Raw genomic sequence first — 70,071 nt, forward strand, 5'->3', positions numbered from 1 at the left:
AAAATGTAACTTATTTCATGGATTATATTTTGATATGTGCCTTTATGTTAGTGCTTATCAAACCCACAACTCTCACGATCAGCTGTAACTAGTATTTCTCAATGCAGAGTAGATAGAGGCAGAGATAGAGGTGTAAATAAGCATTCATGAAAGGTGGATGTCTACACTGGGGGAAGTTCGATTCAGCAGGTAGACAATTATCTACAAGTTTATTTACTGAACAAAATTTTGATTCCTGACATAAGTTTCAAAACTTACAAAAAGAAATGAGGTAAGATGTAACACGGAAGTTATGAATTAAACAGACTTGATGACTTTTAAGATAGACTGAACATGCATTTTTTTTTTAAACTGGGAATTGAACTCAGGTCCTTGTGCTTGCAAGGCAGGCAGTGGAACCACTGAGCTAAAACCCTGGAAACATGCACATTTTTAAATGTTGAATCTAATTATAGATGGATGTTTTCATGTGTGTATACTTTAGACGCATTGCAATCTTAGTGTCACCATGTGGATTCCTTTCACAGTCTGTTTAGGTGAGGACCTCTGGATAATAAAATATGAATACAGAAGTGGAGAAACAAAAACATAAAATTTTAAAATAGTTACTAAAATATTTTTAAAGAAAATATCTTCACATTGTATGATTAAAATAATGAATATAAACACATTCTGTAAACTATAACTTCCTATGAAAATGCAAGATTTTGCTATTACTATTTTGAATGGGTCATGTTTCTAAGACTTTTAAGCTTCTATTCTACTCCTCAAACAGAGGAAGTCTTTATATTGTGGTACATGATGACTTTCTCAGGGGAAAGAAATGCAATTATAGATCTTTGAGTTTGGTGTGTACTTACTCCTAAAGTTGATCTGCCTGACAAAACACCTGCATTAGAATGTCAGATGTTACTTTCCTGCTTCCCTTTTCATACTTGATTTTTTCTTACTTAAAAGAAAAATATATATCTTACCCATTCTGGATATTAGGATACATTTTTCTGGGGCATAAAATCTCCATTACTCTAAACAATGGGATGATTTAAAATAGTAATACCTTACTGAATAGACAGTTATTTTTGGATAACAAATTTATTTGCAAATAAAATTCCAACTATTTTCTTTTCAAAATATTGGAAGATGACAAAGTCAAATTGTTAGCGGATATATTAGTAAAAATAACTCTGGATGACTGAGGATGTAGAACTTTTTGGCACATACATTAATAAATATAAATAAGTACACAGATATACTGTACTAATGTTTTTACTACCATACCATATTATTTTTTTTCAGTGCCTTTATCTATTGAAACAAACAATAATAGAATTTATGGTCATTTCTGTCTCATTGTAGCAATGTTATTTATCCACAAGTACATTAGTAATTGAAAACATAAAGCTTCATCTTGTTAAAGTGAATTTCAAATAAATTTTATTAAAAAATTCCTTATCAAATCTGAAAACTATCAGTAATTTGACCACTTAATTTTGGAGTGTCCAGTATCCTTGGACATTTTCTCTATCTGAAGTCAATCTTTTAAAATTTCATCTAGTTTAGGGGCATTAAATTCCATTAGTATGTTGCTAACTCCCAAATTTGTGTCTATAAGAAGAGAGATCAGATAAAATTAGTGTTTGTTTTCTGTTTTTTTAAATTTTAATATTTTTATTTTTATAGTATGTCCATTTCAAAATTATTGGTATAATGTAAAAATATGAATTTTAGATCCTATATTATCTCTGTAGTTTTATATCATCTTAAAATTTGTGATATGCTATTTATGATTTCTCTTTTTATATCTGTATTTCCAGAAGCTTGCATATTTTACATTAATCTCTCAAACATGTCAGTCATTTTAAAGGTTTTTTTATAGTCTCTTTGATTATGTTAATTTTTTTCACCTTTATATTTTTGTGTTATATGTAGAATGATAATAGAGATGGATTAGCTTTATATTAGATCAGGTATAGCTTCATTGTCAGGTTTTTAAAAAACGATCAATTTTTCAGGATTTTTCATAATTCAAAATTTTAATGGGGCTTGTGAGCTATTCTGTCTAGCTTTGCCTCACCACTGACTTTGCTGCTACTTAATTCTAAATATACCATAATTTTTAAAATGGCTTATTTGTTAACTTATAATGTACTTTGAAATATTTGGTTTCTGAATGTGTGGAGAGTTGAGGAGATATTTTAATTCTTTGAGGGATAATACAGAGACATGTTCAGATCTTAATGGATCATTCAACTACTTTTGACAAAGTTTTTTATAGAATATAATACTTTTATATATTGACTTTGTATCATACAATATTAAAATCACTTATTAATTCTAGTAGTCTTCTTATAGATACTGTAGGAATTTTTGTATACTTAAATAATGTCATCTTCCAATAAAGACTTTACTTTTTTCCTGTTTCTACGATTTTTTTCTTTTATTTTATTATAAAACTAGGATTTCCAGCATAAATTTCAATAGACCTGATTAGGGTGGACATTTTTGTTTTGTTTTTAAACCTTGAGGGAAAGAATTCACTATTAAGGATAATATTAACTATAAGGTTTCTAGTAGGTGTTTTTTTTTCACTAGGTTGCAGAAATTTCCTTCCAGTATTTGCTGAAATTTTTTCAAATCATAAAATTTGAAATGTTTTTCTGTGTTTATTGAAATGATTATGATTTTTCTTTTCAAATTGAATAATCTGATGACTTAAATGGCTGTCAGGTGTTAAATAAACTGTACCAAGCCCAATTAGTTATGGTGTATTATTATCATGCTTTTTATGCAGTGCTGGATTCAATTTGATAAGATTTTTTAAGGAATTTGCATCTATATTCATGAAGCATATTGGGCTAAAGCTTTGCCAGGCTTTAGTTCAAAGCAACTTGGCTTCATAAGATGAGTTGTTAAGGATTCTTTCTTCTATTTTTGAGATATATATGTATAGTATTGGCATTATTTCTTATTTAAAAGTTTCCTTGAACATTAGATACCAGGATATCTTTTTGTGTTTGCTTAACAATTATTTTCTTTGCTGTGTCCAATTTGTTGATAAACTTAGTGAAAACATTCTCTACCTCCAACGCCATGTTTTGTTTTCTATTTCATCTCACTGTAGTTTCTCATCTGTTCTTGTCTATTTTTATTAGATTTAAAAATTTTTATCATACATATTTATACTTATTTTAAAGTTCCCGTCTGATAATTCTGAGCCATCTCTGAGTTTATTTCATTTCATCTTTCCATGACAGGCTGTATTTTACTGCACTTTGAATGAATCTCATTATTTCTGGATTGAATGCAGGATAATCTTAGTAAAAATATAGTCGATTATGAGGTAAATAATATTTACTCCCTGGAAACAGCATTCCTCTTCTGTGAAGTCATTTGTTATTATAGGATTGAGTTAAGTTCATCTATAATTGAGCTGGGTCTGGATTTGGTGATGGCTTTAATCACGTTCAGGGTACCACGAGTAGGCTTCGTATTTGTTAGTGGTGGACCGTTCCCATATTGTGCTTATTATGCATGATCTGTATCCTCAGTTCTACCGTCCTGGTTCCGGAACACACTGAGGTGGTCCTCTCTCAGCCACCTTCACTCCCCTCTACAGTAGACTAATGTTGCCCAGGGCTTGACACAAGGCATGGAAAACCTGCAGAGGAGAAGGAGTGGGGATTCCATTTGGTTTTCTGTATCTGCCTCAGGCTTAAGCAGTCTTCATATGCCTGATCCTCAGAAGGAATCTCTCAGAGATCCTGTTTCTCCCCGGGGACAGCCATCGTCTTACTCAGTACAGGCTCTGAAACACAAAGGACTGGCTTCCAGTTCTCCGGCCCTGTCCTCAGATCGGGGCCCATTCTGCATACCAAGGTTGGCGGGTTGCTCTCGATGCTCCTGCACCACTCTTGGTCTTTTTTCCTGAGCTCTCAAAGACAATGACAAAAGACCATGAGTGTTTGAGACTCTTCCTGCATCTGAGGCCCTCAGGAATCTGCCATCCCACAGTAGTAGCCTTTTGTAGTTAACATTTCAGCTGTGTTCTTCTGACCTCTGGCTGTGTAACTGTCTTTCTGGGATGCTCTATGAAATTTACCACTGTCATGTATGCTGTCTCTGGAAAGGAGCTTGGCACGCCAGATTTCTGTTCATCTGGTTACCTTTGTTTCACTAGGAAGCTGATCCTGACATTACACACAAAAGACTTTCTGTCTGGGATCCTCTGTTCATTGTGCCTTTGCTGAAAGAATTCAATCAAGATGCATAGGTGGCCAGGCAGGAGTGGATGTAGAGCTTATTGTGAAGCAGAGATAGAGCGATGTCCAACTTCAAAGCCGTCTTCTTCAAGGGCGAGTTTGAATATATTTTTATGCTTAGGATAGTCATTCCTGGGGTTCAGGGAACTATGATTAACATTGTTTTATTTATGCAATGTGTATACTTATTGGCATTTTTATTTGGGGTTACTTGGAATTGCTATCTCGAAAATGTCTTCCTTGTTCTTTTTGGGTGGTCAGTGTTCCCTCAGGGAGACCATACTTATACAAGGAATATACGAAAGATATTAGAATCTAAATCAGATCTGAGCCCCAGGAGGGAGGGTTTTAGAGAATTCTGGCATCATTGGCCATATGCTTCTAAGGCACTGAGGAATTCTGTGTACCTTTTCTGGATATAAACAGCCAACTGGCCAGGTATTGGAAGGAAAGTGCGCAATGTATAACATATAAATGTCATTGTGCTCTTTGGGATTTCTTTGGAACCGAGACCTAACACATGATTGTGAATATATGTACAATAAAATGTTTCTTCCTTTAACTATAACTGGCACAACATGAGATGTTGGACCCTCTTTGTCCCTCAGGCCGACTAATGTCTAATTACCTGCCTAATATTTGGACATTAGATTAAAGCTTTTCCTTTTCTAACTCATATTTATTATTTAAGTTTTAGTTCAACATTCATTTCCTAAGTGAAAGCTTCCTAGAATTTCTAGATCACAAGCCCTTGCTTTTTCCTTCCAATTTCTTGCTCCTTATGTCCTACTTACAACAGTTATTCTACTTTTAATTTTTAATTGTCTGATTTTCTTTTGACAGAGGTATGCCTCCCTTCATTCACTGTTATATATCCCAAGCTCTAGCATAGAGGCCGATATTGGTAGACACTCAAATAAGTAGCTGTTGAATCCATCTGAAACTCTCACTTGTTCTGGAAGTCATTTTGGGTTCTTCATTGAATGATAAAGGAAGGGAGATCACAGCTTTTAGATTTGAACAATATAATAAAAAACCAAGTGATTCCCCCAATTGTTTGAGTAAAATTAACATGTCCTTTCATTCCCAGTGTTTCTGGGCAAGCAATGTGTCTTTGAAGGTGATCATGGTCTGTAGCATTAAGTAGTCTTTGTTTTGTGTCCATCTTTTCAACTAGTGGCTGAATGATCTTGGACAAATTATTTAACGACTGAAAATTTCACTTTCCTTAATCATTAAGTGGAGTTAACTTCAGGAATTAACGGAATTAGTGCATAAAGAAACCTACTATCATAGGACAGGGTCTGAGGAGGATCCCCCTAAAAAGGAGATGGGGACCTCAATTTGACCCAGGCATTTTTTTTTTTTTTTTTTTGTACCAGGGATTGAACTCAGGTCCTTGCGCTTGCAAGGCAAGACTCATATGTTAGACATAGTTAAAAAGACAGAAAATCAGAAGGAACTTGACTTTGAGGCACTGAAGAGGGAACAGCTCTGATAGACAGGATTAGGCTAACTTGTCAACAGAGAAGTGGGGTCAGCCTTTCTAGACCAGTTTTGTTGGTGTGGACCAGGGTCCAGGTGACCATTATCTCAGGTCTGGGTTTGGAAGATGGCTGCACAGAAATCCTTATCTTGAAGAACAGTCTGGTCTCCATGAGATGATTATTTTTGCTCAAGGTGATCTCAGTTTTGCAGGTGACCATATTTTGGTGTCCTCAAGTGTTGAAGGAGGATGAGATAGATTATGTAGATTTAGGGAGGATCAAAGTGTACTTTTAGGCAGACACTCCCTAAAGATTAATATTCTGATATGCAGAGCTGAGTGGGGATCTTACTCAGTTTTAAGGTAAAGAAGGATGCAGACAAAATGGAAGTCAAGCTTTGTTCTGCTTTTAGTTTTCCACTGGTCCTCTGTAGCCCCAATTTTAGAGTCACTGTGGTTTTGTGTGTGTGTGTGTGTGTGTGTGTGTGTGTGTGGTTTATTCAGTTTTAGCAAAAGAAGCTTTTTAGTCCCTGATTACCTTAGAAGCAAAGAGAAACTGCTCCTAATGAATAATAGTTTAAGGTTCCAAGAGTGCATCTGCTGTCTTTCCCATGGTGGTCTTTGAAGGTCTCACTAGCAACTAGTTCTGAAGAAGCAGCAACTGTTTTCATTCCTTCTTGGTCTTTTCCCTGTTGTTTTTACAAGAAGAGATGAGATGGGCTTCCTAAGAAAGACCAGACAATCATTCCTGGCCCTTTCCCCTGTAACAGGTATTATATTAAATTATTTTGTTCTTTCTTTTCCCTTCTCTTGGTTTTGACCTAATTAATTTGCTCAGGGTTACTGAGCAAAATGGAACAAAGAGAACCAATAAAGAAACCCTAAGGTCAAATATGAATATGTCAATGCTAATTTGCTGACATTTAATCAGGCAAGAACTATTTCATCCACTTAATGGTGGTGCTGACATTTAAAGAGGCTGTGATCTATTCAGAGTCCTAAATATTCTTTAATTTTAAAATTCCAGAATGAAGTTATGTTATAGGCACTGTGGGCGTCCTGAGAGTTATGCTTTCTAACACTAAACTCAAGAAATTCCTCTGAGGGTTGAGTGCCCATGTGATCATTCCAACCATTTCTTTGGTTCCTTTTCCTTTTTTGAAAATCTTCCCACTGACTTTAGAGTAGAATTATGAAGAACTGTAGAGAGATTCTTTTTGGATCTAAATGTCCCTATCTAGGATTTCCTTATCTCAGGAATACATTTTATGTTCTTTACCATTAGCATCTTATCTAAGTTGTCTAGTCCTACAGTTCAGCTATGAAAACATGATTTATCTGCTATCATTTCCAAGCAGCAACTACCCTACCGGCATGGTAACACCACTGTCAAGAGAAAAGTTTAGACTATATGGTAGCACTAATCAGAAATAGCACTATTTGTACTAAATGAAATTCTCAATCCAATAAAACAACCAAAGGTCAAGCTTAGGTTACCAGGCAGACCTCAGAAGCATGTTCGAATCAAGGAAATAACAGATGCTGCAAACTGGAAGAAAGTTAAGAACAAAGAAAATCGGATCAGTGCAAGGATATCATTCAGTGTAGAAAGTCTGTGTTCTTCCTCCTGAAGGTCTCCCTCTGTTGGTTCCAAATTGTCCTAGCCGTTAAGGGTAGAAATGCTGCATGCTTGCCAGTATGCAGATTTCTCTTCACTAGCATCTGAAGATTCCCTTTCGTCTCTTATGATGGCCTCTCCATTTTCCTTCATCCTGTATATTTAAAATAGTATATTCTCTACTTTCTATTTTCATGGCAATCACATTCTTCCCTTTAGGGAATAATATAAGCTTGGGTTTTAACTGTGTGCTATTTTTTTCCACAGTGCTGACGAATGGAATTCCAATCCTTAGCCTTAAATATTTCTGGCCTTCCTAACAGCTGGTGAAAGAAATCTGAGGAAAACAAAAAAGGGAGAAATAGCCTGCCTTTTTTCACAGTTGTATAATTATAAGACTCTTTTGCATTGTAAAACTCTGATAAAATGAGGATTTGAAAAAGTTTACTTACAATAGTACCAATTTTGCTTTGCCTTTGGCTATCTATGCATCTATGCCTATTATGTTATTTGTTAAAATTGTTCTTAAAATTATTATTTACGCAATTTAAATATAGACATTACAATTGGTTGCTATGTGTTAAGAAATATAACAGATTACTTCTAAAATCAACATATATGACTGTTTGCTGACTTACTGGTTGTTTAACAGGCTATAATATTCAAGTCAGCATGTCATAGAAAAACCATAAATATTTATATGATTTATTTCTTGCACTGGGAAAGCATTATAAATGAAAAAAATCCCTCTATGTTTCGGTTGGGTTTTTTATTCAAACAAAACTGTGTCTTATTTAGAATTCATACTCTCCTTTTTGGCTTAGCCTCTCATTCTGATGTAGTACATTCTTTAGAATCTCTTCTTACCTGGTAAGCATGAGGTTACTTTTGGTGCTTTCTACGTGTCAAAAAATGTTATTGTTCTTCTCATACTCCATAGTGGATAGTTTGGCTGGGTGTCATCATTTTAGTATTAAAATAATTTGTCTCAGAATTTTGGAAATCTTCCTCCATTGTGCCCTAACTGCCACTGCTGCCATTCAGAAGTCCACTATGAGTCTGACCATCCTTATCCCTCACTTGCATTCCTGTGGAACATCATGACTAGTCTCTGTTGTTCCACATTTGCCTTGTTATAGCCTGTTCTCAATACATCAGCACAGGGAGTGTTTTAAAAACACAGTCAGATCCTGTCACTTTTCTATTCAAAGCCCTAACTCCTCACCCAACCACAGGACCCTTCCTGTCCATTCAGTGCGTGACCTTCAAGAGTCTGTCTGCAGGGGGCGCTCTCCCCTCTCCAGGCTCATTTCTGCTTTCCTACTGGCTTTAAGTCTGGTCCAGGCACATCAGCCTCCCCTTTGGTCCACAAACATCATGTGAGCTGCCACCAAGGCGGGCACCTACATTTCTTTCAAGTCTGTTTAAAACATGCTTTCTCAAAGAGGAATTTTGGGGTTCCCCGTTTTACTCCATTTCCCCTTTATACTTGCTCTACTTGTAAAAACTTTTCTTTGGCACTTACTTGTAACAAACTATTGTTTGCATTTACTTTTTGTCTACTATAGGAACTCTAGAAGGGCAGAGATCTCCATTTTGCCTCATACCTCCAGTACCTGAAGCAGTACACAGTTAGTGCATAATAAATGTTGAATGAACTGAGAAGTGGTTAGCATCTTTCTTCCATATAATATGACAGAGATCCTCTATTTTAGTAATATTCCCAATAGAAAGGTTACTTACACAATCAAACATTTCATTATCTTATGGCCTCCATCTGTTTTCCACATTGTAGATAGGATAATCTTTCCAAAATGTAAAGCTGGTGATGTCGGCCCCATCTCCACCCCTCCTGCTCTCTGCTTAAGACAACCCGCATAGCTGGGTTTGTTTTAAAATTAAGATAGAATTCTTTCACACTTGTGTGAAGCTCAGCACGGGTTACTTTTTCCGAAGCTTTTGTGTCTTTACACGAAACGTTCTCTCTTTTTGGAATGTCTTTCTCTACTTATGAAGCTTAATTAACGTCAGGAGCAAAGCCATATTCTACTTGGCGAGTGGTCTCTGGAAAGAAAGCCAGGCAAGAGGCTCGAGCAGGGATTTGTTGAGGAGCTAGCATTTCAAAATGCACTGTCCCATTCACACTGCTTCCTTTAATGTCTCTTCACCCGAGTCTTATCTGCCATTTAGTCAATGGATTATCTTTAAAAAACCAGCAATACTGCCAAATTAATTTTTATAAGGAGAAGCCTTCCATCTTTTTATCCAATTAAGCTTCTAGTTAACTCCTGCTGATTATTCATAGCTAAGGGATCATTTCTCTTTGGTTTCAAGTAGGATGTCCCAGCATTATGTTCCTTCTTAGCATTCATCATAGAGACACACACATGCATGGATATGTGTAACTGGCTAATTTTTATGACCATCATTAGTCTTCATGAGGGTAATTAATATTAGTGTTTGTTTGCAGTTTGATCCCTACTGCCTAGTACAATGTCTGGATCATGGGAGGTAATCAGAAAATTATTTTTTAATTAATGCATTGGTGAAAAATAGCCTGTTTAGCCATCAGCTTTTTAATACACTAGCTCTAATCTGAGCCCCAACATTGCAATGATCCCCTCTGTTAGTGCTCTAAAGATTCCGCTTTCCTCAGATATGAACTAAATTCCATAAAGTCCTAGATGACCTGCATACCTGTGCTTCTGTAGGTTTTCTGCTTGTTCTCACTTAGCTCTCCATATCTGGAATTTTGATTTCAAGCGTCACATTAAAATATTACCTATCTATTATTCTGGTGTAACTGATTAAGGCTGATTTCAAATGTGGTTTCAGAGTGGCCTAACTCATAGAACTATCAATTTTCACTCTTTTCTAAATATGTATGCCCTAAAATTTTGTAAAAGTTATGTGATTGCTGTGAGCACATCAAGAACTTTCATACTACTCACGAATTCCAAAAGCTTTCAGGCTTCAGGTAAAAAAGGAAGAGCGGGAGGTGAAGATGGGACGGTGAACGAGCGATGCCACGAAGGGACAGCAAAGTGAGAACTCAGCGGACGAACCGAATGAAGCAGCACCTTTTCCACAACAGATTTCGAATCTTTCTTCTACAGAGTGCGCAGAAGTAAAGAGAATGATTGTTGTCTGATACTTGGCTTATGACATTTGCCTTCCAGATTCATTCTAGTTTTAGAGGGATGCATTCTTACAATGGTCTTTTGTCTCTAGGTTTTTTGTTTTTTTTTCCCCAGCACAGGTGACAGATTTATTTGTGATCCAGCCACAACCTAGACCTGCTACTGGCAGATTTCACAGTTTTAAGAGATGAATCAATTAGGCATCCAGCCTACAGTTAGGAAGTGGAAAAAAAGGCACTGGGCTTCATTTGGCTCCAAATGCAAGTCTGTTGCGTCTCTTCTCCAGAATCTGGGTGAATGCACACAGTGCAGGCGCAGAGAGGCACTACTGTAAATTATGTCTCCCAATCCTCCAGTGTTCACGACCGTGTAAAGCACACAAGCTGGCCACAATGCTGTTGACGTTGGCCTGAAAAATGAGCCCCGGGAGTCAAGTAATTAATGGCTTTGGCTGTCATGACATATTTAATTCATCTGAAGTACACTTCATAATGAGAATGATAGGAGATTTCACAGTGATCCCGGAAACCTTGATGGACACACTTAGAGAAAAAGAGGGACAGCTTTTCAGCCTTGCTTTGTTATTGTCTGGCCTTCATCAAAGAATGAGAGCTCAAGGCTGCCCACTGAGTCTATGCAGAGGACCAGTGAGCAAAACTTCCGAGGTTGCCTTGGCCTAAGGTTGGCATTTCCTAGTGCTGTGATGTGTCCGTGCTGCGTGTGTCATTTAATTGTTGAAGTCACCAGCAACACAGACTTATATATGTCATCCATTTCAACACAGTGGAACAGGGACAATTAAAACACACTAGAACTAATATGCATTACCCTTCCTATCAACCGAAGGACAACTGCAGTTTAAAAAAAGAAAATACAAAACATATTCGGTCTAGTAAGTTATTCTGTATGAAAAAGGAAGATTGCTCAAGACATATAAATCACACAACTTCCCTCTGTAGTAAGCACTTTTTCCCTTCAGAATTATCATTTTATAATTGGAAAAGCCCTAGAATTTAAAGTATGCCTGGTACAAATGTCGCTTCCAGGCTCCAGTGCTAATCCAGAGGAAATATTATCTGAGTGGTCTCCAAGGCCCAATGTCTAGGTGTTGGCTACATGATAAACTTACAGGGAGCTTTCTTAGTGAGATATAGTCCTCCAGAGGACTGAATTTTTCAAGGCTTAGCACAACCCAACCCTTTAAAATAAGATTTAAGCTTCCCTTGTCAGGTTCTTTTAAGAGCTTTTTAATTTTCTTTTATTTGCTGCTTTGACCAGCTTCTAATTCCTGGTCCCTAGTGACAACATTTGACCATCTCAACCATTTCATGTCTAGTTTCTCAAGGATTGTAGAGCTTCGGGGAAATAATTTGAGAAAGAAAACGCAGCATGTTGTTAGCTAAAATAAGACTTTCTTACTACTTTACTGACAATAGTATAGATTTTTAAAAACCAGTTTTTTAATCGTATGGTCAGTTGTTTTGCACAGATTAAAGAATGACAGAATAGCAGGTACTGGAAAGAAAGAGTGGCCTGCCAAAGCAAATTTTCCTAAGCACGGCTAAAATATAATTTACTGAGCAGAGATGAATGGATCCAAAGATTTCTAAGAGGTCTAACAAGGGATTGTAGGTAATTATTAAGTAATCATGGGTTTAAATAAACCAGGATTGCGTGTCTAGTACATGAGTAACACCGCTTTAGACTGCAGATGATATACAGCTGAAAAAAAGAAAACAGCCCTCAAATTGCTTCTAATGGAGACAATAATAAGACATAGTGACTCATGCTTTAATTGGCAGAAGCTCCTTCCTTCTTGCACAGGATGGCTAATGATTCTGTAAAGCAAGAGCAGGAACCGGTTTGCCTTAAAATAAAATCTCAGGTATGCTAGTCTTTCTGCGGCCCTGAAATTAGTTGACAAGCCTGAGATTTCTCTTTGAAAAGCGTTGTAGGAGCTGTAACCCTAGACCAGAACTGCCCAAACCTTCTGTGATGAAAGAAGTATTTACATCTGTTCTGTCCTATATGGTAACTACTAGCTAAGTGAGGATAATGAATGCTTGAAACGCGGCTAATGTAAACTTATAACTGAATTTTAATTTTTTGACTTGATTGTCACACATTTAAATTACTTAAATAGGCAGTATATGTTTGAAAACAAGAACACTGGCTTGGCGTTCTGAAAGCTTTCCAGAAAGTGACTTATTAGTTAGGGAAGAGCCCAGGAGGGCCATGCAACCTTCACAGCTCATTCTAATGTTGCCTCTAGGCACAGTGCGTGGTCCCACCATTGTGAGAATGTCTAGTATTTGCTCTTGTCACGGACCACTTCTCTTTCTCATTCATTGTCTTTTCTTGCAGAACTGTCTTGAGTAAGGTGAGTTTGGGGTGTTATCCCTTTCCCCAGATTAAACTTCATGTGAGTCTCTCCTTCCTTCAAAATTTTATACCGAACTCAACTAGGAGCATAATTCCATCTAAACCCATGCTTATACTGCAAGCTGACTGAAATGTGCTTAAAAATGTGGAGATTATCAGGCACCAGCAGCAAAAAGGGAACTCAAAGCCCCTGAAAGTTGGAGAAGAAACCCTTGCATCCCACAGAATCAGCAGATGAACATACAGAGCCTGTTCATCGAGGGGTGTGCTTTGAATGCCCTGACAATTATGTGATGATGCAGAGGCTAAGAAAAAGCCTAGAGCTAGACGTCTTGGATATAGACATCCAGCCTTACAACTCATTAGCTGTGTGACCTTGAGCATATTATACAACCTCTCTGTGACTCAGGTCTTTAAATCTACAAAGTAGAGATTAAAAATAGTATCTCAAAGAGACGCTGTGAGTGGAATTGTTATATACAGTGTATGTATAACCAAGCTTAGAACGATTTTGCTACTATCTAAAAGCTTATTTATGATCAATAGTGAGAATGCCCATAGAAATGGACTAGCAAAAAATTAAAAATGACCACAGGTTTTAGAAATAATATGGGGGAACTGAAGTTCCCACACTACTGGTAGATGAATGAGCGCAACCATGTTGGAAAGCAGCTCGACAGAAAGTGGCAAAGTTAAATACAGTCTAGGGTTGCTCACTTCAGATCTGTAATCTAGAGCAACCATCGCGCATGGAGCCCAAAGGCTTTCGGGAGGATGCGAGCAACAGTGAAAGCTTGTAGGCCACCCAGGGTCTGTCTGTAGGGCGAGGGAGAGGTGGTAAAGCCACGTGACCGAATACTGCATTGTCGCTAAGCTGAATGAGCCATGCGTGGGCTCCCACACCCTTCCCTGTCGTGTCCACCAATACACGAGACATTATTGATTAAGCGAGTTGCAGAATACAACTTTGTACACTTGAAAAATTAACTTGTTGAATTTTGTTCATGGAAAATGCTAATATACCGAAAATACAAGATGAAGAGAAGAGGCACACGTACCTCAGACTGATGTGCATTTTCTGAGAAAGGCAGTAAGACAGTGGGGGTAGAGAGAATAGGAATTCTCTATACTGTATTTCATTCTTATTTTCATTTATTTATTTACAGTACTGGGGATTGAACCCAAATCCTGCAATGAGTTACATCCCCAATCCTATTTATTTATTATTATCATTATTTTTTAGACAGTTTCTTGCTAAATGACTAAATTGCCCAGGTTGGGCCTCAACCTGTGGTCATCCTGCCTCAGCTACCACGAGTTCTGGAATTACAGGTCTGGGCTGCCACACTGACGTATTTCATTCTTTAAAAGGAAAATAAAAAACTAAACAAAAACTAACAATACTGTGTAAACATCTGTTAAATTCATTTGTTCAAGAGTCTGAGTTACAGTATTTTGTTACTTCTGTGAAAAGTTTCTTAATTTTGTCTGCACTCTCTCCTTTTTCTTCATTTACTCCAGTCAGTCTTATATTATTCTTCTTTATGTCATCTAGAAGCTGTTGGATTGATTTCTCATGATCCTTTACTATGTTTAAGAATTTTTTCTTTTCCTGGTCACTAATTGCAATCCTGTGTTCTATATCTGAAATTCTGTCTTCTCATTGGCTCATTCTGCTGAGTAAGCTTTCAGTGGAATTCTTAATCTCCTGGAAATCTGTTTGCATCCGTTTTATGGATTGCATTTGTTTCCTATGTTGGCATTCCATCATGTTCCTCAGCTCCTCTTTTTTTTTAATCTATGTCTGCTCTAGATTTATTAATCATATATTGCACTATGGGCACAATCTCTGCTGTTATTTGAGAAATTATTTCTGACTTTATTATTTCAATATCCTCTTTTGTTGCCAGTTCAGGGAATTTAGGTGGTTGAGTATCACATTGTTCAATCTGGTTTCCCTTTGAGGTTGCCTTAGGTGATCTGCAAGTCTGGTTTGGAGGCTTGTTTCTGTGTTTTCCTATTTCAACAGATGCAGCCTGCTGTGTGTTTATTGACACAACTTCACCCAGCAATCTTCAGTTCCCTGCAAGCCACCAAGAGACCTTTTTTCTGCTGCTCACCAATACAACAATTCCTAGTTTCAAACCACCAATGCCATGGAGTGGCCTCTAATTGAAGCTTGTGCACCTGTGCAGCTCTTTCCTGGGTGGGCCTTAGATGGGCAGGTTTGCCTGAGCCTCTTGGATTGGGGTGGATCCCTGGCTGGGATCTGCCTGCAGCTGCACTGGTCTGGACCACAGCACTGCTCCCCAGGATCTCCACAAACTCACTGAGGCTATGGGGTGTGTCTCTGATTCATAATTTTATTTTCTTTTATGAAACCATCTGGTACTGTCTTTGAGTTGGGGAAAACATATAGAGATCAGTTTATCCAAGTAGTGTTCTATGCAATCTGATCTGTTCAATCTGACCTTTTAAAAAAAAATCTTATTGAGTTTATTGGTACTTTTAAAGTACACAGTACAGTTACATTCATCATTCAGATCTTGTACCCTTACATGGCAGGTCTTGGTGCTCATGTTCAAAATCATATTAAATATCAGTGTGGATATTATGTGGAATTAAGCATTGTTATATTTGAAAGGAGAGAGTTGGATATAATCTTGAACATTTTATAATTTCTTTGGGTAACATTAATGTAGAAAATGAGAAAAATTCACACTTCTGAGTACATTTATACCCCATCCCCACAGATGTTTTAGACAGGTGCTCTATTCTACTTGTTGAAGATGTGAATGTTTCTTTTTTTAATCTATGATGGTTGGAGAATCAAGTACTAATGAGAACCAAGTAGGCCAGGGATACTCTTCCTTTACCCACTAAGACTGGAAGGAACCCTTCAAATGTCACTCCAGGCTTTTCTCTGTGAAACAATTTAACTTGAAATGTATGGGTTTAAATGTTTCTTCAGCTACAAGAAGTCAGTTACCTTGAGCTCCATTTTCACTTAATAGTGATTATTACATTGAAACCTGACTGTTGACCCTAATGTCCATACTCCCAATGGATAGCCCTGATGCAGTCCATGAAGTTCTGTAGTGGATGAAAATAATCATCTAACCACTCTCTTCTCCATATGCTCCAAGCATATACAGGATGATAGACTTTGTTAATGTTTTCTAAGTTGTCATCAGTTCCTATACAGAAACTTAAAAATAGTACTGTCATATGCCCTATCATTTCCACTACTCAGTATGTATGCAAAAAAAATAAAATCAGTTTTCAAACAGACATATGCACTCTTTTATTGCAGCACTGTTCACAGTAGTCCCTCAGTGGTGGATGGATAAAGAAAACGTAGTGTATCTATATACAATGGGATACTATTCAACCATAAAAGGGAGGATGTCCTGTCATTTGTGACAAAATACATGGAATTGGAGATCGTAATGTTAATTACAATAAGTCAAGAACAGAAAGACAAGCACCACATGTTTCCACTTATATATGGAGTCTAAAACATTGAACTCATAGAAGTTGAGAGTAGAATGGTGGTTACTAGAGGCTTGGAGGATAGGAAAAAGGTGGAGGGGGAGAAGCTGATCAATGGGCACTAAGTCATACTTAGGATTAAAAAGTTCACTGTGCTATTACCCAGTAAGGTGACCGCAGGTAACAATAATATGCTGCATTATTTTGAAAAACTAGAACAAAGGACTTCAAATGCTTTACCATAAAGAAATAATAAATATTTGAGGAGCTGGATGTGTTTAACCTGATTTAAATGTAATAAAATAAATATATATTTCAGAACATTACACAATACCCCATAAATATGTACTTGTTAAAGTTTTTATTTATCAATTGAAAAGTAAATTTAATTTAAAAAGAAAAAAAAAGCTAGAGCCAATAGTGGTTAAAGCAGTAAAAATAAATTTTAGTCAGGTCTATTGCAAAAGAGGGAAAGAAACCTTAGCAGAGAAATGGGCTCAGTTTCAAGTACAGCATGGTTAAGTAAGAATTTATAAGCAGGGCTAGGGGAAGTAGATGGAAAATTCTTAGAAAAAGAATTAAGGGTAGGAAGAGGCAAACTGACTTCACAAGATTGTTGCTAGAAACAGCATAGTGTGTTCAGACACCAAAGGTAGAGAATGAAGATTTTTGTTCAGATATTGAAGGTGATCACACACAGAGGTGGAGATTTTCTTCAAGACTGATCTACCAGGACAGAGAGGAAAGCCTAAATTTGGCTTAGCAGAGCAGAGGGCTCAAAAGAGCATATTAAAAAGTTTAGACAAGAGGGCTCTATCATTAGTCCTTATCTCTTGTTCAAGGAAAGAAGAGATATTCTCTTTTCTTCTGAACAATCTACATCTACTTCTGTAGACTGAAACAGGGTTTTACTTCAAGTTCTCCATTTAGAATACTTTTCTAGTCTAAATAGCTCCTACATTTACATATTTAATTATGAAACATGAACTCAGGTTATAGCATCCTGTAATTTGGCAGTGGTGTTATCCAGGAGTAAAACCATAAGGTTATTTTCATCAGGCTCAACATTAGTTTTCTGATGGTAGTTTTCCATTAAACCATGTCACTGATAAGTCATGTGAGGGAAAATTAGAAAGTCTTCAATGGAGGCAGTCTTGACTTTTTGGTGATAGGACTGAACATATTTTATTAACCCTTAACAGTATCTAAAGACATATAAGGCATCCCTATGGATTTTCCCAGGATAATTTCAAGAGGGATTACCTTATATGGAGATAGGGAGAAATAAATATCTACAAGTCATAAAAGCAATGGGGCAGCACTTGTGGTGATGGTAGATCTAATTCTTTAGATAGGTTAGCCAGTGTGGTCTTGAGGTTGCTGTTGTCTCTCTCTCCTCTCTGATGACTGAAGACAGTAATGGCAGTGGAATTTTTGACTAATGTATGTTGCCCTTCTAGTTTCTTTTACAGTTTAACTAATCTAATGTGGTCTCTACCAGTACTAATGGTAGAAGAAATACCTGAAATGGGGAAGATTAATTCTAGGAGATACCACTGTGCCAAATACAAGATAAAAGGCCCAAATCAATGCTTTTTAAAAACATATCCCACTGTTGCTGATTTCCATAGTGAGTCATTCTGTGCTACCATATACACAAGTACTTGAGATAGAACAGCCACGTTGGTCTTTCCAAAATCCATGTGAAAAAACTGAACAGCTGGCTGTTTCCCATCCAATCTTTTCTGAGTCAAAAGGTGTGTTTTGGCCCATGTGTTTCTCTTTTATTATTTGCATAGGAGTCACCCTAAGTAAGTTGTTCCCTCAAAAGAGTGTGAATAATCTTACTAGAGGTAAGGGCCTGAATTGAGACCCAGGTGTTATAGTTCCAAAGCTTGGAAACTATTTGTATTTCTTGACAAGAGGCTGCTACTTTAGCATATTTACCAGCCAATTTATTTCCAAGGAACTTCTCAGAGGGTTTTTTCCCTATGTTCTGTACCTTAATTCTGACTATGTAAATCTGTTGTGGTAATATTAATGACTCTAGAATTTCTGCTATTTGTAGTCTAGTTTTGGCTAGTAACATCTGTTGTCACGAATTCTCTCTTGTTTACATAATATACTACCCTCAAAGGCATCATGGCTATTAATATCAATGTCTTTCCTGGATCTGATGCAAGCTAAAGAGCGAGCTATTAACTTGGACAACTGAGCTGATTTAACATTTGGCAGAACTTGATATTCAAGGTTTAAGTTGATCAGTGATGGCACATCCAACCTGAAAGGTGCTAGCCTTTTTGTGAAGTTATGAGTCACTGACACACAGAATGAGAGCTTTGGGGTTTTTTTTCTAGTTAATCTAGCATAGGACCATATAATGGTCCGGTGTGATGACATAATTATAGGTTATCCCATCAGTGGGTAAAGGTGACAAGGTTAAAGTTTTGATGGTGAAGTGTAAGTGATGAGAGGGAGAAAGTAGTACAATTTCATAAGAGGCAAACCAAGACTTGGAAAAATCCTGTGTGATTTCATCAAGCAATTGGGTCTGCACAGTGTGAGGAACATACATGTCAAGCAGATGACCTAATACTAAGTCAGAGTAGCTTGGAAAAGTTTGGGCATTGTGAACATGGCTCATAAGCAAGGAGAAAGGCTTTAGCTACTGGGTCTAAGCCCAAGCTACAATTTTCCAAAGGTCTTTGGTGACCACTATGCTTTTGGGATAACATTCTGAGGGTATGCACAATGAAGTAAAAAACAGAATAACTGGGGCATCATGCACAATAAAGTAAAAAAAGTAACTGGGACATTCTGGGGTGGGGGTGGGGTGAAAAAAGTAAAGAGCTCCTAAGTTTCTCAAAATCATGTTTTGGTAGAGTCTCAGACTCCTGGGTCTGAGGATAACTCCCCAGTCATGGCATGGAGGGATGAGACAATGATGAGAAATTAGTTACGCATACTCTTCTCTAAGCCACCACCCTAAAAGCCTCTCAGTTATAATTTTGTTTCAAGGAAAGAAACATATTGCACAGTAGAGGTTCAGTCTGTGGAGGTAGTTCTACATGTATTTGAAATATCATGATGCAGATAACAGACACAAAGTGATTATTTTTTAATTTTATCTTTAGTCACTTTGTGTTTTTTTAGTCACTGTGTGGTTTTTTTTGTAATATCTTAAGAAGATACTCATAACTTTGAAAATACAGAATGAGGCCATTCACATGTTGATTCAAAGTGGAGTCTCTTAGTTAATTTTTTCATTGCTGTAACAATATATCATTTACCCAAAGTTAAAGGCAGAAAGGTTTATTGTAACTCACAGCTTGTAGGGGTTTTAGTTCGTAGTTGACTGACTTCAAGGCAGGGTAGCATGGCAGAGGAGCAACAGTTTATGGCAGACAGAAGGCAGCAAGGCATCAAGCAGTGAAGCCACAATTGATGGCAGCAGCCCTCTTTCTGTCACTAATATTCTATCCAAGTGACACAGCCTTAGAGTATGTAGCACTCACATCTAGTGTGAGCCTTCTCATTATTCACAATCAGAGCTATGCCAAACCAATCAGGGCAGCAACCACATATCATTAATCCCAGAATCACACACTCTAGATCCAGCCACCTCTGAAAAGCCCCACCTGTGACTTTGGGGGGACATCTAGACACAAACTAACATGCAATATCCTAAGAATCTCAGTCCCTCAAATTGGCATTTGGGGTACATGACACAAAAGCTTCCATAACCTTGGGCATATTAGTTCAGATGTATTCTTGGGTTTCCTTGTTGCAGGTGAACAAGTACAGGGAGTCTTTATGATGAGAAATACTAAAAAAATGTGGAAAACAAATTGATGACTGTGAACTACTGGGTGTTGAAAGAGACAGTATAAAGGACAGTGTTAGGATTGGGCTCCAAGAGAAATCTAGATTTGACAATTACGTCAATAAATTTCAGATTCTTGAGCTAACTGATATTTATCCCCATTTGGTTTTATAATTAATAAAATAGGAGTATTGCACAAACTAGAAGTGAGGCATAGACATTTTTTGTCTGATAAACCTTGGATTATCAGATAGTGTCCCTCAAGTCTTTTTGGTTTTAAATAATTTGGGGGAACTTTGGGAAGAGCAAGGATTCACTTTAGTCTTGCAAGATTTATCGATGCATGTGTATCCAATATTTGTAGAAATTTAGGTGGATAGATGTAGGACTGTGGTTTCCTCCATTATGAACTTTGACCAGGCAAATCCAGCAGCTGGTTTGCTGTTATGCTGCAGTCATGAGACTGGGATCATAGCTTTCTGATCGTGGCAGAGGGCTGATGTGACTCCAAATCAAAAAATGAATGTGGAGTCAAATTTCTACAATGCCATTTTGGCATTTTGTCCTTGTGCCTGATCAAGCCAGAACATGAACTGCTGCTTCTCTAATTGTGCAACTTAAATCTCACCAACCTAAGGGTTATAATGGCTCCCCAGAACATGACATCCAGCCCCAATTGCCAGCTGTGCTCTACCCTAAACTAAGTGAGCAATGGAAGACCACATGCTTGTTATTGACCCTGGTCCGTGCATTGTGCTCAAGCACTGATCCAGCGTGGGGTATAGTATTTATTCATTTCCCTTTGTTTCCATAACTTTATTAAAACAACGATATACAGAGGCTAATAAAATGAATATATTTGTGTTCATTGTTTAGATGAACATTCAAACCTTGCAAGTACTACCAAAGTCTCCTAGAATCCCACTCTGGGTCTGTCTTCTCCCTTTGTCTCAGGGTTAAGTAGTATTTTCATTGTTGTGTTTACTAGTCACTTGAAGTCATACTGATTAGTTACATTTAGTAACACATAATCAATATTCTTTAGCAAGTTGTTTTTCACCTGCAATTTATTTTTGAGATTTATCCATGTTTATGGTGTAGCAGCAAAGCACATAAAATGAGGCAAAGTCAAGGCTAAAGCCTGAATAAGACACTTAAGACACAATAAACCATTTTTAGATTCAGACAGGTTTGTTACTTACAGAGAAAGAGAAATAGAGTAGCCAAAGCGACCAAATGACTGGGTCCTGGTCTTGCACACCTAACGTTCTGATATTAAAACAAAAGGGGATATATGACTGCAATACATGTTCTGGGGTAGCTCATTACTAAGAGGCCATTCTAGGATGTAGTTCAGTGGTTTTACAGTCGGAAATTCTACCTCGCGAAAGCCTCCTCAGGACCTGGGAAGTGATACAAAACTGTTCATGAAGAGAAGGTAGGGAGGTAAGTGGGCAATGCCCCCCTAAGCCACTCACTTTGTTTTCTGAGAGGATCACAGGCATCCTGCTTAACACTCAGCTTAGCTATGGGTCCAGCCTGTATCACAAATGTGGATGTCCACAAGGGTGGTGATGTGCAGTCATGCAGCCATTCCCCAACAGTAGTTTATTAATTTTCATTGCTGAGTTTTGGTTTTTAATTCTATAAATATCTGTTATTTCTTTACTTCAATATTGTGGACCTCTGGGTTGCTATAGAGTTTTTGTTTATTTATTTGATATTGTGAACCAAACTATTGCAAACCTTGTAGATATTTACTAGTCCAGATGTGTAAGGGTTATTTTTAGGGTATATGCTAGGAATGGATTTGTTTGGCCTAAGTTATAGATATCCTTAATTCTACAAGATGATTTCAAGTTGCTTTGCAAAATGTTTGTGTCACAAGCGGAGCTAAGAGACAACCCACAATGTGGGAAAAAAATTTTACCAGTTGTTCCTCAGATGAAGGTCTACTATCTAGAATATATAAAGAACTCAAAAAAATCAGACCACTCAAACATAAAGACCCAATTAAAAAATGGGCATCTGAAATGAACAGATATTTGTAAGACAAAGAAGTAAAAGCAGCAAATAAACATACGAAAAAATGTTCAACATCACTGGTCATTTGAGAGATGCAGATGAAAACAACACTGAGACTCCATCTCACCCCAGAAAGTATGGCTGCTATCAAGAAACCAACCAATAACAAATGCAGGCAGGGTTGTGTGAGATAGGAACCCTTCTCCGTTGTTGGTGGGAGTTCAGAGTAGAGCAACCACTGTGGAAATCAATATGGAGAGACCTCAAACAACTAGGATTAGAAGCTCCATTTGACCCAGCTATCCCTCTGCTGGGTATCTTCCCAAAAGAATTAAAAGAATCATACCACAGTGATATATGCACACCCACATTTATAGTGGCACAGTTTGTAATAGCTAAAATTTGGAATCAGCCCAATTGCCTATCAACTGGAGGCTGGATAAAGAAGATGTAGTTTTTTTTTTTTTTTAATAAAGTGGAGTACTACTCAGCCATAAAGAATGAGAAATTAGAGATATTTATAGCTAAGTGGATGCACAATGAAGACATAATCTTAAGGGAAATCAATAAGTCACACATGTGTAAATACCAACTTATTTCTCTGGTGCAAAAAATTAAAAGAGTAAATAAGGATCAAAATGTATAACTGATATTGCATAATAGGACGAAAAGGTAGAAAAGAGTAGAGGAAGTGGAAGGGCTAGGGGAAAGGTAAAAAGGAAAAAGAAAATAATATGTGAAAAGGAAAAACGTGGAAACAAAGTCTTTGTAAACAGGGAAGGGTGGAGGGGGTGAAGGGAGGGCAGGGGAATGGGGAAAAATAAGAACCAAGGTAAGTCATGTAAAGACGGAAGATCCCAATGATGGGTGTAATTGTATTGTATACCTAAAATGTACCAATAAGCTTAATAAAGATTGAAAAAGTGCTTGTGTCTGTTTTGCTTAAACACATGGTTCATCATGATTTCACTGCTCTATGTCCTCACCAACATTTGGCATTTCAGGCCTTAATTGCTGCCAGTCTTTTGGTGCATGGTGCTGTGATTTAAATCTCTATATCCATAAGATTAATCAGTTGAATATTTTCAAATGTTGCAATGGCATTTGTGCTTACCTTTCTGTAAAATATCTATAAGTATTTTTTCTCCATTTAATTATCACGTTGTTTTGTTATTTATTTGTAGGAAGGATCGTATATTTAGTGTACTAATTTTTTATTATTGAGGCCAAAACACTTCTTTTTTTATTTTTAAAAAATTTAATTGTTTTTCTTGGTACATTTTTAGGTATACCTTATGATCACATTCATCACTGGGAATTTGTGACCTTACATGATGTATCTTAGTTCTTATTTTTTTCCCATTCCTCTGCCCTCCCTTCAACCCCTCCACCCCTCCCTATATACATAAGCTTTGCTTCCATTTTTTCCTTTTTTAATATTTTCTTCCCTTCTTTCCTTTACCCCAATACCCCCCTAGTACTCCTTCAAGAACTTAAAAAAATCAGAGTCCCCCCAACTTAAAGCCCCAATTAAAAAATGGGCATCTGAAATGAATAGAAATTTCTCAGATGAAGAAGTAGAAGCAGCAAATAAAACTATGAAAAAATGTTCCACATCACTGGCCATTCGAGAGATGCAGATGAAAACAACACATATTCTATCTCACTCCAGAAAGCATGGCTGCTATCAAGAAATCAACCAGTAACAAAAGCTATTAGGGCTGCGGGGGAAAAAGGAACGCTGCTCCACTGATGGTAGAAGTGTTAACTGGTGCAATCACTATAGAAATCAGTCTGGAGATTCCTCAAAGAGCTAGGATTAGAGATCCCATTTGACCGAGCCTTTTTCCTGCTGAGGATCTTCCCAAAATAATCAAAAGAATCATATCACAGTGATATATGTGCACCCATATTTATAGTGGCAGAATTTGTAATAGCTACATCTTGGAAACAGCCCAAATGCCCATCAACTGGTGAGTGGATAAGGAAGATGAACTTGAGATATTTATAGCTAAATAGATACACCTTGAAGCCATACTTTTAAGTGAAATAAATAGGACACACATATGTGTAAATAACAAATTGTTTCTCTGGTGTGAGAAACTGAAATTGTCAATGAGGACCAAAATGTATAATAGATATTGTGAAATAGGAAGAAAATGTTCAAAACGCTTCTTATTCATTTGTTAGTTGGATTTTTACTTTCTTTATGGTTTCTTCTGTTGAACAAAAGTTTATTTTTCTAAGTGTATTTTGCTTAAGTTAATTACTCTTAATGATTTTTTAAATCTTAAGATATATTCTTTTTTAACATAAATATGTTTTAAAATATAGGTTAAAGTTTTGGAATTTCACTTTTCACATACAGGTCTTTCATCTATTTGGAGCAGACTAGTTTATGATGTGAGATGTGGATACCAATGCTGGAATTCTTTGGAAAGTATTTCATTTCTACTGCAGTATTGTCTGTCTTCTACCAATTTACCATGTAAAAATAGATTTGTTTGCAGTGCCTGCATCAACTTCTCTGTCTTTTTTTGTTTCTGCTGTGGGGATTGAATGCAGAGTATTTGCACTGAGCCACACCCCAGTTTCTCTCTCTCTCTCTCTTTCTCTCTCTCATCTGCCTATCTAATTTTGAGCCTATCCAGAGTCTCACTGAGTTGCAAAGATGAACACTTTGGGTTCAAATTTGCAATTCTCCTATGTCAGCCTCCCAGAGTTCTGGGATTACAGGTGTGTGCCCCTATACCCAATTTATCTGTCCTTTAATAACACAGCCTTAGTTTCACTTTTCCTAAAGTGCATTTTTTAAAAGTTACTTTTCCAGTGAACATCTGAGTGGCAAATTCTCTCTTTGACTGAAAAATCTCTTTTTTAAAAATCTTTATTAAATATATTGGTACATTTTAAGTATACAATACAGTCACATTCCTATCTGTTTTGTATAGTTGGGGGCATTAGTGTTTGGTGCACATATATTTATGATTATCATCTTTTCCTTTTGGATTGTTCCTTTTACAAGGATGTAGTGACCTTCTTTGTCTCTCTTAATTAGTTTTGGTTTGAAGTTTACTTTGTCTGCAAGTAAGATCGTTAGCCCCGCTTTTTTCCAGGTTCCTGTCAGATGAAGAACTGTTTTCCATCCTTTTATTTTCAGTCTATAAGTTTCTTTTTCAAGTAGGTGTGCTTCTTGTATATAGCATATTATTGGATTTTGCTTCTTAATCCATTCTGCCAGACGATTTCTTTTTTTAATTGAGTTTATTGGTTCATTTTAGGTATACAGTACAGTTACATTCATCATTGGGATCTTGTATCTTTACATGACATATCTTGGTTCTCATTTTTTCCCCATACCCCTGCCATTCCTTCATACCCTCAACACTCCACTGTTTACAAAGAGCATGTTCCCATTTTTTACTTTTCTCATATTTTTTCTTTTCCCTTATTTCTTTTGATTGGTGAATTGAGACCACTGACATTAATGGTTATAACTGATATGTATTGACTTGCAATTGTCATGTCATTTTCCTGTTGTTGTTTCTTTTTTATTTCATCACCTTTGTTGAATTTTAGTTTAAAAATTTTAATTTGAAGGATATTTTATATTTAGTAGGTTTCCCTAAATATTTATTTTATGGTATTGGTGAATAAGTATACTTTTTATTCAGCTCTTCTTGTTTCATCTTCCTTCCTTCCAATTCTCCCTCCATGATAATTTATTTTTTAACAGTAATTCCCCCTCACCAAGAAATCCCCTGTAAGAAAGCAAACCAAGAAGGTAAATTCAGATTTTTGCCTTCTCTTGATGCAGTCATATTTTTCCTTCTGCATTTATTGTTTTCTTTTCCTGCCAGGAAGTTGGCTACTCACGGTAGAGCTGAGATCTATATCGTAAGCTCCTTCACTTGGTATAAATGTGGCCAACAGTGGTGCAAGGTAGGAGCAAATTGGGCATTTCAGCCATGAAAGAAAAATTATTGGCATAAGGAAACAAATGCAACGAGCCAGAAACTGCTTCCAGCTACACCCGTCTGAGAAATAGTTACAAAATCTAAAATGACCCACAGAGATAAACAAAACCGGACAAAGGCATTTTGTATGAGCCAATCAGTCTTTCACTCCACTCAGGAATTATAGGTCTGGAATGTGGGGATTGTAGAATACTTAATAATCCTTGTCCCAAAGTGAACAGTTAATGTCCAATTTATAGTGCAAGAAAGTTAGTTTTGTAAAAGCGAAGAGACTTGCTCCTATCAATTGCCAAATAAGTAATACCGAGTAGCTAGAGTCAGCCAGGCCTCTCTCAGGACCAAGTATCCTGGCCTCTTCAGCATATGAAGAGTTATGAAAACATTTCTAAGATGTTGGAGTCAAGAACCAGCCTCCTGCTAAATATACGGATTACCAAAAGTGCCAAAGCAGAACACCTTCGTCTTCTTCATATTGGACATAATTTTCCTACAGCACCAGAAAATTCCAAATCACAGGTGAATGCACTCTAACAGCACATTGAATTTAAACTTCTTTTCTTTTCAGTTCTTAAATACATTAAGCACAAATTATCTCTTAAATATGTGGTAAATTGCTTAAATGTAACCTAAGTAGAGCCATGAAGATGATCTGTTTTATCAGTATAAATTATTATCAGCTCTCTTCCCAGGAAATTATGAGACCAGCTAGCACTATTGAACGTGTGCTGTGTTCTAGGTTCTGTAGTATTTTACATGGAGTTGTACATTTAATCTTTGCCATATACATAAAGTATAGGCTAATATCATCATTTTCTTAATATAGAAGAGGAAAATGTGGCTTAGAATTAAAGAATTATTTTCCTCCACATACCCCCTATGTAAGTGGTGGCAGTATATTTTTAACTCAATCATCTCTATTTTGCTCTTCCTTTCACTATGAAATAATCCCACTTGAAAGTTCTCTCTTCTGTTTTATATCATCTACCCTATTTCTATCTTCATGAGAGCTTATTGAGTATTTGAATTGGATGAGACTCAATGTTGCTAGCGCGGGAAACCCAAGCTGGTATTAAACAATAACACAAGGAAGATCATGCACTCGATCCCACATGAGAAGTCAAGCCAGAGAACACCTTGCACTGAGTGACTTAGGTCTGGAAAATGTGTCTGGTTAATAGCTCACATCATGGCAAGGGGGAAATTGGTAACTCATATTGCAATATGGGAAATTTCTGAAGCCAGGGCTAGTGGGACAATCCCACCAAAATCAAGTCCCTCTGCTGGGGAAGGTGGGGGGGGTAGAGTCAAACAAATGAAATTCTTATTTCCATTTCCAGTAAAAGATTGACACAAATGAAAGTTTAAAAACAAATTATGGTTAGATTTCACATCTTAAAAATATTCTGTGGATGATGGCATATTGATCAATTGCTGCAGAGTGACAAGTTATTGCAAATTTTAGCTACTTTAAAGAGCATTTTCCGTAGGTTGTAACCTGGGTGTGGTTAGCTGGCTCAGGGCTGCTCCTTAGGTTGCAGCCAGATCGCCGACTGGGGATGTATTTGCTTCCAAGCTCACTCATATGGTTGTTGGGATAAATCAGTTCTTCCTGGGCTGTTTGGCTGAGGATCTCAATTCTTTGATATGTGGCCCTTGCATAAAGCAGTTCAAACAGTCAGCTGGTTTCCCTCAGAATAAGCAGGAGAGAGAAACAAGATGCCTAAGATGGTCTTAGCATAACGTCATCTTGGAAGTGACATCCCATCACTTCTGCTGTACTTTATTCTTTAGAGTTGGATCATTAAGTCCAATAGACACTTCAGGAAACAAGCTGTTGTGGTTTAGATCTAAAATTTTTCCCCAAAGTCTCACGTTCAGAGGTGGGGCTTTTGGATCATGGGGGTGCAGAATGAACTGTCAGGAGGTGGGTTCTGGTGGAAGGAGGTGAGCCACTGGTGGCATGGCCTGGAAGAATGTGTACTTCTTCCCTTTTCCATTCTCTCTCTGCCTCCTGGCCACTACCAGTGAACAGCTTCCCTCTGCCATGCCCTTCCTCCATGCTATTTCTGCCTTGGACTGAATCCACTGAAACTGTTCACGAAGTAAACCTCTCTCCCTTAAGTTGTGGGTGCTGGGTATTTTGTCCCATCAACAGGAAAGTGATTAATGCAGAGGATGACAAAAGGCATTAGGACCAGGCAGAAAAGAGGTGAGAATTTTGGGGGTCACGGTAGGTTGAAATTAGTGTTTCCTCAAAATTCTTACATTGAAATTCTCCCAGTCTGATGGGGTTTAGAGATGATGCCCGGGGAAGCAATTAGGAAGCAAGGGGAGAACGCTTATGAATGGGGTTAATGTACTTCACAGACACAAGAGTTTGATCTCCCTCGATGCCATGTGTACAGAGAGAAGAGGGCCACTTGCAAACCAGGAAGAAGCCCTCATAAGACATGTGTCTGCCAGCACCTTGATGTTAGACTTCCTAGCCTCCAGAGCTGTGAGGAATAAATGATCGTTCTTTAAATCACTTGGTATTTTGTACTGAGTTTTAGCAACCTGAGCTGACTATGACAGCTCTGTCCCAGGAGCTGTGCGCCATGGTGTGTGTGTTTGTGTGTACGCGCATGTAGATGCATAATGTTTTCAGGGACAGTGAATGTACCTGGTATTGAGCCAAGATTGCATTGAGTTCATATGCACTTTCCAGCTAGGGACATTGGTCAAGTCAGTTATACTGGTTTCTGCATAGGCACAATTCCTGCAAGGAAGTGACAACATTCACAAGTTGAATGGGCTTACAAGGGACCATTTACGAAGAAGCGAGCAAAGGTAGGGAAATGACAAGAAACAGGATTCACAATAGCCTGGCCTAACCCTACCTGTAGGCCTCTGGCAGTGAGGTAAAGGAGAAGATACCAGAACCTGGAAAGGATAATTACATGTGAAGACCATACAGGAGCTACAGCTTTGTGTGATAGGTACTGGCAGCTTGGTGCATCTCCACTGGCCAGACGTCAGGGGAATAGAAAGCTTGATTTCATGCTTGTTCATTCCCCTGTGGGCACTACTCACTGGCTAAAGCTGAGGGTGATGGAGTCCACTGGTGTGTCTGATGTAGGTCAGCCTCCTGGGGCATATGGTGACGTGCAAGTAGTACACGATTCATCTGGAGGCACAACCAGAACACAGTACAAACAAATGCCCTTAGGAGGAAAACCTTCCCCACAATAGGTAGGGAAGAAGAGAGAAGCTTACATGAATAGGTGCTTAGAGCAGGCTAAATGGAGGAGTTTGCTGATAGAGAAGGGTATTCCACATCAAAACTGGCTTTCAAATAATTGCATCTCCTGAAGATCCTTAAAAATAGGAAACACATATTCATCCCTATGAAGTGATTTGGGGAAAACTGCACTGATGAAAGGAACGTGAGTGGCTAAGATGACTTTGAAGGGTCCTTGTAACTTGAGGATTCAGTGTTCCAGGAGGGGTGATGGAAATCAGGGAATAGGATCTCCTGCAAAACATTCACAACTCTTTGAAATGGAAATTAGGCTGTTCCAATTGAGGAATGAAATTACAGCAAATATTCAGGGTGTTAGCAGGCTGTGCTCAAGCCTGTTTGAAGGCACAGCTAAAGGAGAGAAGTGTGCTTTTTTCCTGGATGAAGCAGGATCTCACTCAGCCTGTTTTCATCTTTATTTAGCACCTGCTGGCTTGGAGTTGTTGTCCAAGCAATCAGGCAGGAGATCTGCCAAGAGCCTGGCCTCCCCAAGTCTGCTACCCCTCCTTCCACACCCCACGGCGGCCTGTTCTGATATAGATGGACAGGCAGCTGGTTTAAAATGACAGTCTCAAGTTCTTTTAGAAAGAGAAGGCTAATTCAAAGAAACAGCCAGACAAGCTTCCTTTCTTTGCAGGAATAATTATTAGCCCCCTTTACCATGGCCCACCTGGGAGCCCATTTTGCCTTTAGATCCCGCTGGCAGAAGACCGACGATGAACTCTGCCGACATAGCACGTCCTTTATCCTCCACAGAGCCATTCGCAATGACTTCTTTCAGTGCTACCTCTACCTGCTGGAAAATATTCCCCTGGGTAAGTGAGTTAGAGCTTCTGGACATGGGACAAGAAATGACTGCAAGGATTGTGTGAGGTTGTGGGACACCTGGAAGAGGTGTTAGAACAATGAAGCAGACTTTTCGGATAAAAAGGATCCGCAGCCAACGTGCATGGCTTGAAGTGCCTCAGGGGTGTTCTTTTATGGGCAGTCAAAGATCAAGGGCACCATCAAGGCGGGGCTCTATTTTGGGCTGTCCATGGACCCGCATGCACAGTGATTTGCTTCTCTAACGTCAGCTGATAGAAACTTACTCCTTGAGTTTTGAAGAATAGTTTTAATATTTGCCAAAAGGTAGAGTTGGGCAAATTAGGTACCTGAAATATGGAGGTATTAATGTAATAGTATATAAAATACTAGTTAAGAAGAGGGACCAAGCAACAAAAGGATCAAAATGTGCTTGATATGTATGTGAATGTGCACATATGTGTGTATGCGTGCGTGTTTATGTGGGTATACATGGGTGTGTGTTTGTGTGTTTGTGTTAGATCTCTGTTCTTCCTGAGTCACGAGTAACTCAGAAACCCTAAAAGGAGCAGTAAATGTTTGATCTTTGAATATTAAGAAAAAAAATCTAAGGCATTTTTGTTATTTCCTCCCATCATCAGGGAATTAGACAACAGAGCCACAAAGAGCTTGTCTGGCTTGTCTGTACCACTTTTATCAGCTTCAGTGACGGCAGCTACTCCAGGGTACTCTAAATATCACTGAAGGGGAACAATTTCGGATTGTAGGCTGAACTGCCACCGCTACCCCTGATTTATACTTTCTCCCCACGAAAGCAGGAACACTGGGTCCCAGCTTAGTCTGAAAGCCCCATTGTGCACTTGATAAAGCCAAAGTTTCTAGCTGTGCATGGGGCTGCATAATTCTGTATTGCATTTGAGAAACTAGATATACTATCAATGCCTCATTTTGCTACTGCATTTTGAAGAGATTTGTAATTATAGACATATAAATATTTTCATTTCATATTTAGATAGCTTTCTTATAAAATGTTGTCTGATCTATGACTTAGTTTGATCCTCATAGACACACCATAGCTAGACAGGGTAAATATCATTTTTTCCCCTCCCACTTTCCCATCTCTTCTCTCCAAATTTAATTTTCAGATGAAGGAAAGGAAATTCAGAGATTGTGCTATCTAATCTAGAGAGAATAAATCAAAGCAAGAACTGAAATCCAAGGTGTCTTCTAGTAGAGTGCACTGCTCACAAATAATTATTCTTGGACATATGGTGTTACATCTCATCTATACCCAAGCAGAAAATTTTATAAGTTCATTTGGAAGGTGTTGATGACCTAGGGCTCCATACTCGGCAGAGTGTTGCTTTTCTGGGGACACCCTTTTTCTTTGGTAGCTGTGGCTGCCTTAGACTGAAGAAAGCTGTCAATCATAGTAATAGGTGGATAGATGTGGTGGATGACAGCAAAACTTTAAACATAATAATTGGAAAGAAAAATAACTCATCTCTCAAAGTGGCTGAAGATGAATTAAGAATAGAACTACCTCTTCTAAAATCAGGTAAAAATTAACTTGGGACAAGTAAACTATAATTTCTATTTGACCACAATCCTTTTTTCCCACCCATTATAATTGCTTTGTTTTTATAATAATTTTTATTTTATCTAGTTTTCCTCTTTGTGAGTGTGCTGATAGTTTGTCAGTTATTTCCAGCCTTTTAGAAAACATTCAGCCTGGGCATTACTTTTCCCTGAGAATCACTGTTAGCCCTACCCAAAATGGCTCTTTGGTAATAAAAGCTGAAGATTAGTGGGTATAGACTAGGCTATGCCACACTAACAAATCGTTCCTGAGATGTCCGTGGTGGAATACGTACATTTGCTCTCACTACATCGCTTCTAACACGCGGTATTGTGGCAGAAGAGCCTTTGTTCTACACAGCCCTGTGGGGACCCAGGATGATATCATCTCCATCAGCCAGAATGTCACCAGTCATCAAGAGGAAAGACCAGCTAAAGACGTGGTTGCTAGCTCCAGGCACTTTGGTCTCAAAAGAAATACTTTGTTTGGATTCCATTGCTCAGACTCCATAAGATTTTGAACAATGTGAAAGGAGCACGTTGTTTCTTCCACAGCAAAAACATACAACTTTCTGATCGATTTGGGAGAAATTTTTCTTATTGTACAAAATAGTGCATTGGAGAAGATTTAAATACTAATAAGACTGTTTTGGCAATGGAAGTAAATCTACAAATAACTTTTTTCTATCCTCAAAAGCTTTAAATTAATAGTACAAAGAAGGCAAGTTATTGTTTCTATAAATAGAATCTCTGCAACTTTCTTTTCATTGCAGAAGCTAAATCAGCATATAAGTCTGAAGTGTGGCATATCTAATTAGAAGGCATCCCCAACCCGATTAACTCACTTAGACATTTATTTTTGTTCCAGGAGATTAAAACTTATACTTGTGGAACACATCTGTATGTCTGATCTCTCCTATTGGGTTCTAGTTTCCATGAGAGTGGAGATTCATCTATGCCTTTCACCTTCTAAAGCTAGATATTTAGCATTTACCATGGTTCTTGACACCTAGAAAGAACTCAATAAATATGTCAAGCGAATTAAATGCTCTCTTACTAATAATTAATTGTAGGTCACTAAAGTACTGAGTTTATAGCATGCATTGCAAGAATAATTTTCCTTAAAGCTGGTGCAGGACCGTTTGAAGGATTAAATGCAGTCAATGAAACGAAAGCAGTTAATCTTCAATAAATATTAATTTTTTTCCTTTCTTCTGAGCCAGGCCTCTTTTAAAATTGACATGTAGTATTTTCTAGAACAGGCATTCCCCCAAACAGTAAGCTTACTTCAGTACCTAAGTTTACAGGCCACACCGGATATTCTGCTTTTCAGATTGGAAATACAGCTCAGCCAGCAGAGATGCCCCCTCCCCAGCTCTGCTGAGCTATTTTGTAGTGGGCTTGCCCTGCTCTTCAAGATTTCATAGAAATAAAAATAAAGCCCCTCCTGCAGAGTCTGTACAGAGAGTTTGTTGGTTAGAGCAATTACGAAAGAGATGTAGCTCAGCATCCTGTTCCATTGCTTCTTCCCTTCCTTCCTCCCTCCAACTGCCGTCCTAGTTTCTCTCCAGCACACTGTGTGGCGACATTTGGTCATGGAGAAATTTGCTGTAATATTCCTAGCTAATTTCAAAAATGTGTGTCGTAGCAAAGACAGGCATTCTAAAATCTCCAATGGAAGATTTAGCAACTCAGTTGAACATAACAGGTTTTCAGAAAACAAACAAAAAACAAAAAGGAAATCAGCTTATCGCTGTTTTTGGTGTTTTGCATTGATTATCTGAATTCATCTTCACAACATCTCCATTAGGTTTATTTTTTTTTCCCCATTTTATATTTGAAGAACTGATGCACCAAAGAGTTCAGTAACTCAGTCTTGTGGTGGTGAGTGGCACAGCAGGACCAGCCCCCAGGCAGTCCTGCTCCAGGGTGCCCGCTATTGTCTCTCAAAGTAAGTGGAAACTGGATTAATGTGGGCAGCTATGTAAACTTACCATGAGTTTTTATTTGACAGGAATAGAAAACATAGTCTGTGAAGAGCATTGACTTACTATTGGGATCCAAATGGGCAGGCCAATGAGTAGATTCATCCAATCAAATTACGCCTCTCCAGTTCAGCTGGAGGCTTGAAGAGAACAAATTTTAAAAAAAAAAAAAAAAAGCTGTTTCTGAACAAGTAGGAAGCAGAATAGGAAAACAAGTCAGTGTAAATCTATAGCTTGTGTACCTGTGCTCAGAGGAATGATGCATGTCCAGATTCAAGACATTTGTGTAAGGTAATTCTAAAACTGTCCACATTTCTGAATACACAGAGGCTAATATTAATTGTTTTATGGAACAAGAGCCTATTACTCTTGGACATTTAAGACCAGTGCTTCACAGTTGGATAGTCATGCCCTGTGGCTTGATGTCAACACGTCTTTTCTACGTGATAGTGAGTGACCAGGTCTCTCTGATGCTCTCATTACTCATTTATAAGATGGTGATTATAACTCCAGTCTTGTAGAATCATCAGAATTAATCTTGTAGGACTAAAAGAGATAATGTGAAAGTACCTAGCACAAAGCCTGCCAGGAAGTACTCACTAAATGGTAGTAGCCTTCTTTCATTTGTTCTATTTTAGAATCACCTGTCTTTAAGGAGGAAAATGCAAACAACGGCTACCCATTGTTCATCACAGTCGAAAGACAGAGTTAATAAAAACCATTTTCTATGAAACACTTGCAATTTCCATAATGAAACTCACCATACTAGTATTTTTCAAACTGATTTCATCCTTGTGGCTGGTACTATATTGCCACACAGATCACTGTGCAATTTTACACTTTTAAAAGTATTTATTATTATTTTTGCTATGCAAATGTTGGAAAATCACCTTTCTTTTTCTTTTCTAATATTAATTTTTTTGGGGGGTGTACTGGGGATTAAACTCAGGACCTTGCACTTGCAAGGCAGGCAGTGAAACCATTGAGCTAAGTCCCCAACCCTCTTTTTAAAGAACAAAGAAAGACAAATTACATTTTTATTTAGCTGATATATTTTCAGGTATGCAGAACAAGATCGATAAGCTATGGGTTTGGGATTTAATTAGACCTATTCAAATCCCAACATGCTGTTCACTTACTGTTTGGCCTTAGGCAATTTAGTTTACATTTCGCTGCCCTGGTTTTTCTTCTGTGGAATGTATGCATAACATTTATCTTACCTATTCAGTTCCGTAGGAATGATTTACATGTGCATTGCATTTATGTACATGTGTTTGGTCAATTATAGCTCTTATTTTATGAGGATTATGAGTGCATATTAATTGTACAAAATAGGATTCATTATGACATTTTCATACATGCCTCTAACTTGCTTTGATTGTATCTGACTTTCCCATTACTCTTTCCTACCCAACTCCTGCTTCCCCCTTTTTTGGTAGTCCCTTTTCTACTGTCATGTCATGTATCTCTTTGAGTCCAACTGATTTAGCATGATGATAACAGGGTCTAACTATTTTCCTACAAATGACATGATTTTAGTCTTCTTTTTTTTGTTGTACTGGGGATCGAACTCGGGTCCTTGCGCTTGCAAGGCAGGCCACCAAACCACTGAGCTAAATCCCCAGCCCCAGATTTTAGTCTTCTTTATGACTGAGTAATACTCTATTGTTTATATATATAATATTTTCTTTATTCATCCATTGATGGGCTCCCAAGCTGATTCTATAACTTGGGTATAAGGAGTAATACTATGATATACAAGTAGTAGGTAACTTTATATTACGAGGTGTGATGATAAATGTTTAAATGAAAAATTATTACAGTAAATCACACACTGTCATTAATCACCCTCAAAACACTCTTCATTACAGACACATTTATCTCATTAGTCCTCTTTTGTGACTGTTTTTAAGAGTTGTGATAAAAAGTCGATGGCCATACCACCCTGAACGCATCCAATCTTGTCTGATCTCGGAAGCTAAGCAGGGTCGGGCCTGGTTAGTACTTGGATAGGGAGTTGTGATTTAAAAAACTGACTGCCACTGCCAGGTACCATTCAATAGGAAGCATGTAAAACCATTCCAGTGCATCCCCTTCTGCCTTGTTCGTGGGTCTGGCACTATGTGACTTCTAGCTCTTCTCAAATGTCAAAATCACCACAAAAGGTAAACATTCTGAATCCGTGGAGGACATCGAGACAGCTGTGACAGCACAACTGAAGATACAAAAGACTTTCACAACTGTTGCAGAAAGCGGCAAGAAAGATGGGATGAATTTGTTCAAAATAAGGCACAGTATTTTAGGAAGGATTACAGGCAATGCATCTTTTGCTATAATAAATTAAATTTTTTTCTTTGAAAATGGACTTTTCAATCATACCTCATACTGTGACTTTGATGCCTTTGAATATACACTCAGGAGTGGTATGACTAGCTCATTCTTTGCAGAACCTCCGTACCATTTTCCATTTGGCTGCACTATTTACATTCCCACTGAAGTATATAAGGGTTCCTTCTACTCCACATCCTCACTGGCATGTGTTAGTTTTTGTTGTCTTGATAGTGGCCATTCTGCCTAGGGTAAGATAGAATCTTAATGCAGCTTTGATTTGCATTTTCCCTATGGCTAAAGATAGTGGACACTTTTACATATAATTATTGGATACTTGGCCATCTTTTGAGAAATGTCTGTTCTGTTCATTTGTCCATTTAGTGATTGGATTTTCCTTTTGGTGTCAAAGTTTTGGGGTTCTATATATATTCTGGATATTAACCCTCTGTCTGATGACTACCGGGTGAAAAACATCTCCCATTCTGTAGGTTGTCTCTTTATTCTGTTGTTTGTTTCCTTTGTCATGCAGAAGCTTTTTAATTTGATGTGACCCCACTTGTCAATTCTTGCTATTATGTCTGGAGCTTTTGGAGTTCTGTTTAGGAAATTGTCGCCCATGCCTATAGCTAGAAGTGTTTTTCTCTGGTAGCATCCAAGATTTGGGCATTACATTAAAGTCTTTTATTCATTTTGAGTTGATTTTTGTACATAGTAAGAGGTAAGGATCTACTTTTATTCTCCTACAAGTGGATGTCCAGTTGTTTTCAGCATCATTTGTTGAAGAGGGTCTCTATCTTACTTTTTCAAATTTATTTGGGTTTGCCCAATAGGAAAAAAAGATATTCCATAAGCTGCATTGAAGGTGTGATTTGCATGAACAGCTTCTCCCTATAACTGTGCACCATTGTGTTGCGTCCATTCAACGGAGGGAGTGATACCCAGAGGAGGACCAGGCTTTCACCATGACAGACACTGCTGGGATCTTCCTCTGCTCTGGCTAGAAAAACTCCAGTGCAGTGCTGTGGAAGAAGCCCTGGTTGGAAGGCCCTGGAAGCCAAGTCTCAGAGGCAGTCACAGCTCCTCTTCTGGGCAGCCTCGACCCACTTCTTTGAACCAAGAAGTCACTGAAATAAGAAGTGAATACTGAACCATGTTTCTGGGCTGTAAACCCCACACATTTTCTTTCAACAAGGGCAGCTCCTGCTTTATATATTTGCTATGGAAGGGTTTCGTGAGAGGCTTGAATGTTTTTAATTGCATGAAAGAAAAAATAGGTTCGGAAGCCGGAGACTTGGATGCTGTCCTAGTCTATCCTACCCCGCTTCCTACATTCTGGGTCTACACTGAAGCCCGGGGATGGGGAAACTGATTGGACTTGGAAGTTGGGGCAAGGGGAGCCAAAAGAGGGCAGGTCACTATTAATAAACCTTGGAACGATGGCAACAACAACAACACCCCAAAATAAACTAAAACAAAAACAAAAAAACCAAAGAACAAATTCCTATGTATTCAGAGCATCTAAAGGAGGCTTATTACAGGTTATGTGCAACAGCAAGAGCTGAGGTTACAAAAGGATGAGACGGGGTGGAGACCTAGAGAATTCAGCGTGGAAGAGCTCCACACAGTAACAGTATGAGAGTGCAGGAATAGAGACTGCCACCAAGTCCTTCAAAGGAGCAAAGGAGGCATGGAGACTTCTAAGTTATCGTCTCATTCTAAGATGAAAAATCTTCCCAGGAGGCATCTGTCTCCATTCGTGATTTCCACCTGATTTCTGGTGTTGTAAAATGTGATAGTAGGTCAGGAGGAGTGTCAAAGAAGGAGCAGAGTGAGGAAGATACTTCAAAAGTGAGTGTGGTGGCATCTCGAGTGGATCCCTTGCTCTTCCAGGGAAAATGGATCGTCCCTCCTTGCCTTGGCTACCTCAGGTACTCCGAAGCATAAGAAGGAACATAACCCTCAGCTGAGAAGGCAGAATCCCCTTATAACCTTCAAGATAGCTAGCACATTCATTTTAGATAAAGAACAGCAGACAGCTGAAGCCGACCAAGAGCAAAATGTTCGGAGGGCCTCCCTGAGGAATCCGCAACCCTAAGTAACCACAGCTCTCTGGCATGCTGGGGCACTCACACCTTTGCGTTCCACCAGAAATACTGACAAAATCCCACAGTTTCCTCCTGTTGATGAAAAAAGAGTGAAGGAGATAGACCACACCGCACTAACTAGTTGACTTAAGCAGCAGGGGAATGTGGCTGCTGTGCTGCTTTGGTTGGATCGTGGAAAGCCCTGGGCTGTGGCTTGCCAGGGATCCCGGAGCAGCACTCAGCACAGGCGGACTCTGTAAGCTGTAATTTCCTATCCTGATTAAAAACAAAACAAAACAAAACTGAATTTGGAACGACCATGTTGTATGGGTGATGCATGATTTTCATCAGCCCTGTTGAATTTTTAAGTGTTTATGGAGCCACCTGCGGTTTACACAACACTTTACTAAGTGCTACAGAAAAGGATTGGTGTAGGTTAGTACCTCTCTTGGAACCTGAAGACCCTGCTTTTGTGGTTGTTTTTTCTTAATTGCTACCTAATTTGTGAAGATGGTGAAAACTTGAATATATTTATTCAAACTTTAAAAATACTTGCATGTTTAAAATAATGTTCTGTGTATGATAGTATATATATGGATATAGCATGTGATATTGCTAATCTCCAGAAAATGACATATATGGAAACTGGCTCTTGAAAACATTTCAGGAAATGTGTGATCGTGATTCAAATCTTCACAGTTGAAAAATACTGTTGTAGCTCTACAGATGGGACATAGTCATAGTAATATAAGTGATGCTTAATTGGATTTTAAACTTTTAGAATAAAAATTTGGTACTATGTAATTGCTGTTTACTTTAGAGGGAAGTAGTATACCAACCCAATGTCAAAACCATGGAGCCGGGGATTTAGCTCAGCGGTTCAGTGGCCTGCCTTGCAAGCGCAAGGACCTGAGTTCAATCCCCAGTACAAACAACAACAACAAACATGGGGTTATCTAAAGGAAAATGTTCTTAGTTAAGGTTAAATAGATTTTTTCTTAGATTCCTTTCATTCAAAATTATACTTTAGTTTGCTTCATGCCATAATCACATTTTGGGATCACTGCATTTATTTTTTTTAAGATCAAATTTTTCTGTTTCTATTTTATTATATCCCATACTTATTTTTATTATATCTTTATAAGCATAATGATAGAATTTAACATCAATACATATGTAATATTCTTCCCAAATGAATGACTATGAAGTAAGTCAAGCATGTAATTTAGAGAAATCATAAGGTTGCCAGAGAAACTATCAATATGCCAAATGTGCACAATCCTACCACATTCATAACCATGTTTCTCATTTAATAGTGCACACATATGTGTAAAAACATACCCCCACACATATATACAATGCATATTTTCTACACTACAATATATACTTAGGTATAATAAAACAGTGCAGTGATGTGTGGAATGTTGGTGATTTGAGTGATTTGAGAAAAAACAAGTATCATCTTTGAGGGAGTTGGAGAATTTGTAATATGTACCAGATACTAAATGTTATTAATGATTGGTTTAAGTATAGTTATAATAAAATTTACTTAAAAATTAATATTCTTCATCAGTAGAAAATAGGTACAAAGATATATTGATAACATAACAAAATTTGTCTTAACAAATTTCCAACCAAACACGCTGTAGTGACAGAAAAGGAAGTTTGTAGAAAGCAGAGATGAAAGAGGAAAATGACAGATGGACCTTAATACTTTTCATATTACTCATCTATACAGATTTCATAAATTCTCAAATAAAAAAGCAAAGAAAATGAGAACCAAAATAACTCATCAATTTGGTAGACCAGCATATAAAGACAAGGATTAATGTGTTGATACATTTTTAAAATATGAAATGTAAAGCTTGAGATTTAGCTCGGTAGTGCTGCACCCGCCTAGCCAGAACAATGTGCTGAGTTTAATCCCCAGCATCAGAGGAAGAAAAAGAAAAAAGGAAAAAAAAAGAAGAGTAAAAAGAAATATGTACTTTCTGACATACCCAATAAATTAAAAATAAATTATTTGTTATCTCTTCCTCTTGAATTGTTCCCTTCACAAGGATGTAGTGAACTTCTTTGTCTCTTTCAATCAGTTTAGGTTTGAAACTTACTTTGTCTGTGAATAAGATTGCTACCCCTGCTTTTTTTCTGGGCTCCTGTTACATGAAGAAGTTTTCTGTCCTTTGACTTTCAGTCGATGGGCTTCTTTTTGCACTAGATGTATATTGCATACAACATAATATTGGATTTTGCTTCTTAATCCATTCTGCTGGTCTATTTCTCTTGATTGGTAAATTAAGGCCATTGATATTGATGGTTATAATTGATATGTACTAACTTATTATTGTCATGTTTTTTTGGCCTTCTCCTTTTAGTTTCTTGGCTTGCCTATTTGATTTGCTCTGGTGGATCTCATTGTGTTGTTACCTTCATTGTCATTTTCTAGAATATTGTTTAGAATTCGTTGTAGTGTTGGTATGGTATTCATAAAGTTTCTCAAGTGTTCTTTATCATGGAAATATCTTATTTCCCCAACCATTGTGAAAGAAAGTTTTGCAGGATACATCAGTCTAGGTTGGAGGTTGTTTTCTTTTAGTACTTGAAATGTCTCATTCCAGGCTCTCCTTAACCTAAGGGTTTGTATTGAAAAGTCTGCTGTGATTCTGATGGGCTTATCTATGCATGTAATTTGTTTCTTGTTTCTTACTGCTTGTAATATTTTGTTCTGTTGGCTTTCTGGGATCTTGATTATTATATGTCTAGGTATAGATTTTTTTTGATCATGGCTAGTTCTACATGCCTCATTTATCTGTATGTCAAACTCTTCCCCTCTGTTTGGGAAGTTTTCTGTCATTAATTCTGTGAACAGGTTTTTTAAGTCATTTGCATTTTCTCCTACTACTTCATGAATTCCTATCAGTCTTATGTTATTCTTCTTTGTACCGTCTAAGAGTTGTTGTATCCATTTCCCCTACTGTTTTTAAGAGACCTCTCTTTTCACTGTCACTGACTGCATTTTTATCTTCTATATCTGAGATTCTATCTTCAGACTCTTTTATTCTTTTGTGAACACTCTCAATGGAGTTTTTAATCTCCTGGATATCTGTTCAAATCTGTCCTATGGATTCCATTTCTTTCTTGTAATGGGCATTTATTGTTTCCAATTCTTTCTAATGCTGGGCATTCAAGGCTTCTATCATGGTCCTGAGCTCATCTATTTTCCTCTCAGTTTCTGTTCTAGAGTCACGAATTATAACTTTCATTTTGCTTGTCATCTCTATGATTATCTGGGAAATTACTTCTGGTTTATATTTCTCTAGAGCCTGACTGATCAGTTTTGTTACTTCCTGTGCTTTGAGTTCAGGGTGTCTTGATGATTCACTGTCAGACTTTTCATCCTCATTTGCCCCACTGTTTGCCATCGGTGAACTGGAAGCCTGTCCCTGTATCTTGCTTAAGTGTTTCTCATTTTTACTATTGTTGTTGGGTTGTCCTTAGTTTAACCTTTAGGTTATTACTTAAATCTTCCTGATATAGCTGGGCTACAGCCCATGGGTCTCTAATGACTCACAGACATTCTAATTTTCATAATACCTAAGAAAACACCTCATTGAATCAATCACAATACTTTACCCTAATTGATACAATCAGCACCACAATATAATGAAGCACAATTTGCAAACTGACCACTTATGGTAGTCATCAGTCTATCACCTTCAAACCATGTGAATTAAATTAAAATCAAGAAGCAATCCAAAATATGCTTACAGTGAATAAACTTTTCAATAAGGACATTTACCATTTAGAATGGGGGCTTAAGACAGAGTTAAGATAAGAAGAGGAGGTAAGTAAAAGAATTAGAGAAGGTTTCATATGAAGCCAAAAGACGTAGAATGACCAGACAATCATCAGGAAATTGTTAAATTTAAAAAGAACAAACAAAATAGAAGTATAATAACCCTTGAGTGAGGTAGAATGACATAAGAAAAGAACATAAAGAAAAGAGAAAAAATAATAAAAGAAAAAATCTGAGTTAGGACAAGAGCAGAAACAGAAAGGGAGATGAGGGATACTATAGTGGAGTAAGAGACTGAGTTGGAGAAAGAAGACAGAAAAAGAAAAAAAAAAGAATTTGCAGAGTGGAATAAAAAAAACAAACAAAAATGAGTTTAAAGGGCCTCTTTCAGACTATATCACTGCTGTCATAATATACAATATGTGCTGCCATGTGCAGAGCCGAGTCCAATGATCTCAGCTAGCTGGTGGCAGAACCCCACGACGCAGACTAATCATTCCTCATTCCAGGCTCTCCTTAACCTAAGGGTTTGTATTGAAAAGTCTGCTGTGATTCTGATGGGCTTATCTATGCATGTAATTTGTTTCTTGTTTCTTACTGCTTGTAATATTTTGTTCTGTTGGCTTTCTGGGATCTTGATTATTATATGTCTAGGTATAGATTTTTTTTGATCATGGCTAGTTCTACATGCCTCATTTATCTGTTCCAGGCTCTCCTTAACCTAAGGGTTTGTATTGAAAAGTCTGCTGTGATTCTGATGGGCTTATCTATGCATGTAATTTGTTTCTTGTTTCTTACTGCTTGTAATATTTTGTTCTGTTGGCTTTCTGGGATCTTGATTATTATATGTCTAGGTATAGATTTTTTTTGATCATGGCTAGTTCTACATGCCTCATTTATCTGTATGTCAAACTCTTCCCCTCTGTTTGGGAAGTTTTCTGTCATTAATTCTGTGAACAGGTTTTTTAAGTCATTTGCATTTTCTCCTACTACTTCATGAATTCCTATCAGTCTTATGTTATTCTTCTTTGTACCGTCTAAGAGTTGTTGTATCCATTTCCCCTACTGTTTTTAAGAGACCTCTCTTTTCACTGTCACTGACTGCAATTTTATCTTCTATATCTGAGATTCTATCTTCAGACTCTTTTATTCTTTTGTGAACACTCTCAATGGAGTTTTTAATCTCCTGGATATCTGTTCAAATCTGTCCTATGGATTCCATTTCTTTCTTGTAATGGGCATTTATTGTTTCCAATTCTTTCTAATGCTGGGCATTCAAGGCTTCTATCATGGTCCTGAGCTCATCTATTTTCCTCTCAGTTTCTGTTTTAGAGTCACGAATTATAACTTTCATTTTGCTTGTCATCTCTATGATTATCTGGGAAATTACTTCTGGTTTATATTTCTCTAGAGCCTGACTGATCAGTTTTGTTACTTCCTGTGCTTTGAGTTCAGGGTGTCTTGATGATTCACTGTCAGACTTTTCATCCTCATTTGCCCCACTGTTTGCCATCGGTGAACTGGAAGCCTGTCCCTGTATCTTGCTTAAGTGTTTCTCATTTTTACTATTGTTGTTGGGTTGTCCTTAGTTTAACCTTTAGGTTATTACTTAAATCTTCCTGATATAGCTGGGCTACAGCCCATGGGTCTCTAATGACTCACAGACATTCTAATTTTCATAATACCTAAGAAAACACCTCATTGAATCAATCACAATACTTTACCCTAATTGATACAATCAGCACCACAATATAATGAAGCACAATTTGCAAACTGACCACTTATGGTACTCATCAATCTATCACCTTCAAACCATGTGAATTAAATTAAAAACAAGAAGCAATCCAAAATATGCTTACAGTGAATAAACTTTTCAATAAGGACATTTACCATTTACAATGGGGGCTTAAAACAGAGTTAAGACAAGAGAAGGAGATAAGTAAAAGAATTAGAGAAGGTTTCATATGAAGCCAAAAGACGGAGAATGATCAGATAATTGTCAGGAAACTGTTAAATTCAAAAAGAACAAACAAAATGAAAGTATAATAACCCTTGAGTGAGGTAGAATAACATAAGAAAAGAACATAAAGCAAGGAGAAAAAATAATAAAAGAAGAAATCTGAGTTAGAACAAGAGGAAAAACAGAAAGGCAGATGAGGGATAGTACAGTGGAGTAAAAGACTGAGTTGGAGAAAGAAAACAGAAAAAGAAATAAAAAAGAATTTGCAGAGTGGAATAAAAAAAGAAAGAAACAAAAATGAGTTTGAAGGGCCTCTTTCAGACTATATCATGGCTGTCATAGTATACAATATGCGTTGGCATGTGTAGAGCCGAGTCCCCTGATCTCAGCTAGCTAATTCCCCACGACGCAGACTAAGCTCGGGCTGCAAGGCCCAGACTGAGTTCCCCGGCCTCCTGAAGGGTTGAACTCCACTCAGTTCTACTATAAGTTTCCCCCACCACTCCTTTAAAGATGTCCAAAGTTGAAAGTGCTGGAAAATACTCTTTATGACCACCACTGCCTCTACAGAGTAGGTCCAGAGACTGGCACAATCAGGAGGTCTAAAAGCGTGAGGGGGAAGGTTGGGGGGGTTCGGGGTGCCGGCGCGGCTACCTTTCTGGCGCTGAAGATGGCGGCAGCCGCGCTAGCAGGGGACCCGGCCGAGCAGGCCCTCCGGGCGCTGAAGATGGCGGAACTCCACCAGCGGGAGAGGGCGCGGCCAAGAAGACCCTCTAGCACACTGAAGATGGCGAAAGCAGCAGGAAGGAGAGGGCATGGGGAGAAGCAACACTGCATGTTTTGCTCAGAGCTTTCAACTATCTTTTATTCTTGGTGATTGAAATGAAAACCATGTCTTCCTTAGAATATTCTAATGTCTCCTTGTTTCTTGGCAGCTTTGTCTATTGCCTAGAATCCACCCTATTCTGTCTTCCACAAAACAAACTGACTTCTTTAAAAATCTGATGAATAACTGACGCTTGGGGTTTTCATTGGATTTTCATCATCTTTCACTGCACTTTCTCTTGATTTTAACGTTTATTGAACTGGAATACAGCTTCAAGAAATTTCTGAAGAGGAAGCTTCTGGGGCCAAAACATCATGTTGGAGAAAAGATATCTTCTTTGATAAAAGATGCTGGGAAAACTGATTATCCAGAAGCAGAAGATTGAAACTACACACACATCTTTTGCCCTGTACTAACACAATATCAAAATGGGTTGAAAATCTAGATATAAAAACAGAAACACTGAATCTACAGTATGATAAAATGGGCAGAACTCTTGAAGACATAGGCATGGACAAGGACTTTCTGAACAGATCCCCAGTTGCTGAAGAAATAACACCAAGAATAAAAAAGGGGCTATCAAATTAAAAAGCTTCTGCACAGAAAAAGAAATCATCCGTGGAATGAAGAAGAATACAGAGAGGGAAATTATTATTTTTTCAGCATATTCTCAGACAGAAGACTAATATTTAGAATACATAAAGAACTAAAAACAAATTAGGCTATCCAGAATGAAAGACCCAATAAAAAATGGGCAATTGAAATGAATAGACACGTCTCAGGAGAAGTACAAATGTCCAGTAAGTACAGGAAAGTGTATCGGATGTCTTTGGGTGTTATAGAAATGTAAATCAAAACAACACCAACATTCTACTTACTCCAGAAAAAATGGCTATCAGCAAGAACTCAAAAAAGCAAATGCTGATGAGGCGGCAGGGAAACAGGCACCGTTTTACAGTGTTGGTGGGAATGTAAACTAGTACAACCACTATAGAAATCAGTATGGAGATTCCTCAAAAAGCTATAGATAGAAGTTCCACTTGAGCCAGCTGTACCTCTTTTGGATATCTTCCTGAAAGAGCTGGGAAAGCACATTATGGTGATCATTGCATACCCAAGTTAATAGCAGCATGATCCATAGTAGTTAATTTATGGAAGCAGCCTACATGTCAGCAGATGAATGGCTAAAAAAATGTTGTATGTGTACACAATGGGGTGCTGCTATGCCATAAAGAAAGACAAATTAGAGTCATTTGTAGACAAATAGGTGTATCTTGAGACTATAGTATTAAGTGAAATACATTAGGAGCAAAAGATTAAATATTGTACTATTCCTATTAAACTGTTCCCATGACAAATCTAAAAAATAAATAATTTAAAGAGCAAAATGAAAGATGATAGGAAACAGGGACATGGGCTTTGTGGGTATGGGAAAGAGATCTGGGAATAAGAGGTAGAGGAGAGGGTTATGAGGGGAAGAAGTAAGATTGATTGAGATATGTATATGTACCAATTATTCAAGATGAAATGTGTTTGTTATTTATTGCAAACATGCAGATTTCTAAAAGAGAAACTTCCAGAGAATGATTCTATGGGAGGTAAATATTCTTTGACAGTTTAACTCAATTTTGAATTTAATGTCAAAATCAGGGTATTGATGGCACTAACATGTTTTCTAATATTTTACAGGGAATTTGAGGTGAAAACCTGAATTTTGTCCTTTGAACACAGGGTTGCCAAATATATATATAAGATGCTAAGTAAATTTGAACTTAACCAACAAATTGTTTTTTAGTATACGTAAGCCCCAGATAGTGTGCAATATTTCATGCCTATTATACTAATAAATTATTCTTTATATATCTAAAATTCAAATCTATGGATTCTGCCTTATTTGCTAAATCTGTCAACTGTATTTAAAGATAATTCCTCCTCCCCCTCAAAACAATTTAAGGACCTTTTTATTTTTCTTTCTGTTTTGAAATTTCTTTTGATGATGTATAAACATGGCCTTTTCAAAATCCAATGCTGTTCAGCTCTTGTGGGATCTTATAATCGCTTTGAGCTCCAGCAAACTTTCTTCTAGTATTTCTTTAGTAATTCCCTTCTCTCCATTTTATTAGTTTTCTAGAATCCTAATTATCTTGATACTGGGTTTCCTGAATTAAGTATTTATACAACTCATCCTTTTCCTTTTGTTTTCCATTTCTATTCTTTGTTTTGTGTCTTAGAAATTTATTTACTCAGTGTTCTATTCAAATGTTTTGGGTAATTAAACTTTAATTTCCAAGATGGGGGGGGATTGTTATGTTGGCATCTTGTCTTTGATGTATGTTAGTTCTTATGTCTCTTCAAGAATGTATAGATTTTGGATTTTGTTTTTGTTTAAATTTTCAACCATTTCCCAAGTTATTTCTATTTCTTTTAGGGCCATTTTGACTATTGCATCTTTTCCTTTTAGGCTGATATTTTATTCTCATGAGTTTGAAGATCACTATTTACTCACATTTAAGAATAAAGAAGAAGGTAAATGACTTTAGGTAATGGATCAGGTTTCCCTTGTTACATACATGTCCCCTAAGTAAAACGGATGACAAAGAGGTGCACACGTGGGCCTTAGAGTCTCAGATGAGTGTGAGCATGTGAAGCATGTGGAGTCTCCTAGATTTTAAAATGAGTATAATTCTAGGACCCCAATGCTAATGACTAGTTCTCCCTACAAAATGTATTTACTTATATATTTTTAGAAAAGAGACATACTTTTCTTCCCATGAGGCTAGAGCTTTGGTTTCAGGAGGGTGTGCTTGTCTCCTCCTCACATGGCTGTTCTGTAAACAGACTTTTGAATAACTTCTATTTTTTACTCCCTTTCTCACTCTTACATTTGCCTCCCATTGGCTTTAAATCTGGAATGTAATTTCCTCTTGTAATGGTTCTTGTCTGCAAATTATTGAAATTTTTTCTATCTCCCTCTTGTCTTCAAGACATTTATTGAAGTCAGTCAATGATCCCTTCTCGTTTTCTTCACTATTATAGGATCATTCTCCTAAAGAAGTATACTCTCAGGGGACCCCAGAGGAATAAAAGACAAATGCATGTATTCAGCGTATGATCTTGAACCAAAAGTTCCATCCTTTCACCTATTTTTGATGATTTCCTCTTGATTGTCCTTTAGTGAAATACATTGAATCGAAACCCATACTTATTCACCACTCAGAAGTTGCAACTCATGCTTTCCTTAAAATAATGCATCATACATGTTTTGAAAATGAAATGACAGACCTAGAATGGAACATCTGATCAATAAGTATTATTTCTCCTTTCATCATTTTCTTTTCAGAAGATAAAGCTCAAGTGCATTTCTACAACATTGGTGTAAACATTGAGATAGAGGTTGTTTTAAAATAATGAAAATTGCTACCCCTACTTTATGATTAGAAACATGAAACAATAAGAAAATTGTCATTAAACATTGGGAGTTCAGAAAAATTGATAATGTTCTTCATTCTACTGTAGCAAAAACTTTTCATCTTTCAAAAACTACAGTGGTAAGCTATGGTTATTAAACCATATACTTATTTAATTATGAAAACACACTGTGACTTATAGATGAGGTTCCTGAAAATCACAGGGTTTAAGAAACTTTCCATGTTATATAGCACATAAATCACTGAGCCAGAGCTCAAGGTTAGATATTCTGACTTCAAACGAATATCCTTTCTTTTACAGCACTAATTTAGGACTTTTAAAGGGAAATTGAATATGTGATAAGATAGAGCTGTGGTATCATATGAACATTAATGACTCTGAATAATATTTCATTTTCAGTAAAATTATATGCTTTAACAAGCCAAGTCATCAATGGTGAGATGCAGTTCTATGCCAGAGCAAAGCTTTTCTATCAAGAAGTACCAGCCACAGAAGAAGGCATGATGGGAAATTTCATCGAACTGTCCCACCCAGATATCCAGGCCTCGAGGGAATTTCTAAGGAAATTTGTTGGGGTGAGTTACCAAACTGCAAGTTGAGAGGGCAAAATCAGTGCAGACACTGAGCTCACATAACTTTGTGTTGTCACTTAAGCCAGGCTAAAGCTGTGTGGCCCAGCTCAAGGTCCAGCCTGATAGCCTGTTTTAAGGTGCTTAGAAGAGCTGGATCTCATCAAACCCTTGGTTATTCCACTTGGAATTTTACTGTCCTTGCACCAGTTAATCTTACACATTCTACAGGAAAGTGAATTAGCAGTGCTGATATTACTACTTGAGGAGTAAGAAGACTTCTCCTTCAAAAGATGAGAGATAAACAATTACGATGCTGATGATCAATGAGAAATCAAGATTTTGGGGATTTATGGTTGATTTATTTATTTCCATAATAAAATTAGGTGTAGTAAGAAAATGCATGCTTATATTCAGTTTAAAAATAGGGATGATAGAACCCTTTTGTGTTCTTTTATACATAGTTCAGATTTTTCCTTAGAAGAATGTGATTCCACTATAATCGTGGTTTTGTGTGAACCTCTGGTTCCTTAGTTCCAAGCCACATGGAGATGGACAGTAGAGTGTAGGGGTAAAATCATTATGCTTCTTTCACTTACTGTATGAGAAACTCTAGACTTGTTACCTAAATGCATGGAGCCTCAGTTTTCTCACCTGTGACTAGGGTTCAATAATACAGCTTAGCTTATAGAAGAATGTGAGATAAAATGAGTTAAAACATGTAAAGTAGATGCATAGGTGCACACAATTAGCGCCCAGGAGATCTAATTTATTGCTACTACCACTGATAATGAGATGTCATAGAATGTATTTTTATTATTTTTTATTAGGAATTGGACCCAGGACTTTTGCACTTAGCTATATCCACACTTAGCTATATTGTTTCTTTGCTTTGAGACAGGGTCTTGCTAAGTCATTAAGTTGCCCAGGAGGGGCTAGAAGATGGACTCCTTCTGCCTCAGGCTTCCAGAATGCTGGAGCAACAGATGTGTGCCGTCACTCTGGCTTATTCATTATATTTTAAGGAACTTCATTTGGTTGTATGAATCAACCTAACCTACCCAATAATGTTGCTGTTGGTTTAAGTGAAAACCCATTAATGACTCACTAGTCATTTATGGGAAGGCTAGAGCCTATTTTATTCTGATAAAGAAAATGTTTTGGAGTTAGGATGTCACCCTACTCAGAGGAATAGTAGGGAGACTTGCCCTAGTGCTGAGGTTTGCTTCATGCACAGCCTCCTTGGAGTATGTAGTATCCGAGTCCCAGGTCTAGCAGTATAGAAAATGTGACCAGGATGGAATATCTATGGGGACAAAGTGTCTGCCTGGACATCAGCTGCAGCCATAAAGCACGAGGAAGTCTGGGATGGTAGCCATGGATCTTTACCAGTTGGGCTGATCTGGGGTGTTTCTAAGCCAGTGCTGCCAATTTTATGGAATGTTCATCCCAACATGGCCAGTCACTGCTAAGCAGCTTAGAAGCCCTGTCTCATTTATGCTTCACAGCAATTCTTAAGGTAAGTACTATTATTAGGTCTATTTTTATAGTCGTGGAAACTGGGGCTTAAAGAGGTTAAATAAGTTGTCAAGGTTATCCACTGGTAAGAGACAGAGCTGAGGCTTAGAACCAGACAGCTCTGTCTGACACCAAAGTCCCTGCCTTTAACCACGACATATTTTTTCCATTTGTCTCATGAAGCAGAAAAATCCCTGCTTTTTTTTGGTGGGGGGCATAGACCTCAACTCTCCTCCAGTCTGGCCCAAACAATCACTCCTGCTTGCCTCATGGTGAGGCCGACTCTGATCCCCAAACATTTCAGAAGCTTAGTAATCCAGCCGCCCTGTCACTCTGTGGAATGCCAAGCTGACCACGGGGAAGCTGGTCAGACAGAGCCCAGGAGCTCAGCCACGGACCTGGGAAAGGAAGTCTGAGCTTGCATATTTATGTTGGAAAAGAGGCTGCTGTTCCTTTCAAACAAATATAAAGAGTCCTTCTTAGTAGACAAGGCCCATTGTGCAGCTGTGACCTCTAAGTACAAACACGGTCTTTTCAAAGGAAAGATATTTTAGTATATTGACCTTAATGATCTGCTAAATTTATATCTGGGTCAAGAAACAAGGAGTTAGGGGATAGGAGCATCTGATGTGATTTATTCTTATGTCAGCTGGGAAAGGGGAGACCGTTTACTTTAAATTTTTGTTTTCCTTTCAACACTTAGTGACATGGGACAGTGAGAAACTTGTTTAATCTAGTTGCAAATGTATTTACTCCAGGAAATAAATAAATAATACCAACGTAATGTCAGTGGTACAGCTGATAACTTTCCTCAGCTTTCAAGTAGGGGAAAGAAGCAATTCATAAAATATAACCACTGTCGATTGCATTTAGCTTTTGACGTTTCTCAGAGATTGGCTGACTAACAGATCTGGATCTAACTTGTTATATTTCATGGCTTTTATACAGAGCCATCAAGTTCTGTCATTTTAGTTTTTAACTCGATTAGATGAGCTTAAATAACGTTCTTCAAATCAAAACACATGAGCAGAATCAAAACTAAAATGAAATTACTAATAGTATTTTACTATTTTATATGCGTCCAGAAATACGAACATAATATAATACAAGAAAACAAAACACTTTGCTTTGAGACGCCACATTGCGTGTAGCTCTCGTCACATCAATACAAGGGCATCAGATGTCAGTGCACCGGCTTCTGCAGCTGCGGTCCCCAAGGGACGAGCAGTGCAGTCTGGAGATCAGCCTTTAAATGTCCCTTCTCAGCAGAGCCGCTTGTGAATGAGGCAGAAAAAGAACAGTGGTGCCAGGACGCAGGAGGCAGTGCCAACCGCATGGAAGGAAATGGAAGGAAATGGAATGAAGAGAACTGGGCAGGAGTGGGGAGAGGCTGGAGGCCAGAGCATCTGAGGAAAGGCATGGGGGGATTGTAAACAACAGTACTTTCAGGAACAACTGTAGTCAACATTATACATCTAAAATGGTGAAAAATACACTCAGAGGATAAGACTCTTCAAGGACATCCTGCTTCAACTATCTCACCTTCCTGGGCCTCAGTTTCTATGGAAAAGCAGGGAGTGAAACACCAGTGATTTAAAAGCCCTAAGATTTTGCTGAGATTCACTAAGGGCTTCCTTGGAGGAGGATGAGAAGGCTCATGGGCTAGGCCCAGCCTCGTTTTAACCAGAGTAGCCTCATGTTTTTGAATGTCATGAAAACAGAAGAGTTCATCCTTTACACCTTTTTTCTTTTTTCTTTTTTTTTTTTTTTTTTTGGTACCGGGGATTGAACTCCGGTCCTTGCGCTTGCAAGGCAAGCCACCGAACCACTGAGCTAAATCCCCAGCTACACTCTTTTTTAAATTGAGTTTATTGGTACTTCTAAAGTATACAGTACAGTTACATTCATCATTGGGATCTTGTATCTTTACATGACAGGTCTTGGTTCTAATTTCTTCCCCTTGTCCCTGCCCTCCCTTCACCTCGTCTTCCCTTCCCTATGTACAAAGACTTTGTTTCCATTTTTTCCTTTTCTCATATTTTTTCTTTTCCCTTCTTTCCTTTCCCCTTTCCTTCCCACTTCCCCTACTCCTTTAGATCTTTTCTTCTCACTTCACATTTTAAAAATCCTCTGGCATAGATCTGTTAGTTCTCTCTGTTCTATTCCATGGTTCTACTTCTAAAACCACCTGCTATGTTAATGCAAACAACATGGTCAATAAAGACTTTCAGAGCCAAGTAATTATATGAAAAATTAATCATAGAATCTTTGATGGAGCATACAAATTTCTAATAAAGTCACTTCTTGTAGCCTCAGATAATTTCTCCATACTTCCTCACATCTTATATTATAAATTTCTTTGGAAGATACTGCTTTTACAGTACTGTACAACATAAACTTTGGCTTAGGCCATTTTATGAATTAATTTAAATTTTAATATTTGAATGAAGGAAATAGTCTAAGTAGAAATGATCAATGGCAGTACACTATTGCTTTCCCCTTCCTATACTTCAGGCAGACATTACTAATCAATCACTCGTAGATCCCTTTCCTGCTGAGTCTAAATCAGACAGACACACAAGCACAAATACTATATAGTACCTCTCATTTGAGTAAGGTAAGTACAAAGAAAGAATGTAATAAAGAATGAAAAGATGGAAATAAAGTGTTTGTAGATGGGGAGGGAAGGAGGGGGTGAAGGGAGGGCAGGGACAAGGGGAAAAAATGAGAGCCAAGACCTGTCGTGTAGAGGTACAAGATCCCAACAATGAATGTAACTGTACTGTATCGCTAAAGTGTACCAATAAACTCAATTAAAGCTGAAAAAAAAAAAGAATGGATAGAAGGAAATAAGAGGATGTATCTCTTGCGAATGGTAGGTGTTCCAGGAGTCTGAGGGCAGGGGAGGGGAAGAGGAAGTAAGCGAAATTAAGACATGCCACGTGCAGGAAACTAATAATCTTAATGAAGGTAAACATTGTATAAAAATGAGCTAAGAAAACTAATAAGAAGAATGAAAATGGGGAAAGAGACAGAGAGGGGGAGATGGGTGGGGAGGGAAAGGGAGTTACAGAAGCAACAAGCTGTATTATGTTCATGTTCCTACTCCCCAAGATGAATGTAACGTTTACGTACTGCAAATATGAACTAATAGTAAAAATAAAATAAAAATTTTAAAAACGAATGCTTTTGAATATAGCATTAGTCAGTATCAAGAATCATCGTTGTCACTTGAGCTGTTAATGCAGAACTGGCTTTAAACACAGTTTCCGTCTCAATTCTAGTTGTGCTATTAGCTCTGCAACATTAGCACCTTAAGCTCACTCATTTCCACAGCGGCAACAATCATCCTCATCTTGTGGAGTTTTAAAAATTATGATAATTCAGATAGCTGTAAAGAGCTTGCTACACACCCACTTGTGGTTACTTTTCTATTTGAAAAGGTGCAATCACTTCACTTTTTTTTTTCCTCATTGTACCTTCCTAGCATACGGAGAGCCATTAGGATGGACCTGAAGGCAGTGTTTTTGATGTTTCCCTCTGCTCATACTTTACTTTGATCCTTAGCCAATTTTTCTTTATCCTCAGTTCCTGAGAAATCAAGAGTAGGCTTTCTCATTAAGATCTTGATTGGTACCTTCAAGTATCTTGTTACTATAATTTCTAGCATGAAGTCCATTCAGCAGTCATCCCAATTATGGCCAAATAATTTAGGCCAGCTGAATCTTCATAATTCAGAAAACTTCAAAAATTGTATAGAAGCAAGTTTGAGAGAGTTTGTACTGGCTAATTTTTCACGACCCCTACTTCCTCTCCAAAATCTCTCCCAGTTAATTTAATGCACAGACTTACTTTTAACAATTTTGCAGTAAACATGTAGTTTCTGGTACAAAAACCAGAAAGTTTTTAGCATTAAAGGAGACAAGGAGGCTGCTGGAATTAATCTTGACCCATGTGAACATGCTGTGTGCTATGAGGGATAGATGTGACATTTACAATCCCGGCCAGAGAATGGTACAATTGGAATACTCAGCTCAGGTCCCAAAATTCACTACCCAAATAAGAGAAGATAATTCAGAGTCCCCAAATCCAGTTTTAAAACATAAAATTTCAATCATTCCAATATGAACTATTTCAATTTATAAAACTCAGGAAGTAATTCTGAATCTCAAAATGATTCTCACTGCTTTCCATCTGCCTCCCACACCCCCTTTCCCCCACAAATTAATAATCTATAGTGCAGGTCTATGTAACTGTGGACTTAACCCAAAATTACAGTCATCAAAATCCTGTCTTTGTAGGACTACCAATGGCTCATTTATCCTTTTTCTTGGAGAGAATTACCAACTGTTTAAACAAGATATTACTTTAAAAATAGTTTGTGATTTTCTTAAAGACTTATAATTAGGCAAAATAAAATAGAACTAAAGATGTTTGGGTATTTTGGGGGGAAAGGTAATTAATTGTTTTAAATCTTGACTTTGGTAACGATGGTTATATACATTTGTTCAAACGTATTGAATTGTAAACTTACAATGATACAGTGTAATGTATAAAGTTGACCCAAATAAAGTCGAAGGAAAGAGGTCAATGGGGTGTCTGCACCTCAGGGTGAGACTGTACCGAAGTGTCCCACAAGGTACCTTTCTGCAGGGACCCAGGAGAGCGGGAACCGACTGTGCCCTGGACTGCGGCTCTGGGATCGGCAGGGTCAGCAAGCACGTCTTGTTGCCCATTTTCGACAGAGTGGAGCTGGTTGATATGATGGAGTCTTTCCTGCTTGAAGCCCAGAACTACCTGCAGGGCAGAGTGGACAAGGAAGAGAGTTACCACTGCTACAGCCTGCGGGAATTCACTCCCCGCTTCGGGAGATACGATGTCATCTGGATTCAGTGGGTGTCAGGTCAGTCCTGCACGGTGTTGCCTGTGCCCTTGCCTGCTTCTCCACTGCAGAGACAGCAGTGGATGAATGAGGATGTGGGGGGAGATTCGCTTAGTTGTGCGTAGAGCAGTTAGTTTGCCCTAGGTGTCATGTGAACTCCCAACAGCTCTGGTCCCCAGATCTCTCTCCTAACACTCTGTGCAAGCTTGGTAATTCAATTCCATTCATAGGGATGGAGCAAGTGCCTTTGGACCAACCTACATCCTTGAAGAAACGTACTTAAACCTTAAACAACTGGATCCAAAACATGGTTCATCTCCACTCATTGGCAGAGCTAGGCATTCTTAGATTTCAATTCCCAGGAAAGCAGTGAATTTGATTGATGGCAGTGTGTGTGTGCATGAGTGTGTGTGTGTGTGTGTATACAGCATGGAAGAGTCATAATGGAGCTGAGCTACCCAAGCGATGTAGAGGAACTCATGGGATGGAGCAGTACCTCACATCTGTGGAGGATATACACCTTCTGTCTAAATTTCCAAAGACCCTTGCAGCTAAAACAATTTGGGCTATGAAATAAAGTGTGACTAGGGGAGTAAATATCTGGTCTTCTGATTCTGAGCCCTGTATTCTTTCCTACTCACTTCCTTCCTTCCTTTTGTTTTAACCTGTTTTCCCCACTTGGCCCCACCTATAGGACACTTAACTGATAAGGACCTGCTTGCATTCCTTTCCCGGTGCCGAGATGGCCTGAAAGACAATGGCGTCATCATACTGAAGGAAAATGTGGCCCGAGAGGGCTGTGTCTTTGACCCCTCCGACAGCAGTGTGACTCGGGACATGGACATCCTCAGGACCCTCATTAGCAAGAGTGGGCTGTTGGTGCTGGGCCAGGAAAAGCAAGAGGGCTTTCCAGAGCAGTGCATTCCTGTGTGGATGTTCGCACTGCACTGTGGCAGACTCTCCTGAGCAGAAGTGGAGTGGACAGCTGGACAGGACAGTGGTGCTCTGGGACAGGATACTTCCTCCACAGTGCCCCTTGGATACAGACAGGGATGGAGAGAAGGGAAGGGAGCAAGTGCATGCTGGGAAATGACTGGTGATGCAGCACATACAGGTTTTTGGTGAAGAGCACACACTCTGACGTGCACATAGTTGCAGGTGCACACTGACATTCTAGAAAATGGAGTGAAACCTCAGGAAGAGGGCTTTAAGAGACTCTTTGTGGAAATGACAGATGGCATTACACATAATTAAAAAGCTTTTGTATATTAAGGAAACAATAGAGTGAAGAGGCAATCTACAGAATGGGAGAAAATTTTGGTCAGCTATTCTTCTGACAGAACAAATACAGCTCAAAAAGTTTAACACCAGAAGAAAAAGAAATCCGGTTCAATCAGTGGGCAAATGAACTGATGAATGTACTCACATGAAGTACAAGTACACACTATATGTGTAAAAAAAAGGCAATCTCTTTAATCATCAGGGAAATACAAGCCAAAACTACACTAAAATGCAACCTTACTGTAGTCAGAATGACCATTATCAAGAAAACAAAAACAATGAATGCTGGAAAGGATGCAGGGAAACAAGAAAGTCTCACACTCCGCTGCTGGGAATGCACTCTACTAAGCACTATGAAAAACAGTATGGAGGCTGCTCAAAACACTCCAAAGAGAGCCAGATGACCCAGCTATTCCACTGCCACATATTACATGAAGGATCACAGCCGACATGCTTTGGAGACACCTGCTACCTGTGTTTATTGTGGCATTATTCACAATGGCCAGGTTACAGAAACAGCCCAGATGCCCGTCAAGGAATGGCTGGATAAAGAAAATCTGGCACGTATACACAGCGGGTGTTCTTCAGCCATAAGGAGACGTGAAGTCATGCCACTTGTAGGAAAATAGATGGAACTGGAGGACATCATGTCAGACAAAATAAGCCAGACTCAGAAAAACTAGTCCTGCAAGTTCTCTTTCGTATGTGGAATCTGGCAGTGCAAAGATGATGGGAGAGCAGCAGAAGGGATACTATAAGGAAGGGGGGGGGGCTGCCCGGAAGGGGATGGTCACAGAGAGGGTAATAGGGAGATGGGTATGATCAAAGTACATTACTGGCATGTGTGAAAATGGCAAAATAAAGCCCACTGTATTGTTCAGCAATATGTGCTAATAATTATAATAAAGAAATGAATTCCTTGCATACACCTGACCTGTACAAGTGTGCATGAGAAGGAAAAGAACACATATTCTAAACTGTCTTAGTCAGTGGTAACTATTTGTGCTATCCAGTAGTCCAGGGTGGGCGGAAGAAAATCTAGACCACTGTCCTGCCCCAGTGTCAGTTTCATCAGGTTCCTTACCCTTTGGTGCTGCTGCTTCTCTGGAAGGAGCGTCTTTCCCTAATTAAGAATGCAGGAGTCAAGTGAGCTTGTGAAAACAAACCTAGTAATTTTGTCTTTAGCCCTTCTCTTGGCAGAAAAGGTAGATGGTTTCTCTTTCTGTTTTGGGTCAGTTTTACTACCCAGTGATGTAACATGGATGTAATTTGATAAGAGTAGCCTGCATTAGAGCAATGGGAAGTATCTCCTTCCAGGAGAAAATGCTGTACCCTGAGGTTGCAGCCTTGAACTTATAAGTAAATGCCATTGATAATCTAATTTTAGCCACCCTCATCACTGCCCGCATCTCAGCTGCTCCTGGATCCTTGTTTGAATGAATATATATGTATTAGAAATTTGCCAAAGTAAAGAGGCATGGAAACAATAAACTGAAAAGTGAACCAGCTGGATTAATACAGGGTTGGTTTAATTAAAAATAATCTAAGGTACTATTCTGCCAAAAAGGAGGTTGAACTTCACTCGTTTGTAGGAAAACAGGTGCACCTTGAGACCATAATATTAAGTGAAATAAATCAGACCTATAGACTTAAATATCACATGATTTCTCTTACACGAGAAGCCCAAAGTGATTTAAAGAGCAACATGAAAGTAAGCTAATAGGAAACATGGAGGTAAAGCTTTTCCAAGAGTCAGAAGGAGAGGGCAGGGAGGGCTGGGGAAGGGGATGGAGAAAGACTTACAATGAGCTGCACGGACCAGCTTCCCCCGATGAATATAATCACTATGTACTGCCAACATCTACTAATACAGTTTTAAAAATCTAAAAACTCTCACAAATACAAATGAAACTTAACTTTTACTAACAGAATGTTTAAGTGCAATGGCTGCCACCTTTAAACATCCCAGTATCTTTGTGTTGAAGTACAGATTGTGTTTTGATATATATTGAGTCTTCCATGAGCTTCAAGGAGTCAATTAAGTAAAGAAGGCTGACTGCATGGCTCTGCTGTCATCATGAGAATCATATTTCCAAGTCACAGCTCTAATCTAAGAGGAAAGCAATTCTTACATAACATTTGTTGTCTTGCATTATCTTGGCTTCCTCTAGCATGCTCCAAAATTATGGCACTTTTCTGCCTGATGCACCTTCTGGTTGTTGTGGTGACCCTCCGTCTTCAAGGGTAAGGTAACAGAAGGTGAGTCAAGACCAGTTGGAGCGAGGCAGAAGTCAGAACCAGATCAAATGGTGAAACACAGCCATAAAGACTGCATGTAGCAGAAAAAAGATACATGTGTTCGTGTCCTCCATAAGCTTTCAAGCAAATTAGCAGATGCTTTATTGCAAGCTATCCTAGGGATTTTTCTATTTTTTTAAAAAAATACCAGGACCCTTAATTCTCTTACCTCTTTACTTTTCCAATACTCAGAAGCTGACCTAGCTGTACATTTTCTCTGCTCTTGAGTTCTTGAGCTTATGGAGAAAATAATGGTCCTGTGCATTCCGATATACAATCTTCAACTTAGTTGTGTCTTTTAGATTCATGATGAGTCCCTTTTCTTTTTTTAAGTCAAGTCACTTACCGTTCTTTCTAGAAATTTTCCAGAAATTTTCTTAGAAATTTTGTGCTTTGCATAAACCTTTTTTTTTTTTTCTGTTTGTTTGCTTTTTTGAGACAGGGTCTCACTATGTAGTTGAGACTGACTAGGAACTCACTATGTGGCCCAGGCTGGTCTCAAACTCACAGCGATTCTCCTGCCTCAGCCTCCCAAGTGCTGGGATTACAGGCATGCACCACCACGCCCGGCTCTGCATAAACCTTTCAATACCATATCCATCTTTAATTTAAGGTAGAAATGGGAGAGTAAGTTGTACCTCTCTGAACTGTTAACAATATGTACAGAGTAAGAAGAAAATTGGTTTGAGAAGAATTGAAGCCAAATCATGAGCTGAACAGGGACATGTTAAAGTTTTGAATATGCTCAAAGCAGAAGCAGAAGTCCTTGAAGGCAACAGGTCAGTGACTGACTTTCCCAGTCACAGACACTGTGGAAGGAAGATGTTTAGTGGGAGACCTACTCCAGCCACCTTCAACCTGATTCTGTAAGCCAAGCACATTGTTTATGTTTATCGACACAGTAGGAGGCTAGCGGCATGGGTGACAGTCTATGTTCTTCCTCAGTTCCTGGTCCATGATGCAGCTACCTCAGAATTATTTGGAGAAATGCATAACTACTTATGCATCCCTAGGCTTCAACTCCATGACAGTTTGGTTCTATGAAGGGAGATCAGGTAATTTTTGTTTTTTGTAAGTGCTCCAGTTGATTCTGAAAATTTGTTTTAGGACACTGATGAAGAGAGAGGCACAAAGCTGAGCTCTTCAGAAAGACAAGGCAGGGCAGGCAGGTGTACAAGTTAGGTTTGGGAAAACAGCCAGATGATAAAATCCATTCTCCACGTTGATGCCAGTGTTTCTGAAGTACAAATCTGACCATATTTTGTTGTGAGTTCACGTTGCTTTAGAATGACATAGAAAGTGAAATAAATCACCAGCTTTCCCTGGCTTAGCCCTGGCTTTCCTCTTCAGCCTGTTTTACCAATCCCTTCAGCTGTACTTGACAATCTACAGTTCCCTGAAAGAGTCATGGTTTATGGCTCAGGGCACTTATAGCGTTTACTTCCTCAGCAGAGAATATCTTCCATTATTTTGTGTCAGGCCCAAAATGTGTCAGGTACGGAGTCCTAGAAGCTTCCTTCATTCTACCCCCTACCCAGCTGCTGAGCTCGGTGTCCCAGTTCTGTGCCACCTTCTGCTCACTATATCACATCACTCACCATGTGGCATCGTAATCATCAGTTTACTTGCCATTTCCTCTATTAAATTTCTAGCTCCCTGAGGGACCAGAGTTTCAGTCCAGTTCATAGACCTTAGCGTACTGGAGGATCTCAAAACTTGGGGAAAGAATGCTAAGTGGTATTAAGAGTAGAAAGACCCAGGGAGGTCATAATTTCTAGGGGCCAGAGCAAAGCATCAGGAAAAACTAAGGGCTTGTGAAGTCCCACAAGCATAGGGATATGCAAGGTCAGTCAAAATGCCGAACAGACAATGCGAGTGGTGCAATCCAGGGACAAGGCAGGCAGCCAAGAGGAGTCTGTAGCAAAAAGATTAGGCCCTACAGTAAAATCCCGAATAACCAGGGAACCTGTCCCCTCCACCTTCTCTCTCTCTCTCTCATAGGTTCCAAGGCAAAAATATGGCCAGCCTCAAGTCCATACTTCCATCAGGCGAGTGTGTGTACCTGACAGGAGAAATATGTTAAAATAACCTGTAGGTTATAACAAAGCAACGCCTAATCCTCACTCATCTCTCACTGAGCAACACGTCCAAAGAAAGGCAATGAGGTTATAGATGAAGTCAGTCCTCGGAGGATGTTAAATTGCAAGTGTGTCTATAATTCTGGATGAACTTCAGAGGACCCCTTGGCCTGCCAGTGATCCATGCGTGTGTGCTACCTTCACCATTTCTTCTGAGAACTTGGGCCACCAGTCCTAGGTGCCACGACGCATCTCACACACCACATCTTATAAGGTCAGAAATTTTCTAGATTTGGGACCATCATAAAAGCATAAAATAAAATGAATAAGGCCATCATGTGAAGGGTGATCTGGTTTGCATTATGGTCATGTTTTGGCCCCATCGTTGTTTCTTTCTGTCTCCATTATTTCCCGTAGCTGGCCTTTGAGTGATGTATTGGGGAGAAGGTCTGTGTCAGATATACTCAGCTGCCTGTCATGAGTAATTAAAACCAGTTGTGTTATTGTTTTCCTTAGCTCCAGCTGATTCTTTGATGCTTTGGTGTTGATGCCAAAAAACTACCTCGTATAATCATCAGAGGCCAGTGTTTTTGCAGAGGTCACTGCGAACTAATTAAGCAAATATGTGAAAAATAGCTATAAATTATCTCAATTAGTAGAGTGTGTCTTACACAAATTTAGAGAGGGGATCGAGGAGAGGCCTTTAAAGCTGTAACTGACTTGCAGAGATGGTGATTTGGTGTTAAAACATTATACGGATACGGCACCTTTGTACATTCCTCAAATTGGCATGATTTGACCTTCACTACTTGCCAGACACTGTCTTGGTTTCCACAATGTAGGAGTCATTAGGATAGATGTGATATTGAAAGTTGTGATTCTGGATGAGATTACAAAAGAATGAGTGAAAAAGAAGAGGACAAGGAAAGAACTGGAATATTTAAACACTGAAAGCTGAAAGAAGGGTGAAGGTACCAAAATAGACTGGGGAGGATGACCAGGGAAACAATCAGTACGTTAAACCAAGAGGGGGCAGGTACTGCAAGACAAGTGAAGAAACCTATTCAAAGAATACAGAGGGGTTGACTACAGCCAATAATGCTAATAAATGAAGTAAGAGGAGAAGGGACATTAGACCACTGCAGTTTAGGTAGAAATGAAAGCTGATTGGGGTGGTATAAGTGTGTGAGGAAAAGAGTCATAGACAAGGAACACAGACAACTCTCTCAAGGAGCTTTTGCTGGACGGGCACATAAATTTGTCACCAAGGTAGTTTTCAGATATGAGAAGTAGTGTGAACAGAAGAACTTTTGGTTTTGTTTTTCGGATGAAAGAAATAATTTGACTGTATGTATATGGATGTGAAACAATCTAGAAAGATGGCTTCTCATTTGTGAGTAAAGGTTCTGCTGTTACACAGGAGCAAAGATCAGTCCTCTCTAAAAGCAGGCAGAGGCCACAGTTTATGTGTGCGAATTCTGAAGGGAAAAGGATGATGTTATGGGACTCGACAGAAGCCCATGTTTGTTTTTTATAGTTTTCTAGTGAAGTAGAAAGAAAAATTAAGACCTGAGAGTGAAGATTGAGGTGTGTATTGTGGGTCCAAGAAGAGAGGAGAGTGAAGAAAATACTCATCCAATATGTAGTAGAGAGATAGGAAAAGTACAGTGACTACCAAGCAGAAGATAAGCTCTCTTGAAGTTCATAATCCTGCACATTTGTCTTCAGATCATTCTTATTTATGGTTGTAGCATTAACTGAATTTAACCAGAGTTGTAATGTTTCTAAGTACAAGGGAGACAAGGAACTGAGAGTCTATACAGACAAATGAATACCCTGTTAAAATGTAAATTGAGAAAAGAGGATACAGGATATTAAGAAGGTTAGATAATGAAAGGAAAAGAAGAGGAACAGTTTGAAGATCCTGGCTATTGGGGGCACTACAGGGAATGATGAGATAGATGGAGGTTATCTTCAAAGAACAAAACGAATTGCATTGAGATTTGGGAAGGATTATTGGTCCAGATTTATGAATATAACAATGAATGGCGGCAATAATGTTAAGTGGTTCTCTTGAGGTCACCAGAAAGGAGTTTAAGAAAATGAGAAGCTAGGAAGTTAAGCTGAATCATTAATGTGGACATTGAGATCTTTATCCAAGAATTACGACAAAAACAGTATTGGACAGAATAAGCTGTAGATAAAGGAGTTGGTTGAAAACAGCAACAGTGAGAGATAATTTGACATAGGGTTTAATTACATGAGAATCACAACTCTGAAAGTGCACAGGGAGGGTGGATGGAGAGAGAATGGTTTGGAAACAGCGATGAGGAGAAAATATGTTGAATAGCACATATGATTTAAATTTTTATCTGGAGCTCCAAGGCTAAGTGGTTATTTTGAGATAGGATAGAGAAAGACTACTTCAGTATCCTGAAATGGTTGTGAATTTAATTTATGTGTAAAGACATGGAATTTAAGAAATAGTGAATACATCGATATGTCTGAGATATCAGCTTGGGGCATGGTGGCTCTAGAAGTAGAGAGGGTGAAAAATAGTACAGCACAATGGAAGAAAATGTAATTGCTAAAATTTGTATGTTGAGGCAAAACGTGATAGGTCTTACATATTCAGATTTTCTCATAAGAAAAAGGGCTACTTTAAAGTGTTGAGTCAAGGCATTGGTATCATCAGATTTATCTGAGGGAGATAATCCTGATACAATGTAGAAAGAGCTTTGGAGGCAAAGAAGATAGCTAGAAAGTACAGCAGAATTAAAAGTGAAGATAAGAGGGCTTGAATTCAGGCACTGCCTATAGGACATAGAAAACACTGCAAAGATAAAATCAATGCAGGTTGGTGGTTATTCCGTGTGGTTACTAAGAGAGAAGAGGAATCAAGGAAGATGTGAAGGTTTCTGACTGCAGTCTATGGATGGAATACATCATCTTTTAGCAGCTTAGGAAATAAAGGAGAGCAACTAAGATTGGCCTTTTAGTGGACAATAATGCAGCAGTCTTAAAGAGTACACCTCATAATGCAGTTGGGTATTTACTTCTTTTATTCAACATTCGTCACCTTCAAGACTAGAGAGAAAGTAGGGGAAGTGGGAAGGGTAGGGGAAAGGAAAAAAATATGAGAAAATTTAAAAAATGGAAATAAAATATTTGTAAATAGGGAAGGGAGGAAGGCGTGAAGGGAGGGCATAGGTAAGGGGAAAAAATGAGAACCAAGATCTGTCATGTAAAGGTACAAGATCCCAATGATGAATCTAACTGTACTGCATACCTAAAATGTACCAATAAACTCAATGAGAGAAAAAAAAAAGACTAGAGAGAAAGGAACCAACTATATTCTTTCATCTAAATGTTTAACCAGTTTAGGAATAGACTTAGAAATCAAGGATCAAACATTAGTTTTATTATGTATAGAGAAAGCTTGGAGAATGTGTTTTGGATCTTAAACCCAAATAAGGCTTCCTCCTTATACCCTAAAAGGTGAGAGCGTGGGTTATGAGGGGCTTCTGTGTGCCCACTGCACCCAACTCCCACCTTCAACCAGTAGACAGTTCTGAAGGGTTAATGATTGCAAGACAGATACAAAGAGACCTGACATCTCTCTTAACCTAGGGAGGATGCAGAATTCCCACAAAAAGATTGCCAGGGCCATATACCTTGTTTTCATGGTGCAAGAAGAGCAGGAGGGAAGCCTAAAGTCTCATCTGAGAAGACGATTACTTCTCCTAAACTTAGTGAGAGGAGTAAGAGTGAGAAATACAAAAGAGACAGAAAAGCTTCCCCTTTTCCCTACTGATCTCTCCTGGAAGTGAAATGGAAATCCTTGTTTCTTTACGGAAATGGAGGAATGGGTGAATAAACATTCTCCCAAAGAGAACAAAGCCTGTGTTAGATGTGGGAAAACTAGAAATATAAATGCTTGTAAGGTAGTCAGTCATATGTGGGCCAGAAGTATAGGAATATACCTCCCTATACACAAAATATAAGACCATGACACTGAGGGAAAGAGAAGATAGAAGACTTAGGAAATATGTTCATGACAAAGTGTATGAAGGTGCTGCGAAAGGATGCCTGAACCTGCTATATTGATTCCATCACTGACTGGATCTTTGGTGTAGCACGCTAGAAGAGAAATGCTTAGTGTATGGGTGCAAGGATGACTTAGAGAACTCAAGGGCAGGAGTGCAGTAGGCCTCGGGATGGCAACAGAGAAGAGAATGCCAGGAAACAGACCCTCTGCATCCCAAGTCTGTGCTTCTCTCTGAACAATGCTTCCTCTTTTCTCTTTCCCCGTGGGTGACATTCACTGCCCCTCTGATCCACCAAACAGAAAATATGGGCAGCCTACATTGCATGCATGGATTCAACCTTAGGGAATGACAAAGTGACCAGCAACTCTTGATCACATTGTGCAATGTGGCCGCACATTGTGGCCCCTCCTCTTGTCCACCTCCAGCTTTGGGAAGTAGGGGAGGGGCACAGTGAATGGAGGAGGCAAGCTGGGAGGATTCTCCACAAGTGTCTTCAGTGACTGAGGTCAGGAGATAAAAAGGAAATTTACAGTCATGTATTATGGTTATGCTCTGCGCTTGAGATTAAATTAAACCATCTCTGGAGAGGAAGTCTTAAAAGGAGTTTCCTGGGAAAGCAACTAGCACCTTTGCTCGGGACCTTGGCAAGAGACACCCCTGGGTTACAGATGTGTATAGAAGAGACCTGAGCTGTTGTGCAAATGAAAGCATATCAGGGAAGAATGTATGGTTCTCACTTCATCTAGGAATATTTGTTGAGAAGGCAAAAGAATTGTTGAAGACAGGCCCTCTGTGTCTACCAGATGTTCCTAGACACTGTGTATTGTTTTAAACAGAAATACAAATTATGAGGGCCAAGTCCATCAAACAGTGAAATATCCAATGATATTTTGAGTTATAGTCACTAGATGTTTCTGAATATTGCTGTGGGCCCAACTCACTTACTTTCTCTCTCTCTCTCTCTCTCTCTCTTTCTTTCTTTCATTCCTTCTTTTTTCTTTTCTTTTTTTCTTGCTTTCTGTGTCCTACATTGAAATTGTACACCATTATATTTTGCTAGGCATACTGAAATAATTAGTATATATAGGGAGATCAGCATATCCATTTTTTGACATGAAATGTATATTTATCTCTATAACTCTAACTGGCCATTTCTTGACTCAGAGCGTACATAAGGAGAACTTTTCTCAAAAACTTCCTAACTTAAGCCGTTTGGAATTTTCTTTCAATGGTGGAATAATAATCATAGTAAGCACTCTGTAAATGCTAAGTTATTTACATCTATGATTTTAATGATTTCAACATCCCTGGAAGTCTTTGAATTTTACAAATTTGGAAACTGAGCCTTAGAGAGATTAAGAAAATAGCCCAAGGTAAAAGGACTCATTATAAATTGCATCCAGAAGCTCCTTGATATTAATTTTGTTCTTAAAATAAACACTAGGAATGATGATGATATTTGATGATGATAATGAAATAGTTGTGTTTATAACAATTATTTATTTATACGATTCTGTTCCCAGACATAATGGATTTTCTTCTTGGTTTTGTTTGAGAAAAACTTGTAAGTAATTTACCAAGTAGAGTTTCATAAGCAGCCTGATTCAGTAATTTTCCTGAGTGTTCTCTGGGTGAAGTGGTTTCCTGTTTTATTCCCAACTACACCCCTGTCCCACTCACCAATGTCAGAAATTTCTTTGGGCAATTTTTAGCCGGAATAGTGGTTCAGAAGAGGAACTCGGTGCTGATAAGGCACCATGACCAGCAAACCCCTAGTTTGGAAAGCTCTACTGGAAAGGCTGCTTCAAAGTGGCCAGGCCTCTGCCTTTCGAGGGGAGTCCCCAGGCAAACATCCACTTTTAGGGCCAGGGATTTGGCTCAGTGGTTCTGCTGCGTGGCTCACAAGCGCAAGGACCAGAGTTCGATCCCCGGTACCAAAACAAAACAAAACAAAACAAAAAACAAACATCCACTTTTCAAGAGGTCTGTTCAAAGACACGTACTGCTCACCTACTGGTCAAATTCTGGACTTCTCTTTGGTTTTGGCTCCCTAGATATTCTGATGGCATTTATCATCTCTTCCTTGTTAATAGAATGTACTTTTAAATCACTCCCCCAAATCTTCACCACCAAGGCTGCATTTCTTAAGTTTTTCTCATTTTTTTGAGTCTTTGCCATCTATTTGTTTAATTTTAGGATATTTAAAAATTATATCGATGTAGTTCTTTTTTGCTTGTTTATAGAAATTACAAGTGATATAACTTAACACAAAAGAAATTTGCAGTTTAGATTGTTGGTCTAAATACTCTGTCACAAGATTCACTACAGTAGGGCTGACTTTCACTATTTTGGAATATGAAATTTAATAAAAGTATAAGCCTTTTTCTTGACAAGTATGTATATATACAGTGACAAACAATTTTATGTATCAATTCAAGACAATTGTAATAGTATAAATTATTAGTTATCACCATTTGGATTGAATTTCCTTTCCAAGCTTATAAAACTCCTTCACTTCACAAATGACATGTTGAAGAAAGACCCTTATAATTTGACTCTTAAGGCAGATTTGATTTCAGAAAGGTTGCAATTCAACATCCTACTTAGATGTTTGATATTAATTAATAATAACAAATATTTGTTGCTGTTTACTGAGCACTTTTGTAAATGCTTAAGGGCATTAAGCCATTAGAGTTTACTCTAATAATATTCCTTGGAGACAGGGATTATTTTTATTCCCATGTTGCAGAACAGTGAATTGAGGCATAATGGATGAAGTTAACTTAGCTGACCTTACACTGCTGGAATAGAACCACGGCAGTGTGATTGCCTCAGCTCCTCAGAACTGTGCCAAAGACGTTCAGAAGAACGTCTTTGAGAATTCTGATATTCTTTGTATTTTAATCTGATCAGCTCTGCTTTGCCTCCATGCTCAAACCCCACAGTATGAAGTTCTGAATATAAATAACAAGCACAGTAGATAAGCCAGGACAAGTTGTGAAAGATGGATCTCTTCTAGACCCTCGTTTACTTTCATTCTCTGAAAAGTCTCAGTTCTGCCATTCAGATTCCAAATACTTTCTCTGTTCCTATTCCAGGAGACCATACTCTTAGTGCCAAATGTGGGCAGAAATGTCACCTTGTGAGTGAAGGACTCCTTCACACACCTTTTGGAGTGTGCATGACTTCTTGGTGTAACAGCTTCCCTGTCACAGTGCACTGTGCCTGGAGAGGTGAGAAATCAGGGACAGCATGTCTTAGAGAAGCCACAGTTCTCGCTCACTGTGGTATGGGTCAGGTTCTTCATTTCTCCTTGTAGGGATCACAGGTCAGTGGTTGTTAATCCATGGTCAGTTTTGGACAGAAATCAATAAGAACTGCTAACCCTCTCTGGAATGAGAGTAGAGCCTTGGCTCTTAAAGGTTGGCTCTAGAAGCAACGACTTCAAAAGCCAGGAGCCCAGATTGTATAAAATAGGATATTAGACCCTTAGCTAAAGACAGATGAGCACTCTTCACACAGGTGCTGCTTTAAGGCTTGTGTGTAATGCTCAAATCACTCTCTCACTTAGCAACTCCCTCATTGCTGAGACAAAATAACCAACAGCCACAGCTCAGAGGGAAGGTTTATTTTGGCTTGTGTTTTCAGTCCATGGTCTGTTGGCTTCCAAGGCAGAAACAGCCTGGGCAGAGAAAAGCTGCTCATCCCACTCAGTCACCTGCTTCTTCCAAGATGAGACCCCACCTCTCAGTACCGCATTCAGCCCTGAACTTTTCAGTGGATTCATCCACTGATGCGTACGGTACCCCATGGTACAATCACCTCCCCCAAACCCAACCTCTGAACATACAGAGGACGTTGTAGATCTAAACCATAATACTTGCAGGTTTAACAAGGGTGAGGCCAGAGGACCTGGTGCATAAGCAGACATTTTAAAATTTAACTTTCCCTGGGAAATGAGGATGAGTTATTTTAAAAGCAGAATGTGGTGATGATGATCCATTTCCATTTAAGCGCACAAGAAGGTAAACTCCAATCCTTGGTGTGCTTCTCCAAGTTGATAATAAGATAGGCTCCATCCACTTGTTGAACTCTTCACCTGTCCATGAAGGCAAGTATTTATTTGCTGCCTAACTTGTGCCAGGCATTGTGCGAAGCACTGGGGACAGGAGAAACAAAACAGATTCAAGTAACTGTTCAATTTGGTGATGGCTAGATGTGAAATTGAACCTGCAGTCACATAAATGGATAATCTTAATTGTGGCAAATGCCATGAGGCAAACATCCATGTAAGAGAATAACAGGAGTGGGACTGTTTAATTTGTATTTGAGCATTTAAGAAGGTCTTTCTTTGTACCAATAGATCTTGGCTGCTTGGGGATTCCACTCAGAAGTGGTTTATGAAATGAACAATGCAATGAAGCTCTCTGTGTGGGGTCACCGTAAATATCAGAAGGGCACTTGCAAAGGTAGAAGTCTCTTTGCCATCTGCATATTCTCTTGCATAAGACATTTTCATTTCTACTTTATAGGCACAGTGACTAGCATATCATAGGTATTCCACAACACTGGCTGATTAAATAATTTCAAAACTGTCATGTTTCTGTTCCAGTTTCTATTTAACCTGTAGGGCAAAGCTAAATATAAAGAGGCAGATTAAACTTTTGGAGATGTTTTCAGCTCTTAAATCCCCAACGAGGATCTGACCAGCAGAATAAGTGAGTAGTAGTTTGTGGACAATACCAGAAAAAGAGCCTAAAGACAAAGATGAGATGGAAGGGAAAGGAGCCACCTCATAAGTGATGTCCATAGGTCAGGACGAGGCCAACGGACCCCACTTTTCATGTCTGCCTTGGTAGCACTTGTCTGGGCCTATATACCAGGCTGGCAGATGCTACTTTGGTCCTGTTAAATAATTTTTGCAAGACAAACAATTTCTGGAGAACTGAGAAACAGTAGGAGAGGCGAAGGACATGTTAATCAATTTGGCTTTTATAATCAGATGTACAATGTAAATGTAAATGGATATCAAGTCATCATATTGTATATTTTGAATGTTTTATGTGTCAATTAAATATTTAACAAAAAGGAATGAAAAAATGCAAGGGGAGCTCTACAGCT

At 38.4% G+C, this 70,071-nt stretch overlaps 1 protein-coding gene across 1 annotated transcript; it reads left to right on the forward strand.

Annotated features, from left to right (window-relative positions):
- Positions 1-30,143: 30,143 nt before the first annotated feature.
- LOC104856340 (alpha N-terminal protein methyltransferase 1B) lies at positions 30,144-56,610 on the forward strand. Its single transcript, XM_010615694.2, has 4 exons — positions 30,144-30,297; positions 48,675-48,850; positions 55,016-55,265; positions 55,939-56,610. The coding sequence occupies exons 1-4, from the start codon at positions 30,144-30,146 to the stop codon at positions 56,208-56,210; spliced, it is 852 nt and encodes a 283-aa protein (XP_010613996.1). The 3' UTR covers positions 56,211-56,610.
- Positions 56,611-70,071: the final 13,461 nt, after the last annotated feature.

Source organism: Fukomys damarensis, unplaced genomic scaffold, assembly GCF_012274545.1.
Source record: "Fukomys damarensis isolate Sample0158 unplaced genomic scaffold, DMR_v1.0_HiC HiC_scaffold_19, whole genome shotgun sequence".
NCBI classification, from domain to species: Eukaryota; Metazoa; Chordata; class Mammalia; order Rodentia; family Bathyergidae; genus Fukomys; species Fukomys damarensis.

Coding starts and splice junctions, on each gene's coding strand:
- LOC104856340 (XM_010615694.2), top strand. CDS start 30,144: ATGGCCCACCTGGGAGCCCATTTTGCCTTTAGATCCCGCTGGCAGAAG. Junction 48,851..55,015: donor TTCTAAGGAAATTTGTTGGG/GTGAGTTACCAA, acceptor ACCTTTCTGCAG/GGACCCAGGAGAGCGGGAAC. Junction 55,266..55,938: donor CTGGATTCAGTGGGTGTCAG/GTCAGTCCTGCA, acceptor CCCCACCTATAG/GACACTTAACTGATAAGGAC.